This window comes from Onychomys torridus, chromosome 13, assembly GCF_903995425.1.
Source record: "Onychomys torridus chromosome 13, mOncTor1.1, whole genome shotgun sequence".
Taxonomy (NCBI): domain Eukaryota; kingdom Metazoa; phylum Chordata; class Mammalia; order Rodentia; family Cricetidae; genus Onychomys; species Onychomys torridus.
Window position 1 is genome coordinate 10,472,668 of NC_050455.1, and position 64,998 is coordinate 10,537,665.

Here is a 64,998-nt window from a genome sequence, read left to right on the forward strand (position 1 = left end):
GTCTCGTGTGCCCCATCCCTCCCTGCCCCCACCACAAAGTGACTTGTGGGGATTGAACTCAGGTCCTCATGCTAACATGGCAAGGATTTTACTCTTCCTAGTCCCCATTCTGTTATGTCTGGGCAGACACTGGATGTTTTTGGATGCAACAGTAACTTGAGGCGTTCCAGGCATTTTGTTCAAAAAGAAATCAATCCTGAGGGATACTCTTTGTGCGCAGCATACTCCCCAAGATGCAGAGAGAAAGTAGAGAATGATGCTCTGGGAAGACAAGGAGCAGCTGAGCCTTGAAGGGTAGGTAACTCTTCGGGAAGACTGGGATTCCTTGCGAGTGGGTGCCCTATGGTTTTCCCTGTCTGCCACTCTGGATGGGAGTGGAGGGGAAAGGTCTGATAGACAGTGACAGTGCTAGCAGCCGCACGCAGCACTGGTTACCGGTGGAAAAGTCATGAGACACGGCCATGACTACCTAGTTACAGAGAGCTTTATTGGGAGAAAGAGGGGGGAGAGGAGAGAGGAGAGTCAGGCCTAGGGAAAGAGGAAGATGGTGAGGTGGGGGGAGAGGGGAGCAGAGCAGAGAGAGCAGAGGGAGGGTGGGGTCTGCATCCGGCTTTTAATGATGTAAGAAGCAAGCCCCCGAGCTGTACATGTGCAGTCATGTAGCTGGAGCGAGGGTAGAATTCTAGCAGAGGGGACCTGGGCTCTAGTGCTTCAACTTTTATTAAGATCAGGCTCAGAACATCCCAACCCACCCACACCCCAAGCCTCAGCAGCTGGCTTTTTATCAGGGTCAGTTTTAATGGCTCCTAAATGAGTATTGAGGATTGTAACTAACTGATCTCTCAAACATGAAAACAAAATAGTACTTGAGGGGTAATTATCTTTTCAAGTGAATGTAGGAGAGGTAAATTTCCCTCTGACCAATAGATGAATACAGATTTCAATTCTACTGTATTCCCAGTGGGAGCTAACACAAAGGAAAAGAAAACAGGGAACTAATAAAACGTAAAAAGAGATGGAAGGATAGGCAGAGAGAGGGGGACTAAAACAGCAAAAGGGGAAAGAGGGAGACTCACCTGCCTCAGAGAAGGAAGGGCGTGCCCTGAGGGTGTGGTAAGCTGTGCTCACCTGCCTGCCAGGGATCCAGCCACACCCAAGTCTGCCCAGCCTTCTCCAACCTTACCAGGAAGAGCAAGTCACATCCAGTTCTCAGCATAGGTGAAGTCCCTGTTCTGAGAAATAAAGTGGCTTCCTGATTAGGAGTCAGAAGGACTAAATGGCTACCTGTTTCTGATTCCTCATGGATTGTTCTTAATTTTGATTCCAAATTTTCTATTTTTGTTTTGTGCATTTATTTTTCTCTAGCTAGTCCTAACTTAGAAATACTTGAATCTTCTTCATTTGGGTTTCCAAACATTGCTGACCAAACAGTCTCAGGCACTGACCATCTGACCTGGTGTCTCTCACCCTGATCTTAGGTTTGCTCTAGAGACTCCATCCCTATAAACTGCTGTCATCCTCAGAACCATAAGCCTTAAATTTGTGCAAGGTTCACTGCTGTTCAACAAGTATTGATTGGCAGGTAGTCAGGGTACAAGGAACAGAGCATGATCCCTACCATTGAGGAATATCACAGACTAATTAGAAGTCAGTTTTTTAAGACAGAGTCTCACTATGTGGTCCTGCCTACCTAGACCTGGGTTGACCTCAAAGTCACAGAACTTGCCCTGCCTCTGACTCCCAAGTGCTAGGCTTAAGAGATCAACTCTTAAGCAAACATTTCAGTATAGCATTGAAGAAAGTTTTCCCAGGGCCTCTGGACATGCAAACACAGAGCTCCACCTATGTGGCTGATCCCAGGTAGATACCTGAAGAAGACACATCTTGAGCTGAGTCTTGGGTAGTGGCTAACAAAGTCATGGGAAGTGCTGTCTGCAGCTGTCTGCAGTCAGGCCACAAAGGATGAAGTGCATGCTGGGAATGCCAGGAAAGGATACTGGAAATGTCCACTGGACCAAAGCAGGAAAAACAGCGTGTTATCTCTAAAGAGGGTAGAGTTTGCCATGTGTCCTTCCAGCGGTGTTGAGCATGTGGAGAATAAAGTTAGATGTGGACAGGAAATGATTTTGCTGAAGTTTTTGGTTCTGTGCCTCCTATCCTGTTTGTCCCTGTGACCATGAGTGACATGACATGCCAGGTACCTTTGGAGGCAGCTGTCTTTAGACCGTGAAGAAACAATAAAATAGCTTAATATCTGGTATATTTCAGAAATCTTATACTGCAACAAGTGAAGTGTTGGGGCATTCAAATCAAGGGCTACACAGAACACCACTACAGGTCACTAGAAACTTTTAAAGTCTCCATTCTTCTTTTACCCTGAGCTAATTGAGTGTAGGTCAAGAAAAAAAGAAAGAAAGAAAGAAAGAAAGAAAGAAAGAAAGAAAGAAAGAAAGAAAGAAAGAAAGAAAGAAAGAAGGAAGGAAGGAAGGAAGGAAGGAAGGAAGGAAGGAAGGAAGGAAGGAAGGAAGAAGGAAAGAGAAACAAAGAAACAAACAAAGAAACAGAGGCAAGTGAATCCACCAACTCAGACTCCACCTTCCAATGAGATGCAAAATGAGGCAGACAGAATGCATCATTCATCAAAGCATTTGATGTGAATCAAGTGAATCCTTAGAGACAACAAGAAAAAGGCAGAGGACTGGAAATAGTAAAGGATGGGGCGTCAAGTAAACTCAACTATGAGGTCAACACAAAAATGGGACATCTGTGGGAATAACTGGCTCCGACACGCAGCAGCTGAGGTCTATGAAGATCAGAATAGAAGGGCACTACTGTAGTGTCTGGTTTGCTTTTGGTTGCTGTAATAAAACACTGGCCTAAAGCAACCTCAGGGAGAAAAGGGCTTATTTGACTTACAAGTTAGAGTCCATCCCTGAAGGTGAGAAACCTGGGTAGGAGGAACCTAGAGGCAGGAACTGGAGCAGAAGCTGTGGAGGAGAGCTGCTTACTGACTTGCTCCCACTGGCTTGCTCAGCCTGATTTCCTATACAACTCAGGACCACCTACCTGCCCAGGGATGCCATCACCTACAGTGGCTGGACCACAAGTGAAGTGTTTGGGAATTCAAATCAAGGGCTAAACAGGACACCACTACAGATCACTAGGAACTACCAATCAAGAAAATGCCTCACAGGCCAATCTGATGGGAGCAATTTCTTAACTGAGATGTGCTCTTTACAGGTACTTTACATTAGCAACCAAGACTAACCATCACAGAATAAACAGCATGGAAGGTGGGACAGTGGCTGAGTCAGACCCTTGGATTGGACAAATCAACTCTAAAAGCCTTTTTTTTTTTTGGTTTGCTTGTTTTTGTTGATTTGAGATTTAAATAAGATCTGAGTGTCACAGCAGATGTTCATTAACATAGAGAAGGTAAGATCATTCACAGAAAAAAACAAGGACAAAAGAGCACATACAGTAGGCTCTTGTTTAAAAAAGAATGTGATACAGAAGCAACAGGAAGAGACTGTGTGAGGAAAGGGAAGTGGATATACTGTGTACTCCCTGCTCTTTGCATGCTTATCTAGGAGGATTTTCTTTTCCTTTTTCCTCCAGAAACATCTATATATTTACAAACCCACAGTTGTATACTTATATATGTTAATAATAAAAGAAAGGACAATCTAAAAATTAGATCAATCTTAATACATTTTGTTATTTGACCCATATTCCTAAAAATTACTAAAGGTGAAGGTTTTTATTTCAGATACTTATTTAGTTATCTTATTCTTTCTCCCAAGCACCCAGCAAAGAAGATGCCCATGATTTTACAGACAAGACATTTACTTCGAAGGGTGAACAGAGGTAATCTCAGAATTTGGTGAAATTTTTTTTATTTGCATTTTCAACAAAAGTTTGTGTTTTTATTTATTAATTAAAAATTCAATAATACATGAGTCTAAGAAGAAGAAATCTCAAATTTAAATATTTTGAACTAAATGAAAGACTTTTCAAACACTACAGGGTGAAAAGAAAGAAGTCTTCAGAGAGGAGTTCATAGTGATGAATATATATGTTCAATAAGGAGAAAAATCTAAAGTCAATAATCCTAGTTTCTGACATAAATAGTAAAAATGAACTGGCATGATCCTGGCACTCCAAAGGCAGAGGTAGGAGGATTATGAATCCAAGATTAAATTGAGCTATGTAGCAAGGTCTTGTCTCAACAAGAAAGAAGAAAGGGAAGGAGGGAGAAGAAAAGGGTGGGAAAAAGGAAAAATGAAGAAGACAAGAACAGAGAGAAGATTAATGCAAAATGAAGTACGAGTTGAATCCAAAGAAAAATAATGAAAATTAGAGCAAAAATCAAGGAATTAAAAAACAAGAAAGCAGTAAAGATAACCAATAAAATCAAAAGCTGGCTCTTCACAAGTGTTAATAAAATTGGTGACCTTCTAGCTGGGATAAGAAAAATAGAGAGTTGATGCAGGCTACTAATAACAAAAACTTAAGAAGAGACTCTAGCAATCGCTCTTCAGTTAAGAATATTTGCTGTTCCTGCAAAGGACACAGGCTCATTCCTGGCACCCACATAGCATCTCAGAACTGCCTGTCACTCCAGTTCCAGATGATGTTACACCATCTCCAGGCCTCTGCAGATACTGCTATGCAGCTACCTAATGTGTGATTCCAACTGTCTGCCACGATGAAAGAGGTAAGACTATAGGAATAGTAAAGACCAGTGTCTATTAAAGCCTGAAAGGAGGATTAATCAGCAGAGCACAGACATTTTTAGGGTAGTGAAAATACCCAGGATGAAAACAGGACATCCATTTCAAAAACACACCCCTAGAGTGAATGTTGCCTAGCCTGGTCAATACAGCAAGACCTGAGTCACAGAGGTGAAGAGTCTCGGGGAGGAACAGAAAAAGGGAAAGAAGAAATTGGACACAAAATAGGCAGTAAAGCTGTCATGTCTCTCTCCTGTCACACACAACCATCAACAAAGAACACTTCTGTGACTGTGAGAGTCAGGGGGATTGTTAGCCAGCCATAAGCAAGCCACCTGCAAATCTACAACAGAAACTCGGGGTACCCTCCAAACCAATTCAGCCTGACACCACCCACCTACAGCCAGTGTCAACCTCAGGGTTTGAGGACTTGGCCCCCAGGCTGCCCACACATGCTTTGGATGTCAGTCACAAACATCACAAACCCCAGGTTACATCACCTTCCCTCTGACCCACCCATTAGAAATCAATATCATCCTCCACATGCTATTAATTTCTCTGGAAGCTCCCAGAACTCCAGAAAACATTTACCAGATTTTTCTAAAAAGGGTATTATAAAGGAAACAGTTGAGATGAAGAAGGGAAGGTCTGGGAGAAGAAGTGAGAAGCCCCCACACTCTCTCTGAACCCTCTATCTTCACTGTACTAAGGGTTCAGAAGTCCTCTGGGCCCAGTCTTTTGGGTCTTTATGCAGACTTCATTGTGTGGGAACAATTTCTACCAGACTGGGTGTGTCCACTTCAGTATTTTCTCTTGGCTTCTCTGAGCACCATGCCTCCCTGCTGGGCATGCACAGAGCCACTCTGGGATGAGGAGGGATCTTACAACCTGCCATTGTACAAAGATAGGCCAGAGAATTTCTTTAGAGACAGGTCCAAGACAAAAAGACAAATCTAGTTTATGTGCCAGGAAAGGGAGACAAAGACAAAATAAAAAGCCCACTATGAGAAACATACAGATCTAAAGATATTTGACATTCCAATAGCTATCATGATTTTAGAAAACTAGTACCTAAGTCCATTTTGTTTCCAGCCCACCAGTGAGGTACTTGCAGATGACTATCCTGCTTCCTGCCAAGTTACATAATGCTCCATGATGTAGTGATGATGGCCTTTAGAGAGACAGACATCTGGCCCAAATCCTCAGCATTGTGACTTTGGGTGAAATCCAGTATTCATTACTTCAGAGTCTTGGCTGTCTGGAAAAATGAGAGTTAATAACATCTCCAATGCAGGGCATTTAGGGTAAGCTAATTAATATTTAAATAAGTACTGAGCAGCACAATTAAGTATGTGTTCACTGAATCTCAGCTTCCAGGCATGGCTGAATCAGCTGCATAGGTGTTGATCGTCTTGAGACTGTAGCCTGAAAGGAGTTAAGGGCAGTCAGTAGGAGATCCTTTGCTCTGTCTCTGGCACATCTGGAGCCAACCTAAGAACCACATTCAATTCCCCTCATCTCTTCACTCCCACCCAGTGATGAGTCCATGTACTCACATACTCAATAGCTGCATAGTGAGAGTCAAGTACTGAAGCCGGTGAGAAGTGGAAAGAGGCAGGTATGGGCCCTCCCCCCTCAGAACTCATGCTCTACTCCTTTGGAAGAGTCCCACTCTCTTGAACTGCATGCTCTTTCATGTTACATTACTTTCTTCAAGACTGTCTTGATTTAAGATATAGCAACATGACTCAAGCTGCCACTTGGAATTCCTGTTAGGTTCTTGGATTAGACCCATCTGATGCAGATGTTGGCTCACATCTCAGTAGGCTTACACATCTCAGTAGACTTTCCAAAGACATAGCCTTGAATTGATGATGAGGACAGCTGGCAACACATTCACCTTTTAGGATCTGCCCATCAACAACAGATCTGGCATCTTCTTCCTCCTCCTCTTTCTTTGTTTTTGATGATGCTGAGAATTGAACCCAGGATCTTGGCATGCTAAAAGCAAGTACTCTGCCACTGAGCAAACATCTCAGCCCTGGAATCCCTTTATGTAATCTTTCATGTCCCTAGAAATTTGCTGGTGAGTCTCAGAGCTATTAGCAAGGCCATTTTCTATAAATACTTGTTGCCAGGACTGCAAAACTCTTATCCTCCACAATAAGGATGTTATTTCCAAATAATAAAAGATGCTCATTGGGCTTTTCATTTCAAGCCATGGTGAAAGGAATGTTCTTCCTCAGTCCTGCTGCTGTTTCTGTCTTCAAGTGTCCAACCCTATCAGCCATAATGGAAGAAAACACATGTAGTTGGTCATGCCGCCAACACCTTCAGCACAGCGTGTGTAGCATCATGTCTTCAGACTGCGTTTCTCATTGAGAGGAAAACATGTGGTTGAAAGAAATTCAATAGTTCTGTGTTTGTATGGTGTTCTTATTAGTAGACAAAGCTCTAAAATAATAATTATATATAACTTTTCGTGATAGGGCCAAGTTTGTGTTTTCTAAATAATTTTAAATATCAACTGCTTTGAAAAAATAAAAATACATTTTAATCAAAATATTCTATTTTTTAAATTCATAAATTACATTTGTCATAGGTGAATGTGGTAATTTGAATGTAATTGGCCCCCATAAGCTCTTAGGGAGTAGCACTATTAGAAAGTGTGGCTTTGTTGGAGTAGGTGTGGCCTTGTTGGAGGAAGTGTATCATTGTGGGAGTGGGCTTTGAGGTCTCATATATGTTCAAGCCATGCCCAGTGTCTCAGCCCATTTCCCATTGCCTATGGGTCAAGACATAGGACTCTCAGCTCCTTCTCTAGTACCATGTTTGCCTATACACCGCCATGTTCCACCATGATGATAATGGACTAAACCTCTGAACTATAAGCCAGCCAATTAAATGTTTTCCTTTGTTACAGTTGCCATGGTCATGGTGTCTCTTCACAGCAATAGGAACCCTAACTAAGACATGCATAAATATGATGAATTAATATATAAATTAAAATAATAGCATAAAAGTAAAACAGTGATAAGAGGTTCCAATGAGTCCTTTTCCATCTTCTTCTTAGTTGAAGGACTCTTCCCCTCTATGGAATATGTACTAGTAACGATATTTTATGTGAAAATTTACCCTAATGGCTTAACATTTGTCCTTCATATTTTTCTCTTTATTCAAGCAATCATTTAACCATATAAAACATATACATATATACCCACATATTAATACATGTAAAAATATGTGCAATTTTATATCTTGGATTCTTATGCAATGGGATTCAAAACATATCCCAGGAAGTCAACTGGAATGTCTTAAATTAATTCTTATTATTGTTTGCAAAATATTCTACTTTCTGCCTTCTGTTTATCGTATTTACCTACTTGTGGAGCAATGCCATCCTCATAGAGTGCTGGGGCACTAATATTTTTCAGCTCTACATAGTGTGAGCAATTGATAAACAAATGAAAAGAAACAGACAAAAGTAGTATTATATATATATATATATATATATATATATATATATATATATCATAAATGCTGACTGGTATGGGTGAGACAGGCAACCACAAGATGCATGCAAACTCCCATCTCAGAATATGACTTGCCCAGCCATATATAGCCTATACACTAGCACTACCATTGTATGGAGTGTGTCCTGCTGAACTCTAGCTTGAATAAGATTAGAATGTGTCTGCTCATCAGTATAACCCCATAAAAGAAAGCCCTAGATGGGAAGCCATGGAGACAAGGTTATGGTGGCTGAACTAAATTGATACCATCTCCCAAGCTTACAACTAAACTAGTCCTTCTTCTGTCTGCAACAGGAACAAAGAAAGAATTAGAAGCAAAGTCAGCCTTGCTATAGCCAAAGCCTTCCATGAGAGCCCTGAGTTCAGAAGCAATAATTTTGTTTTAAATATATTTATTTTTATTTTTAATCATGTGCATGTAGGAGGGGCATGTGATCATGAACACAGGCACTGGTGGAGGCAGAGCATCCTCTTGGGGCTAGAGTTACAAGTAATTGTGAGCTGCCCAATGTAGGTACTGAAAATCAAACTCAATGCTACTCTACTACTGAGCCACTCTTTCGGCCCCTAGAAGCACCATTTCTAACAGTTACTTCGGGGATAATAGCACTAGGGTAATTTTTGATAAAGCAAGACCCTTTAGCCTTCTTCTCAGTGATTATGTTTTTGTTTTTATTGAATTTCATTGGGCAAAATGAGCTAGGGGTTGAACCCATGGCATTGCACATGGTAATCACACACTCTACCACTCAATATAATATCAACTTTTCCTTTATGAGCATCTAGGAACCTTTTTTTTCTCCCATGTGGTCTTCTAGTACCCCAGCTCCATGTGCTGCTTAGATTGCAGTCAGTCCTGAAAAAGGACAGATTTTTAAAAAAGATTTGTTACATTACAGCAGCAGTTTGTCTCGCCCAGGAATGTAATACCTTACTGTTATTTTCTTGTATTTTATAGCCTTCTTTAATTATATTCTGTGAATCCTCAGGAAAACTACTTCCAAATATTTTATCATTTTTAGCTAAGATTCTAAATAGATTATTTTCTCATGTCACTATCTACTTTCTCATTACTACAGGAAAGTTACTTGTTTTCTGCATTTTTTCTATACGTCCCCTTAAATGTTTCTAGGAATTTAATTTTCCTAAGGAAAATACTACATGCAAATATGTGATAATAAATGTGAAAACACTGAAGATATCACCTGACTCCTAAGAAAACACTAATTACAAAAAATGTAGTTCCTCTTCAAAAGTAAGAAAACATCGGTAGACTGATTAAGGATGTTTAGAGCAGGGACACTCTTACCTAGCAGTTAAATAGCCTGAGCTCATCACGTCCTCCACATGATATCTTACCAGGCTGCACTACACCTCTTCTATTTCTAAAGCAATAAAAGGGTGTCTTGAGAATGTGTCAGCCTGATTCTGTACCAGAGAATAGAAGATTAATACTAAGCCACTATATTGCACAAGATGAGGGATGAGAACAACCAACCATCAAATTTGTCTTTTGTCTAATGCATCAGAAACTAACCCTAACATGACTCATGGAGCTGCCGTCATGGTGAGGGAAGAGAGAGGTGGAGTCTTCTCTATTTACACCTCTCGTTAGAACAAATTTCTAGAAAGTGGGCCACATATGCTGCATCTAGTCTAGTCTTGGTTCAAAGGATTGTTCTTTGACAGACATATCTAATGTTCAGACTAAGAAACCCTTGGGATCCTAGAGAAGTTTAAACAGAGAAAGTAAATTGTAATCATATTCTGAAACAAAGCAATATGAAGTAGTATAGAAAATTTCTGTAGATTAACCAACATATCTCACTAAGACAGATTCATGAACAATTTAAGTAGACAGTGGAGTCTATCCTTAATGTCAAGGGGTACAATTATGACATTGCAAAGAAAGGCCAAGCAAACATATTCCAAACTGTAGATCAGCATTTTCCCATCCACAAGATGAATGCAAAGTGGGTTCTCATGGGGTAGTGTTATTTTGTCCCCTGAAAAGCAGAAGTGATAAAATCTTTTTGAAATTTCTATTCTCACCGGTTAATCATTTCAGGAAGTATCTCATAACTTCTGGTTAGGATACAATAGAAAAATCACAGAGAAAAGTGAGTTGTGCAAGTTTTACAGGTCTTGCGAATTCACTGGGAACTACTAATCACACAAGCATAGATGCCCAGTACCTCACTGGTAAAACGTGAGTCTTGAGTCAAAAATGGGCAGGTCTTGAAGAATTAAGTTGACAAGCTACTTGCAGTTAGATATATGCCCTTACCATGCCACAGCTGGTGGTTGCCCACTGCACTGAAAACTGAGATCTTTGTACTGCTTCTTCTCAGTGTGTCGTGCTGCTCACAGACAGCATCCTTTCACCATCGCCATGTGTGATGTGACAGAGAGCCCAGGTGCTGACCAGTGGCCTCTACATCTCCAGTATGGGGTTGAGAAGCCAGTAGAATATTCCACTTGATATTTATTTCTTCCCTTGGAAGAAGAAATGGGATGTGATTTAATTCACAAAAATTATTTTTACCCAGCACTCAGGAGGCAGAGGCTGGTGGATCTTTGTAAGTTCAAGGCCAGCCTGGTCTACAAAGCAACTTCCAGGACAGCCTCCAAAGCTACACAGAGAAACTCTGTCTCAAAAAAAAAATTTTTTTTAATATCCCTAAGAATTGCTAGTAATGATACTGGTACAAGTCAAACAATAGAAAGTAGACGTACTTAAAGTCGAGGATCCTGTGGTATTTAAAGCTGTAATAGTCAGATTAGATTCTGTCTTTAATACACAGGTAGACAGTATCTTTTTTTATTGAAAATAGATTCTTCTGTCTTATAATACATCCCACCCACAGTTCCCTCTCCCTCCACTCCTCTGAGTGCCCCTCCCACCAGATCCATTCCTCCTAGGTTTGCCTTCAGAAGAGAGCAGGCCTCCAAAAGATAACAACTAAATACTACAAAACAAGATACAAGAAGACAAGGCAAAAGCCCTCAGATTGAGGCTGGACAAAGAAACCCAATAGGAAAGGAGTCCCAACAGCAGACAAAAGAGTCAAAGACACATCTGCTCCCTCTGTTAGGAGAGGAGTCCACAAAACACCAAACTAACAGCCATAACATATGCCTGGTGTGGACCCATGCAGGCCTGTGCTTGCTGCTTCAGGCTCTGTGAGCCCTTATGGGCCTTGACTAGTTGATTCAGTGGGCCATGCTCTCCTGGTGTCCTCTGTTCCCCCAAACTCCAACAGTATTTCCTCCTCCTCTTCCGTGGGTGGGGTTCCCTAAAGCTCCAAGGGAAGGGACCAATGGAGAGTTCCAATTCAGACTCTCTACATAATGTCTGAGCAGGGGTCTCTGTACCCACTCCCATATGCTGCCAGAGGAAGCCTCTCTGTTGACAAATGAAGAACAAGACACCAATCTGAGGTCTCTGGGCTATCCTGGCTCCTGGTCTTTCAAGCAGTGTCAGGAGTGGGCTCCATATCATGGCATGGGCCTCAAAGTAAGTCAGACATTGGTTGGCCAGTCCCACAAGTGCTGTGCCACCATTACCCCAGCACATCTTACAAGGAGGACAGATTGTAGGTCGACCATTTTGTGGCTAGGTTAGTGCCCAGGTTTCTTTTTCAGTAACCTGCAGATCACCTTCTCACACCAAGGATGCTAGAATGTAGAGGTGAAGGCTTCGTGCAAACACCAGCTCAACCTCTCTAAGTTCAATAAGCTATGTACTGATGTCCTCAGCAATGGGGACCCACTATCAGTTTTCAGAGAACAACCCACTGTCCTAGCTTTAGCCTGGGTAAATGGGCCCCTTGGCCAACAACTCAACTGGATGCAACCTAGCCTATCATTGGAGCCTTGCATAGCTACAAAAATGGCCAGTTTAGACTCTATCTTCCATTACTAGGAGTCCTCACTAGGGTCAACCCTCATAGATTCCAGGAAGTTTCCACTCTACTAGGTGTCCACACCAGCCCCAAATACTCCCAGTTCCAGCCATCCCTCCCTGGACTCTCTCCCTCCATCTCATTGCCCCCCCCCATTTGATCCCTCCGACTCCCATCCTCATCCACCCCCTGTCCACCCACAAATCTATTCTATTTCCCTTCCCCAGAGAGATCCATGTACCCCCTAGAGCCCTTTTCTTTACCTACCCTCTCTGGGTCTGTGGGCTGTCGCCTGATTATCATTTATGTAACAGATAATATCTACTTATTAGTGAGTACATACCATATTTGTCTTTCTGGGTCTGGATAACCTCACTAAGAATTGTAATTGGAAAGTTTCCCCAGTCCAGCCCCCCACCACTACCCTGTGGTCCAGGCAAATCTCTCTCACCTGCCAGCCTGCAGCCGCTAGGACCCAAGTAAACACACAGAGACTTATATTATTTACAAACTGTATGGTCTATGGCAGGCCTCTTGCTAGTTATCTCTTATATCTTAAATTAACACATTTCTATTTATCTATGTTTTGCCACATGTTCCATGGCTTACCTATCTGCTGGCATGTTGTTCCTTGGGCGGCAGGCTGGCTTCTCTCAGGCCTCTGCCTTCCTTCTTCCTGTCTCTCTCTTTTCCTTTCTGCCTCTAAGCTGCCTTGCCATAGGCCAAAGCAGCTTATTTACTAACCAATAGGAGCAATATATATTCACAGCATACAGAATGACATCCCCCAGCAAAGGATGATTTTTTTTTTTAGTTTCATCCATTTGTCTGCAAATTTCACAATGCCACTTTTTTACCAGTTAATTGATAGTGCATTATGTAATTGTACCACATTTTCTCTATCCATTCTTCAGCTGAGGGACATCTAAGTTGTTTTCACTTTATTATCAATAAAGCCACAGTGAATATAATTGAACAAGTGTCCTTGTGGTAGGATGGAGCGTCCTTTGGGTATAGTTCCAAGAGTGATACAGCTGACTCTTGAAGTTGATCAATTCCCAATTTTCTGAGGAACTGCCATGTTGATTTCCATAGTGGCTGAACAAGTTCTCATTCCCACCAGCAATGGAAGAGAGTTCCCATTACTGCACATCCTCACCAGCGTGAGCTGTTTCTTAGGCCTTCTGACTGATGTAAGGTAAACTCTCAAAGTCATTTTAATTTACATTTCCTTGATGGCTAATGACATTGAATGTTTCTTTAACTGTTTTTGTCAGCCATTTGAGATTTTTCTATTGAGAATTCTCTGTTTAGATCTGTATCCCACTGTTTAATTGGATTATTTCTTGAGATAGAGTTTCTTGAGTTCTTTATATATTTTGGATATTAGTCCTCTATCAAATGTGAAGTTGGTGAAAATCTTTTCCCATTCTGTATGCTGCTGTTTTGTTCTATTGATGGTGCCTTTGGCCTTATAGAAACTTTTTAGTTTCATGAAGTCCCATTTATTAATTGTTGATCTTAGTGTCTGCACTGTTAGTGTTCTGTTCAAAAAGTTATACATGGATTTGGTTGTTTGTTTTTTGGTTTTTCAAAACAGGATTTTTCTGTGTAGCCCTAGCCATCCTGGACCAGGCTGACCTTGAACTCAGAGATTTGCCTGCCTCTGCCTTCCACCTGCTGGGATTAAAGGCATACACCATCCAGTATGGGAGACAGCATCTTTAAAAACTGTAGAACAAAGTTGTAAATCCTTGTCTCCACCGTGAGAGAGAAGTTAGGAACTTGGCTAGGGTGGCTGGGAGAAGAAAGAAACTCATGACTTCAATATACACTTTTTTAAAAGGACTCAAGTCTATCTGTTTTACCTCCAACAATCACAGGAACCAATGGTAAGTTTATTCTAAATCTATATTGTGGTTCATCTGGAAAACTTCTCACTCATACATTTGAAAAAAAAAAAAAAATTCCCACAAGTAAGCAATTCCTAAATCAGACCAACTCATAGCAAAGAGAGCCTGACCTGGTTCCCAGATACATTCACTTTTAAAATTTATATTTGGGGCTGGAGAGATGGCTCAGAGGTTAACAGCACTGGCTGCTCTTCCAGAGGTCCTGAGTTCAATTCCCAGCAACCACAAGGTGGCTCACAACCATCTCTAATGGCATCTGGTGCCCTCTTCTGGCCTTCAGACATGCATACAGGCAGAACATTGTATACATAATAAATAAGTTAATTAATAAAAAAGAAATTGAATGCTTATTGCTTAACATATATAAAAATAAATAAATAAAAATAATAAAATAAAATTTATATTTACCCTCTCAAGTCTGGACTGGAGTCAGCATATAAGTCAGGACATAGCTCAATAATAGACTGCTCAGTTAGCCTGTGCAAAGTCCTGGGTTTAATCCTTGATACCACAAGCAAACATTCTTTAAAAATATTCCCAAGAATCACAGAAGCATGGTGAAGTGTTGTGGGACAACAGCTTGGTTCCCACTAATTAAATGCATGCTGTTCTCTGCAGCACTGTCAGACTTCCTGGAATGTCTGGATGTCTCCCCTAGATGATCAGAATGGAAGAGGTATATAGTTCCCACTGCCTTGAAAAAACAAAGGAAGACAGACCCATACTTTTTGCAACCCATATCAAAATACAGGTACATTCTTGATTGGTGGCACTAATCTCAGTTCATGAATTGTGAACATCCAAGCACAGTGAAACATAAAAAAGTAGTAAATGTGACGTGCACTACATACATGTTTCCAGTGGAAGCAATGGAAGCCAGTGAAAGCTTGCCAGGGAGACCAAGGTCTAATTAGTGATCTGTACTTGATGGATGAGAGAGCTACTGTAGATAACGAGTTTCAAAAATGGCATGGAAACTTCTGGAGACTCTGCCCATTTGAATAAGTATTCACTTTCATTGCTTGGCTTCTGAGGTTCAATTTCCAGCAAAGAGAAGATGAATTCTTTAGCTTGTGTTGGATCTGCTTTCAGCCTCTCCTGTCTTCACATGGTGCATTAGTTAGGGCACACAACCAACACACACAGTGAAGCTCCCCTTTAATTGTTATTGTTATTGTTATGATTCTCATTTTAATTTTAGTCTCTTGAGCAAGAGCCAGTTCAAGCTATGCTTGGGTTTCCAAGCCATTATCCAAGAATAATAGCTTCATTGCTCAGGCAGAAAGCATTGGAAAACACTCAGTGGTTAAGAGCACTGTCTGTTCTTCCAGAGGACCCAGGTTCAAATTCCCACCACCACATGGCAGTTCACAACCTCCTTAACTCCAAACACAAATTAAATAGCAAGAGAAAGCCCCACTAAGTGTAGAAAAAACTACCTAGAATCACCCTCCAGATTAGTTTTACAACCACATAAACAGAGCTATACCAGTGTACTTACCTTGCTAAGAGACCAATCTTTCAAAGAACAGGAGTCGTGGGCTTACAGTCACCATGTAAGTCAGTATGGAGGATCCTCAAAAGACTGAAAATAGATGTACCATATAACCAAGCTACACCACACTAGGTATTTACCCAAAAGATTCCAAGTCAGCATATCACAGCAATTCTTGCATATCTTCCATGTTTACTGAAGCACTTTTCACAATAATTTAGTTATGGAACCAATCTATGTGTCCATCAACAGAAGAATAGATAAGGAAAATATGGTCTTATACACAGTGGAATGTTTTTCAGTCATAAAGAAACATGAAAATATGTCACTTGTCAAAATATTGATTCATATGGAGATAATCATATTAAAGCAATTGCATCAATCTCAGAAAGACAAAGATCACATGTTTTCTCTCATTTGTGGGTCCTAGAATTAATATAAACACATACAATCATATATGCATAGATGGCATAGAGTAGAAACAAAATTGTCTGGGAAAATTATTGGGAAAAGAGAAGGGGAGCAGGGCATGGGAGAACATGCCACAGGCAGATCATACACTTACATGGAATTTGCTTTATTTAACCCAGAACAGTAAAATAAAAAGGAACTGTTAAAGGCACAGAGAATAATAATAATAATAATAATAATAATAATAATAATAATAATAGTCAGAGAGCCCCATCTGCCTGAAGATCCCTTTGCTGTAAGCTCAAGAATAATCTAAAGACTTGCAAGATAATAAATTCTGGGGGAAAAACGAAAGCACTTGGCTTGTCTTTTCTTCCCCACCTATTGGAATACTACTCACAAAGCCTTGTTTCTTCATATTATTTCTTAAGAAACTTACCTTTTTAACTGAAAAATTAATACATTCTCAACCTGCATGTGATGGTGCCCATCTGCAGTCTTAGCGTGCAGAAGGCTGAGGCAGGAAGACCTGGAGTTCAAGGCCAGCCTGGTCTACATAGTGAGTTCCAGTCCAGGCAAGGGATACATAGTGAGAGCCTATTCTAAATAGATAGATAGATAGATAGATAGATAGATAGATAGATAGATAGATAGATAGACAGACAAACAGATAGATAGATAGATAGATAGAGTCAAAGGCAGATAGCACTTTAGGAACGATACCCAAGGTAGTTCTCTGCCTTGCTACACACACACACACACACACACACACACACACACACACACACACACACCAAGTATAATTTTAAAACATTTCATAGTAACATTCCTGTATATTTCACCACAATTTAAAAAGAAACAGACAAAATGTTTCCTATCAGATTTTTTTTTTAAAACTCCTGGCATACACAATCCTTTCTGCTAAGTGTTCTAGGATTAAATGAATTCCCTGGAACAAAATGCTTCTAAAATGATGCACAAATACTTTCAAAGATAAAATTGTCCTTCTTTGAATATTGTGCAACCATCGGAGATCTAGCTCCCTCCCCTAACCTGGGGTACAGCCCAGGTGTTGGGGTGCTTCTGATCATGTAGCAGTGTGCAGGCTGGCAGCCTCAGGAAATTAAAGGAGTAATTAAAAGAGCACTGTGATAACCTATCTGACAGTTGATCTACTTTCCCTCAGTTATACGTGAACAAAGGCACAATAGGATGTCACTTCAGCATCAACACAATAGGATTCCACAATGCATTAATCATATACTTCAAACCGCAGCACACCCATGGAGCTGTCTGTCTCTGTTCATTTCTAATTGACTTTATTCAAACTTTGCACTCATAGTGGCTAGCTATGGTGCTCTCCTTTTTTGATTGTTTATAGACCTTTCAGTAACACAAGTTACTAATTAAGATGCACCCCATACCATACACAGTCAGCCTTAAAATGAGAGCTTTTCCACAAACAGATTAGGGGAATTTTCTGTTTCCTCTTCTGCTTTCTCGTTTTCAGCTATAATCATAAGGCGCCAACTAGATTTTTTTTTAAGTGTGGCCAGGGCCAGCTCTCATACTTCCACGCCATGATTAATGTGTTATTCATCTGGTACCTTCCTATTCAACTCTTGTCTTTGGCCTGTGAACTTCTCATTTAGCTTCCAACAAAGGATTCCATTGCTGTAGGAACTGAGGTGTGTCTCGGCTTTTACCTGGGAGGCGGTGATGCAAGCGTTTCTGCTGAGACCAATCCTTGGCTTGGGGTGGGGAGCAACAGACTAACAGGCCACCAGGAGAGTCCCAGGGCAGACAACAGAGCCACCACTGCCAGACAAGGTGCTTCAGGCATCAGCTACGGACACCCGGGTGAGGAGCTGTAGCAAGGGGCTTGGATTTCTTCACCAGGGACACCAGCAACAATGACCTGCCTATCCCCCAGAACCTTGGGGCCTCTGGCCCTCCTGATGGTAAGTCCTATCTTCTTCTGAAACTAGTAAACTTTCTCTGCTTCCTTGATTACTGCAGAGACTGAATTTGTTTGCTGAATCCCTGATATACATTCTAAAAAGGAAGCAGCAGAACTAAATGTTAAACTGTGGAAGTTTTAAATTCCTTCCTTTTTTGCTTTTCTTCATGTCTTGAAAAGAAATATAAAACAGAAAAAAGTTAATTTTTAATGTAACTATTTTATATTTCTTCAGTAATCAAATTGACTCATCCCAATCTCAGGTTTTATTTTCCACATCTTTATTTTCTTCAAAGTAGCGCCTTTTTCTAACACACAAATGAAAACATGCACGACACAGCCCTTCTGTTTTCTAGGATTACACATCTCTTGTTAAGCATATGGCTAAGAACTCTGCATGCCTGATCTTGACACCCGACGTGTTTTTAGAATAGTCGCCAACCGTTGAACTAAAATCAAAGTAATTTTGACTCTAGACAAGTTGGGAGGATTATTAAGAAAACCGGTTTTGCATTTAGCCATTATGTGCAAACTGTATGGAGACTACATGAACTTTGCAGGAGTATGGTGTTCGGGAGAGCAGCTCTTCTGTTGGCTGGGGAAACGTTATATGTTGTTTTCTAAAAGGCAAGAAGAACCTAAAGCGAACTCATTAGCTTAGACACTATCAGCTAGTTTATGCCTTAACCATTGTATTAGTGAGGCAGAAATACGTCATAACATCTCAAACATGAAGATCACCAAAAACTTGAATGTAAATAAATATAGGAAAAATTTCCAAAGCTAATCGCCACATTGTGGATGATAAACTTGGCCTCAGCATCCATTCACGCCATTGCCTCATTTCAAAACGCAGGGGACAGTGACTTCTAAAAGTCACAGGGAGATTGATCTCAAGAACTGTCTAAAAACTAAAGTTGTCTCATCACAGCCAATGCCTTGTATGGAAGAATGCCTCAATTCTCCCTCACATGACGGTGTTCAAACAGAAAACAGGCATCACACCACTTTTTAAAAAATGAAGCAATGATTGAACAAGGCCTCTGTTAACTGTGAATTGGCCTTCAGTTCTCCTATGAAGCTGGTGATGAGGAAGGTATAGCCTAGAAGACATTTTTCCAACACACAGTGAAGTTTTGCCCATGTAGAGGGAGAGGAAAAGAGGAAAGACAGAGAGAGAGGGACAGAGACAGAGACAAAGAGAGACATAGAAATACAAAATGAAGGGTCTAGATATGACCTTTGCAATATCATAACCACTATCCATACATGGATATTTATCACTTCAAATAGAATTGTTCTCAGATGAGATACAGTGTTAAATGTAAAACATACAACATAACAAGAGTAAAAAAGGTATTATTAGTTTTTATTTTGATTGCATATTGAAATGATAGTATTTTCAGTAGATTAAATTAAATACACCACCAATTAACTTTAACTTTTTAACAAGCCTTTGGATGCAAGTATAAGAAATTTTAAAACCATTCATGCGGTGGCCATTTGTGCTTCACATTAAACAACGATGTATCCTAATCCAACTTGCAGAGGGCGGTATTCGGCAGGTAGGACTCAGTGGATGGATTCAGTGGAAGTCAAGAGTCTGTAAGTGGAGATGGACCCAACTGTTCCATTGTCAGACCCATACAAGCAGAGACAGGGCAATTGTGGCCTTTGCCGGGGGCTGTGGAGCTACCGGTTTGACTGGACTGGAAGTGTATGCTAGAGAATCTGGGAGTGATTTAAGAAGGTGAATGAGTGTGACATTGAAATGTTCATTCTGTGAAGGCAAATGGAATCCTTTTAGAAAGAGGAGCCACCCAGAGTTTTGACAATGTGGTTATGGGTAAAAAGCAATGTTCTCAGAGCACCCGCATCATTTGTTGTTAAAGGGTGGTGTCTGAAAGTTGAAAGACATGTCTGGAGGTTTCTAAGTACCTTTCCCATCACACACACCATACAAGGTCACTGACAGCATTGTAATGTGAGGCGTAACAGCAAGACCTAGGCTTGAGTGTGTAGCTGTTCCGTTGACTCACTCCAGGTCCTATGTTCTCTATTGTCAAAGGAGAATCATCTTAGTTAGGCTGGGCATGGTAGCACACACCTTTAAGCCAATCACTCAAGAGGCAGAGATAGATGATCTGTGAGTGAGTTCAAGGCCAGTCTGGTCTACATAGTAAGCTCCAGGACAGCCAGGGCTCTGTAGAGAGATCCTGTCTCAAAAAGAACAAGCAGCGGAAAAATAATAATAATAAAGAGAAAGAATCATCTTCACCATGTCTCTGCCTCTCTAAAATGCCCACAGGGAAAAGGGAGCATCGTTGTGTTCACAAAGGCTCTTTGAGAAGCAGAAGTGTTTGCAAGACTCTGATACCAACCTCTTGTAGTGTCAGGACTAGGGGTGATCCTTGATGACATCAATCTCAGTATTGTGGTTCAATGCTTTACATACCCACTGACATCAGTTTCAACAAGGCTTCAGTTAGAGTATATTAAGAATAGCTGTGTGGGGCTGGGGAGATGGCCCAGGAGGTTAAGAGAGCTTGTTGCACATGCATGAGGACCTGAGTTTGAATCCTCGGGAGCCATGTATAGCCATATGACCTGAAGCCTCCATGATGGGAACTGGAGACAGGAGGATTGCTGGGTCTTGCTGGCCACTAGCCTAAATCCATGTTCAGTGAGAGACCCTGACTCAAGGGAATAAAGTAAAGAGGGATAGAGAAGGACACTCAGTGCCCTCCTCTGACCTCCATGCACATATACATGTAAATATAGCGCGCGCGCACACACACACACACACACACACACACACACACACACACACTGTTCACCTATACCTGCACATACAAAAAATAATTTAAAAATATTTCTGAAACTGGTGTTTTGAAAATTACAAGGGTATTTTGAGTGTGGGGAATGCCACATTTTCTAATGTAGAAATTTTTCTCAAAAATCTCAGCTATTTGGGCTTTGAGATTAATTTTTTGGAATATGTAGGTACAAAGTAAACCTGAATATCCTTTTTAAGATGTAAGATTTATCAGTGATCTATATTTATCTAATTTATTCCACATAACACAAAATCAACATTTTCAAGAAAAACTTATAGTTAAGATTCAGAGACTCACTTCTGAAAATAAAAACTGTCTTCAAAGAAAACCATTATTCCACTTTTTACTGTTATCAAAATCTAAAACAAGTTTTGCCATAACATTCTATACCTGAAGAATGAGCTCGTCAATTTCATGTTACAATGCTGTCTAAAACTTTACTTAGGGAATTAACAGAGATGCTCAAAACTCAGGAGTTTAATACAGTTTTTTTTAAGTGGTTTGTGGTGAAGGGGGAAAGTGAAGGTCATTAAAATGTCAAGTCATGAGCAAAATGTGTCCTGAAACCATCCTTCCTTCCATCCATCTTTCCTATACATCAAAGTTCATGTTTTTAAAAAATGGCTTTAAGCTAAACCTCCCATTTTAATCAATGGAAAGTCTCTGAGGTGACTTTTCCATTCTTGATTAGTGAAATGGTTGTTTCCACTGTTGATGAACATATGAAAATGAGCCCCACTGAACCTCTTTGAAATTCAAGATTCCAGAGGCAGAGGAACCTTGCTGGGAATATTGCCTAGCACTGCCTGGCTTTGGCAGCAGTCGGGAGAGACCTAATTATTTCTACCAATTAGCATTCCCCTTGCTTAATCCCAGAAAACAGTTCTCACCCCTGACTAGAACACTCCCTGTCCCAGAGGTTTCTCATAAACCTCTTAGTCCTTGGTGTTCCTTTCCAGTAAAAACTCAGTCTTGATAGCCTAAGGTGAGGGCTTGCTTGGGGAAGTGCCTCATGAGGAAATTACATAGATGATGAGTTATCCATAATTACGTGACGAATAATTGAATCTGCCTAATGCACACTTTTTCAAATGCGGTACAGCGGGCCAGGCTGTGCATTGCACAACGTCAATAGCTGCATTCATGGGAGCTGCAGTGGATGTAGCTCTCCTGAAGTTTGCAAGGAGCAGCGTGCACAGGGGTCCAGCCGAGCACTGCATTAAAGGGTCTCTCTCTGCATACTAGGCAAAGGGCTTTTGCTACCCTTTCCTTTTCTTGTCAGTCTAGCAGAAATTACTGGCATTTACTAAGCACCTACTGTGCACTTGGGCTCACTATGTGCTTTCCATCGGCTCATAGTTCAATCCTCACATCAAACCTACACATTAATAAGTAGTGTAATCCCCCTGTGGCACATGAGGAAATGGAAGGACTGAGTCATGTTCCCAAGACAGATAGTGGTACTGCCTGGGACTGGCATTTAAATCGGTCTGGAGGTTAGGCAGATGGCTTGAAGGGCCGCCGAGCAAGTGTTGAGAGATGAAATCAGATCATTAGAAGCCATGTGAAAATAGATGCAATGGTGGACACATGTAATCATCAGAACATTCAGTATACACGTGTAATCAGAACACTCAGTATACACGTGTAATCAGAACACTCAGTATACACGTGTAATCAGAACACTCAGTATACACGTGTAATCAGAACACTCAGTATACACGTGTAATCAGAACACTCAGTATACACGTGTAATCAGAACACTCAGTATACACGTGTAATCAGAACACTGAGTATACACATGTAATCAGAACACTCAGTATACACGTGTAATCAGAACACTGAGTATACACGTGTAATCAGAACACTCAGTATACACGTGTAATCAGAACACTCAGTATACACGTGTAATCAGAACATGCCTGTGGGAAGATGGAAGAGATGGGAATCCCTGGAAGTTTGTGGCCCAGGAGCCTGGCAACCAGAGCTTTTATCTTAAGCAAGGTAAAGACAAACATGTAAATTTGTCCTGTGACCTCCACACACATGACCTGGCGCGCGCACATGCGCACGCGCGCACACACACACACACACACACACACAGGATGAAAAAGAAAACCAGGGTCCAGGGTCCACATTTGCATCCTCCAATGCAGTCAAATGGGATATTAGCAAACAGCCAAGGGCATCACTTTTACTTAGCTAAATATCTTAGCTGAAAAAAAAGTCAGCTTTCTAAATTAATTGAGTTTACACATCAGTTCTTGAAAACTGAATTGTCTAAAAATAAATACTAATGTCTAAATAATTTAATATATTATTCAATTGGAGAATTTGCCTTGTGAATATAAAATTTATTAGGATGTTTTGTGACTTTAAAATTCAAACAGTCTACACAGTCCTCGCTTATACTTCAATTTTTTCTGCTTTATATTTACACAGCCCCTGGGTTGTTGTTTTCAGTGTGAAATCCAGTAAATTCCATGAAGCACTCAATGCTTGGTTATCAAATAGCTTTTGTGTTAGATGATTCCCCAACTGCAGACTGAAGTAAGTGTTCTGAGGATGCCGACTGCACTGTGATGTCCAGAGGGTTATTGATGTTAAATGCACATTCGGATTAGTATTTCCAGCTCACAGTGGGATTATTAGAACACTGGGCACCATAAGCAAAGGAGCTTCCACATAGAAACTGGAAGAATATGTCATTCATTCTTATGAACTGTGCATTATGTAACTCATTTATCAAATGTGTCCGCTATGACTTGATGAGTTTACAATCACTATTTCTGACTAGTTGATCAATTATGGCGGTGAAATGCCAGCCTACAAGCATTTCATGACATTTCTTCCCAAAAGGTATAAATGCAAACTATATAAAATCGTACTTAAATATGTAATGCCTCCTTGAATTACCTAACTTACTCTCCGACTTCCCCAGCGGGGAGTGTGGTGGACTCTGTGATGCCTTCTAAAAACGGGCAGTGTGGCTGAGTAAACTGTTTGTCTTACAGCTGCTGCAAAGCTCCTGGCAGAAACCGAGGGAGGATAGCTTGACTTCGACTAATGATTCCAGTATGCTGCTGGAAAGCATGATGGCAACGTGCATGTCAAGGGAATCTGACATCAATAGCTGCTCACACAGGAGGCAAAGAGGGCTTGCTGGGACTAGAGATCCGTTCAGCTTTCTGAGCCCAACCCTCAGTGACCTGTTCCTCCAGCCAGGACCCCCCTCCCAAGGCTCCATGGCCCTCAGAATTAATGCACAACTGTAATCTGAGTTCTAGCCAGCCAATGAGTGCTTCGGCATTCAGAAATGTTTCCTATGGCGTTCCTCTTGTTTCTAGAAACAAACACTAAATGAAGGGACATCCTTTGAGATCAGTCTTAAGAGTCTAAAATTTAGAATTTAAGTCATCTGAGGGCTCTGGTTCTCTCAAAGCACTGGAAATAGGATAGCCTGTGGTCTGCTCTGCTAATTCTCCATAGACCAGGCTTTGCCTTCCTGGGAAGGTAGGATCAGGGCTTGAATGTCTATTAGAAGACTCATTCTCCATGGAGCTAGTACAGACATGACTCACGTTTTCTGGATGACTCCATTTTTCCTGTAAAGAGGAGCATGCCCAGCCCATCCTTCCCCTCACAATCAGATGAGAAAGAATGGTCAGTGACCACACCACACTGATCCCTTCTTTCCTAATAGATGGCATGGTGTTGGGACATCATCTTGAGACACTATTTAAAAATAAGAATTTCAATTGAAATGTTTACAATGGAGGGGTTGGGTTGATCATCCTATGTCTGGTGTAATTGCTCCTTTGGTTCAGACTTGAACCTGCCTGTTTATTATAATCTTTAAAAATAAATGATGTAATAAATCTACACTGTTTCAGGATCAACCACAGCCTTTGGCCAGATAAAAATCTCAGGTTACTGCCATATACCTTTCTTCTGTGTATTTATATTATCTTGGGGTTATAATCTAGTGTCATGGCAATGCACACACCCTGGAGATAAAGTGGTTATGTTTCAACCCTAGCTCATCGAGGGTTGTTAAACAGGGAGAAAGGATTCCCATTCTTACGTCTCTAGATTTATAAAAGCAGGGGTTATATAACAGTATCTTCTTCAGGTGGTAAAAATAAACAATAGCAATATTAAGTATAATGTTCTGTGAATAACAACTAAACAAGTCACCTAGCACTGTCGCCCTTCTAATTTTACCCTGTAATTTGTTTTCCATGGCCTTTCCCCTCAGATCTCATGCTCAGCGGAGCAGCAAATGGTTGCAAAACACTTGGGTGGGGAGGGATGATAGCATAAGTAAGACCCAGGATTGGGAAGGCTCATGAAGAAATTCTTTAATACTTATAAAACAGTAAGACACAGGGAACACTGGTGAGCTGCATGCCATTAAAGAGAATGTGAGCTGTACAGACTCAGAGCGGAAGGCATTAGTAAAGGCAGCTTCATGGAGCATGTTGGTGCTTGACCGGATGAATCACATGTAGGTGGGCAGTGAGGAGCAAGGAATGCATTCCAGGTGGAAAGAGATACAGATGCCAGGCAGTTGGCTCCTGGGAGAGCAAAGATCCTAGGCAGCCCAACTTCTTCTATCCTCATTTAATTTTTATACCAGTAGTATACAATGAAACTCTTGTTTGCTTGTTTGTTTGTTTGTTTGTTTGTTTGTTTGTTTGTGGCACGATCTCATTATGTAGTTCTGCCTAGGCTAGAACTCACTATGTAAACCAGGACGGTCTCAGACTCTCAGAGATCCACCTGCCACTGTCTCCTGGGTGCTGGGATTGAAGACAAGCACCACCACATCTGAAATTAAAAAGGAAGTGCAATGTTTATGATTCAGTAGGAAGGAGAAGAGCAGATCCATGCCCCACTGCAATCAGCATCTAAGACCAGCATAGAACAAGCCTGCTTTTAGAAAAAGGTTTCGTTTTCATAAACCAGAATGGTTTCCTTCTGTTCTCCTTACTCCAGTACAGCTTTAAAAAGAGGTGGAGGGAGACAAAAGCGGGTAAAAAAAAAGAACCTGTCTTTAAAAGGAGCTAATCCAGGGTTGTTTTTGTGTAAGCACACATGATAGATAATAGAGGTTCGGGGGTTTGATTTTGTTGTTGCTTTTTTTCCCTAGTTTTTTGAGACAAGGTCTTGCTATGTCATCCTGGCTCTCCTCCAACTCTTTGTAACCCTCCTGCCTTAGCTTCCCACGTCCTGGGATTGTAGCCATGCACCACCATCCCCAGCAGAGTAGGTATCAGTAATTCTGTGACCACTTCCCAGGGTTTATCACAACAGTTCCCACTGGGAGCTTTTTATATGGTAACCATGGAAGAAACATCAAGTGACTAAACTGACTGAAAGCATCATTTTACAATCAAGGAGATGGTGATGATGGTGGTGATGGTAATAATGATGGTGGTTGTGGTGGTGGTTATGAATCTTCTTTCTTTTAGTTTTGTCCTTTTGTTTTGAGACAAGGTTTTACTCTGTAGTCCAAGCTGATGTGCAATACTATATTGCCCAGGTTTGTCTCAAACTAGCAATGATCTTCCAGCCTCAGCCTCTAACCGCTGGCAGATTCCTCTTTTCTGACATAAAAAATAAATAAATAAAACAAAACAAAAACCTGACGACATAGTGGGGCTATGTCTTAGGAGTTAGTAGTACTTGGTGCTTTTGCAGAGTACCCAGGTTCCATTCCCAGCACTGACATGGCAGCTCATAGCCATCCTTAACCCCAGCTGTCAGGGATCCAACAGGTGCACACATGGTGCACATACATGCATGCAGGCAAAATATTCATGAAATTAAACAAATAAATCTTTTAAAAAAATCTGAAGTCAGATTGAAAAGCTAGAGGAACTTGTTTACATGGAAAAAATTCTTCTCCTGGTAGAATTTTACACTTTGGGATGCTTAAAAGCTAGAAACGAACTATAATCTGAGGAACAGAATGCATTGATAAGGATTATTAGCTTTATAGAACCACTTGTTTGAAGAACCCACATGGAGTTTGGTTCTATTTGTTGTCTACAGGTGCTGCTGCTGGTGCATGGGGAGCTGCATATAGAGGTAAAGTATGCAGCTTGTATCATTAAAATCAGAGTTTACTTTTGAAACTTAAAATTATATTGAGAAAAGTATTTAATTTAATTATTTGATAATTCAACTGTGAAAATATATAAAACTAAAATTCTAGCAAATAACCCAAAAATCTTTTAAAGTTATCTATAAATATTGTGATTATTATCTCATATGGTCTGGTTCATTTTATCTTATTCTCTATTGGATTCTTGGTTGGTTGCTTGCTTGCTTGCGGGGCTCTGTTATTTTAAGAACTAGTCTTTTGAGTTGTCCAGTCTAGCCTGGTACTCACTGTATAGACCAGGCAGGCTTTGAACTCCTGGCAATCTTCCTGCCTCACCCTCACTACTGCTTGTTTGCAGGCATGCACTACTCTGTCTGGTTCCTTTTCTTCTTATCTTAAATAAACAACACGTCAAATCTTATTATGGAGTATATCGGGGGAATCAAATATGATCAAATGGTAATATTAAATATCACATAGCCTTGTAACGACCTATTTAATGCTGCTTCTTGACCAAGTATCAGGTGAGCAAATGGTCATCAAAGTAGAAGGGTAAAGTTCCTTAGCGCAGGTATCTATCTTTGATCAATATTCAAAGCAAAGACTGGAGCCCATGGACGTGATAAAGTGGGTCTCTTTCAACACAGCCTGGAGGACAGCCCAGTGAAGACAGGACAGCAGTGCAACAGGCCAAAAAAAGGTACAAACGAGAATGGGTAAAATTCGCCAAGCCTTGCAGAGAAAGAGAAGACAACTCAAGAAGAAACCCAATTGCCAAGGTCAGTCATATTGACAGAAGCTGTGTGAGCCTTAGAATAAATGTATTGCATGCAAATTCAAGACAATACAATTCCACTCAGTTATATGTAGCCTGCAAAATCCACAGAACAACCACCTATTGTCTACAACAAAAACTATAATAATAGTAATGTTAAAAAAAAGATAGAGGTACGATAGCCTAGAGTTATAAAGTGGGATTAAGAAATATATTGGCTCATTTTAATATATAAGCAGATTCTGTGTATATCCAGATTCTATTAAACAAGGCTAAAAGTAGAGAGAGATGGCAATTACATGACTGGAGTAAACATTGCATTGACCGTGGATGGGTAACTACTGAGGCTGGACAGTGAGCTGTCTCGTGGGCATGGTACTATTCTCTCTGTTAAACAGCTTTAAAATCATAAAAATAAAAACCAAGTCATCTTCACACATACTTTGAACATCTGTTACCTTATTTTCTTTTGTTTCCTCTTCACTGTCATTTCTTCCAATTTAGAGAAGCATCCTTTTTTAGATGCTAAGTAAGAATTGAGCATCCAGAAGAAACTTTCTCACATCTAAACCCCCTTTGTTTTCTTACATTTTAACATTCCCACCACGGCGCCACAACCCAAACAGGCATTCAAAAGGGCTCATCATTCTTGGTCCATGCTGATGAGCAGAACAGCCGTATTTTATTTCTTATTCCCACTCTCCAGTAAATAAGTAGAGCAAGAATAAATGACACAGTAAAGGAAAGGGTGGACCAAGTGAACAGATGACTTGAGACCATGGAGGAGTCAGGAGAAGGCTCGTCAAGGGTCAGCTTGACATTTAAGCCATTTTTTTCTTACAGATCACTTCAGATTTCCAAGCAACCCAGAAAATTACCTACCGAATTTCTGGGGTGGGAATTGATCAGCCCCCTTTTGGGATTTTTGTTGTTGACCCAAACAATGGTGATATTAACATAACGGCCATAGTTGATCGTGAGGAGACCCCAAGCTTCCTGGTAAGTCCTCAATCAGGGTATTCTTCTCCTTGTACACTGTGATAAACAGCAGCTCTTCCCCAGGTAGGTTTGCAAGAGAAGGAATTACATGGATTAGTCTATCAACAAATAAAATCAATCCCTCTACTAAACCCTCCCACGCTGGTGTTTCATGTGCCTGGCATAATACACCCAGAGAGTGGGGGTGAGGGTGGGAACTTTCCAGAACTTCATCCTGCCGAAATGCAGCAGCTTGAAGGGAGGGCAGCTGGGCCAATGGCAGGAGTGGGAACCTTTTCCTTTGCCCACACTTTGGGGAAATGTTTTTCTTCTTTGTTCATTAAGTTCTGTAAATGCCAGCATTGGTCTAATTTATGAGTTTTAATAATATTCAAACTAACTCCATATTGTGTTTCTAGATCACATGCCGAGCTCTAAATGCCCTGGGGCAAGATGTAGAGAGACCACTCATATTAACAGTGAAAATTTTAGATGTCAACGACAATGCTCCGGTATTTTCACAAACCATATTCAATGGTGAAATTGAGGAAAACAGTGCTCCAAGTAAGTCTATTACAGTGGCAACTGCCTCTGATTCACGACTTTCAATTACATATACCATTATACCATTTTACAAACTATTCTGTTAGTTTGCTCAGTGGTTTGACAACAAAAAATTCATTATGATAGTCTCAGGTTTCCTTTCCAAATTTTGTAGTAACTCTTAGCAATTACCGTCAGAATTACATGTAGATTATAGTCATGTCACAAAGTTAGTATCTAGGTATACAACTTTGGTCTGGTCACAAACATGAGGAGGCCTCTTAGGCAGCCTGGATACATAAGCTCAATGTTTTTAAATTTTAAGGGAGAGAGACATATTCACACTATTTGGATGATATTTAAAATGAAACATGAAGGTACATCTATCTGGGGAAGAACTCCAGACAGAAGATAGCCCCACCCTCAACAAAGCTAAGGCTGAGGGAGCATTAGAAGGTTTGCCTGAAAGCCAACAAATTCTAGAAAAAGAGTAACAGTGACACACTTTTGGGTTTTTTGTTTGTTTGTTTGTTTGTTTGTTTAGCAAATAGGTAGCTTAAAAATTCTTTTTTAATGGAAATCAGTGCTAAAATATTTTGACTCTTCAATGTGAATGTGTTGTCGAACTTTATGTCGGCTTTGACAATTTTTCTATATTCCTAGATTCACTGATAATGATCCTAAATGCCACGGACGCAGATGAGCCAAACCACATGAACTCTAAAATTGCCTTCAAAATCATCTCCCAGGAGCCTGCAGGCATGCCCATGTTCCTAATCAGCAGGAACACTGGAGAAGTCCGCACTTTGACCAGCTCTCTTGATCGAGAGGTAAGACAAGTGACTTGGAAGCATAAAAAACAAAAACAAACTAACTAACTAACTAAAGGGTTTGATGGCTAGCAACCCAAGAGTGGTCCCTCTGTTTTGTCTGAGAATACAGAGAAGAGGGGAGAGCTCCCGGGCTTTGCCTGAGACAGTCTAGAGGAATTTGCCTCCATGGGTGTGATTCTGCTGTAGTAGAATGTGTACCTGTGAGAACAACCTGTCACACAACACCTCAAAGAGAATTGTGGAAGACACTTGCAGCAGACACTACACTGTGATCAACTCCTAAAGATTTAGGAGAAAATTCTAAGATGAAGAGATTTCTATCTGTCATAAAACTTTGATAGCATACCTTCTCTCTAGACATCTCTGTTTAATTTTATCTCTGCTTACAAAACACCAAAGAATCTTTTCTTCTCTCATCGTCTGCCACCACCACCATGTATCTCCACCAGAACAGGCTAGTCAGGTACATATTCCTTTCACACTGATGACTTTCCCAGTAGATTGCTAGGGGTATTACACAAGTTAGCTTCTTTTAGACAACCACATCACCTCTCATTCCTATATCCCAGTTTTTTGCTCTGAGTCCACAACACTACCTTCAGAATTTTATGGAACAGGAAGCTTCTGTAGCCCCTCAACCCTTCCAATCAGTCATCTGGAGCCACACCAGTCTTTCCCTGCCATGGACAAACTAACAGTGTGCGTGAGTCATGATTCATGATCTGAAATGTTTTCAGGAGACAACATTCACAATGGCCATTCATAACCTTTGACAATCGATCTTGGTTCTCCTTTTCTCTAAATTCAGCAAATCAGTAGCTACCGCCTGGTTGTGAGCGGCGCAGACAATGACGGAGCGGGACTATCGAGTCAGTGTGAATGTAGTATTAAAGTGAAAGACGTCAATGACAACTTCCCGGTGCTTAGAGACTCTCAGGTACATACATCCACTGGTCCTGGAAGAACCATTTTATATACTCTTAATAGTTTAGCATCCCAAGCCACTAATTGCATGTTTGTTGGTTATTAAATTTCCTACATTTTTCTACTTAAAAAATTAGCTTAAATATGATAATTAAGGAATTGGTGTGAAGTAACACATAGTTGGAGAAATAAAGATGAATACTATTTAAAATAAATATGACTCCTTTAGGTAAACCCTAGTGCTGAATCTTGAGTACTCATCTGGGGGTTCTAGCAGAGGAGCCGAAGACCATCCTCTTCAGTTGGAGGAAGGCTGACACAGTGCGGGTGGAGGGGCACACTGGCCAGCTCAGCCAGACACTCCTGGCAATGGACAGCGTGAAAGCAGTTCTGCAGCATGGTCCTCCTCACCACTCGCAGCACTGAATCTTAAATCCTGGGTTTCTCTTTCAGTATTCGGCACGTATTGAGGAAAACACTTTAAATTCTGAGTTACTCCGATTTCAAGTGACAGACTGGGATGAAGAATACACAGATAATTGGTTGGCTGTGTACTTCTTTACCTCTGGAAATGAGGGGAATTGGTTTGAAATTGAAACAGATCCCAGAACCAATGAAGGCATCCTGAAGGTGGTTAAGGTAAGGTCTAAGTTTCCTTAATGGGTAAAAACATTCTATAGTAACTCAAACTACTAGCTATACAGATAAATTGTGTCAATAAAGTGACCACTCTATTATTTAAAAAAAATACAAAACATAACAAAGTAGATAGCATTTATTTTACTTTCACCATAGTTATATTGCCTAAAGACAACTTCCCTTCCAAGTTTTCGTACTTTCTGTGTCACATACACACACATAGAGAGGGATGGGTGGAGTGGGGGCTGCATGCTTTCTGGACAGGGAAGCAAAGACGTTTCATCTATTAATCAAAATCACTGTCTGCAGTTGGATTGGAGTAGGGAAGAGATGAGAATGCATGGGATTGTGGCTTGGGAATTTGTCAACATGTTTAAATGCATTAGCTGATGTCAGCACAGCATTTCTCCAGGAAGTGGGAACATGACAGACCCCCCATCTGGAGTTATGTCAGGAAAGCCGTGCCTGGAAATAGTATATACCCGAACAAATAGCCACTCTGCTGACAGTCTTTGGCATCAAGTTTGGGAACATTCTGGAGCTTCTTTAACACCTAGGTCTGACATAGTAGTGGAGTGATAGTATTTCCTTAATTAAGAGACATCTGGATGATTTGCCAGCACTCCCTTGTTCCACATTTCACAGAGAGTGTGACAGCTTCTGAGCCTGCACGGACTTTGTTATAAATCTCAACATCAGCATGACTCCTTATCTAATATACTGGGGTCACTCAGTTTCCCAAACTCAACACCTGGCTGTTACCCTTGAACCCTGGCATTTCCTCACAGCAATCAGCCAGCCATCAAGTTCTGCCAGAAGCTACCTTCAAAGAATGGCTTTCCTCTGCCTTCTACCACTTCTCCTCTGCCTGGCCTTGGTCCGGTGAGGATTCTGTGGGGAAACCCTCATACTGTTGAGTCTTAGACTAATCAACACGATTCCAACATGCCATCCAGATGGATAGCCACCTACTCCAAAATGGAGTAGTAAGCCTTCCTCCTCACAACAGTGCCAGAGGCCCTACAGGCCAGCTCAGATCACCTTCGGCAACAGAGTACTTGAGAGTGCCTCTATCTTTCCCTGAATAACTGTATTGCATCCTTCAATGCTAAGCTCCGATCCAAACTCTCAGACACCTTTCCTAACTCACAATAGAAGCAGTTCCCTGCATCTACACAGCTCTATAATCTCTTTGTCTCTCCCTACACTTCCCCTTCCACTGGGAAACTCTGAGCCCTCAGAAGCAATCATTGTAGCTGACAGACACTCAAATCCAGATCCATTCCCTTAAAAATATTCTACTAGTAAATAGATAAAAACAAAAATTGGCATCTCCTAATCTAACATCCTGAAAAAAGAGGAAAAAATGTTAACCTTGGATTCCTTGGGACTTGATTTAATTAGAAAATCAAGCAGTTATAAGTAAAACTCTTAAAACTGGCTCTATGGGGGTTGGGGATTTAGCTCAGTGGTAGAGCACTTGCCTAGCAAGTGCAAGGCACTGGGTTCGAACCTCAGCTCAAAAAACAAACAAACAAAAAAAAAAAAACTGGCTCCATGAAGAGCAGGGTCAAGTGCTCACTGCTATAAAAAGACTTGGTTGGCCTTTTTGCCAACGAATATGTGATAGTTGGCCTTTAGACCTTGGGATTTTATTTATGTCAGAAAAGAATATACATGAATCTAATTTTATTAATAGCCAAGAATATACATGAATCTAATTTTATTAATAGCCAAGTTGCTGTTTATAAAAACATATCACCAGGCAGTGGTGGGCATGCCCTTAATCCCAGCACTCAGGCAGAGGCAAGCAGATCTCTGAGTTGGGGGCCAGCCTGGTCTATAAAGTGACAGCCAGAACTACATAGGGAAACCCTGTCTCAAAAACAAAGAATCAAAAAGTCTCATAGGACTTAATTCGTTCAGTCTCCTAACAACCTGGTGAGGTAAGGTTTGGTTTGAGATGTGAAAATGTTAAGGTCTGGGATGTGGCATAGTGGTAGGGTACTTGCCTTCCATTTGTAACATCCTGGGTTCCATTTCCAGTACTGAAAAGAATGTATTTTTTAAACAAGTTAATAAAATCTACGTAACATTTAGAAGCGAAAAGCTGAGGATCAGAGAAATCAAACCCCATGCTTTACAACACACAGATTCGGTTACAAACAAAACAGAATCAAGACTGGAGCCATGTTACCACCACAAACTAGGGATTCTTTAGGTTCTACTTCTCGGCCTAAAAGGAATTAATGATGTTTTGTTTATCTACAAAGGGGACACTTTTATAAACAGGTTACCAAAACAAGGTCTCATGAAAATAAGGCATTCTCTAGATGACATTATGATGACTTCTGAAACAATTTTTGCTCTTTAGAAATAGAAGGTCCTGTCCATGTCATGGTCTTCCAGACTGTGTTTGCTTTGTTGTGTCTTTTGTGACGTTTCCTCCTGTCTGATTTGGTTTCACTCCAGGCTCTGGATTATGAGCAAATGCAAAGCATGCAGTTTAGTATTGCTGTCAGAAACAAAGCTGAGTTCCACCAGTCAGTGATCTCTCAGTACCAAGTGCGGCCAACTCCAGTCATTATCCAAGTCACTAATGTCCGAGAAGGAATCTCATTCCGTCCTCCTTCCAAGATATTTACTGTGCCAAGGGGCGTAAGCACCAACAAACTGGCTGGTTATATCCTGGGAACATATCAAGCTACTGATGAGGACACTGGTAAAGCTGCCTCATCTGTCAGGTAAGATGGGCTTTACATCCTCTGAGTCCTTAGTGTGACTTTCGTCTATATACGATCACAACACATTGCTCCATCAACTAGTTGCCAAAAACAGAGCTACAAAAGGGGTGAAGTTGAGGGATCAATAACTCAAGAAGAGAGACACAGATAAATTATTAGAATATGTTGTGCCATGAGCAAAAATAGTTTGTAAACTAGTAGGAATTAAAAGAGGGATGCCTTAGCTCATATGAAAATCAGGAGAGAGCTTCACAGCTGAGTCTTGCAAAAGGTTAAAAGTTCACCAAAGGAGTGAGTTCTAGTGAGATAAGACACTATGGCTCAATTCAAGGCAAAGTCAGTAGCAGCTGAAGGGTTAAGCACCATACAGAGTAGCAGCCACAGTATGAAGACCAAAGGCACATGGTTTGTTTTACTTTGTTCTATTTTATTTTTCACAGCCAAAAACTGAGTAACCAGACTAATGCATACATAAGGATTGTGAAGGGTGGTTCACCTATGTCATGTGAATTTTCTGGTTTTTTTTTTTTTAACTTCTTTATTAGTTTATTTTATGTATATGGGTGTTTTACCTGCATGTGTACTTTTGTGTTTGTAGTTCCTCAAGGAGCCACAAGAGGGCATCAGATTCCCTGGAACTGGAGTTACAGGTGGTTGTGAGCTGCCATGTCGGTGCTGGGAACCAAATCTGGATCCCATATGAAAGCAACAATACTTGAGTACTGAGCCTTCTCTCCAGCACTCTGATATTGTTTATAAGTACATACACAGCATTTTAGATCATGCATAAATATATTGGCTGTATAATGAATAATACTCATTAAATAAATAATATTTTATATTTTTCTATTATAAAATAGATATGTCCTGGGTCGTAATGATGGTGGTTTGCTTGTGATTGATTCAAAAACTGCTGAGATCAAATTTGTCAAAAACATCGACCGAGATTCTACTTTCATAGTTAACAAGACAATCTCAGCTGAGGTTCTGGCCATAGATGGTAAGAAAGATATTTCCATGGTTTTGAATGATATATTTAAATTAACATTTTCTTCAGAGTAGATGTTCATAACTGCTTTACATATTTCCTTTATCATTAAAGATCATTATCTTAGGAGCTTTGGGCCTGAGTCTGAGACACCACACCTGAACCTAAGAGAATTTCCACTTACTAGTTTAGTTGTAACCCATGACTCTGGTCCCTTTGGTTTACTAGGGAGAAAGTGTGTGTGTGTGCATGTGTGTGGGTGCATGTGTGTGTGTGTGTGTGTGTGTGTGTGTGTGTGTGTGTTTGAGAGAGAGAGAGAGATGCATATTCATTCATATGTGTGTGCGAGTGCATGTACCCATGCATTTGTGGAGGCCAGGGGAAGATATTGAGTGTCCTGTTTCACATCGTGTGCCTTAGTCACTTGAGACAGGGTATCTGACTTAACCTGGAGCAATGCTGGCAGTCAGCGGGTCCACAAGACTGAGTTGCAGATCCATACACAGCAGCCCCGGCTTTTTACACAGTGCTAAGGGCCCAAACTTCGGTCCTCATGCTTAGACATCAAGTGTTCTCACCCTCTGCGCATCTCCCTAGCCCCAGGAGGAGGTTTTTGACTTACAAAAATAACTGAATTTTAGAGGACCAGAAAAAAATCCCTACAGATAGTCAATAACAAATCTGCTCCAAATGTAAGCTCACATTGTGAGTTTCCTACAGATAGTCAATAACAAATCCGCTCCAAATGTAAGCTCACATTGTGAGTTTCCTACAGAGAACCTGTAAACTCTCATCATTAAACACAAAATTTCCTCTCCTGAGATGTTTTAAAATAATATTCATAGAATGTGTGTGTTTGCCGATCTATAAAATTAATTTAGACTCAGTGTAGTAAACATCAAAAATGTTAACATTTGGAAAAACCACCCCTAACACAAAAATGACAGAACTCATTCATCATCTCACCACGGAAGAGCTTTATTTTGCTGCTTGGTAGTCAACATTAATTGTTTGTTTGTTTGTTATTTGTTTGTTTGTTTACAATAGGGCCTGACTAAATGGACCTGGCCCTGTGGCTCACTATGTGGAGCAGGCTAGACTCAAACTCATAGAGATCCACATGCCTCTGCTCCTAAGTGCTTGGGATTAAAAAGCCATATGCCACCACCCACACTGACTTTAGTAAACTTTTAAGTCTTAGTAATAAATATAATTATTTATTCCAAATACTAAGGCTCAAAGTGCAGAAGCAAGAATCTTTTATCTCCTGGTTACAAATGTAACCACAGCTTTTCCAGCTATTTTATTGATTTCATTTGTAATTAATGAATTAATTACATTGATTTCAAGAATATTTGACTAGTACTAATGCTGGAGACACCAGGCAACTCAGCAAGTTTAAATTGGTCTTCTAAGCTGCAGAAATAGGTTGATGTCTTTTTACTCCTGGTAATAACAAACACACCTTTCATGAGAAGTTACCCTAACTTGGCAGTAAGAAAGAAATAGAAAAGTTGCTTTTGTAAGTTAGGTGCAGTGGGTCACCTATTATCCCAGCTACTCAGAGGCTGAGGCAGGAGTTCACAGCCAGCCTGAGCAACCTAGAGTGACTCTTTCTCAAAAAAAAAAAAAAGAAAGAAAGAAAGAGAGAGAGGGGGGGAGGGAGGAAGGAGAGAGAAAAGAAAGTTGAGGAAGGGAGGAAACCAGAGAAAAAGGAAGGTGAAAGGCTAGACAAAAGGTGTGGAGTAGAGCAGGAAGGAGAAAGGGGAGGGGAGGGAGTCAGCACAACAACAAGAGAGAGACAGAGACAGACAGAGACAGACAGAGACAGACAGAGACACAGAGACAGACAGAGACAGAAAAAGAGATGGGAGTGTGGAGGGTCATTTTTTTGTACAAATTTACTCTCTGTTTTTCTTTATTCTTCTCACAGAAAACACTGGTAAGACGTCTACAGGCACAGTGCTTGTGGAAGTGCCCAGTTTTAGTGAAAACTGTCCATCAGTTGTCCTCGAGAAGGAAGAGATCTGCAGTTCCTCACCGTCTGTGCTCCTCTCGGTGAGAACCCTGGAGAGGGGCAGATACACTGGCCCCTATACAGTGTCGCTGGAGGAGCAGCCACTGAAACTGCCGGTCATGTGGAACATCAAAACGGTGAACGGTGAGTCAGAGGAAGCTGGCTTCCATGGCTAAGCTGCTGCAGCTTTGTGTATCCAGAGGAACATGAGCCCCTCTGACAGAGGTCCTTCCTAAGAAAAACTGAAAACATTCATTTGAAACCAAGATATGAGCCTGGTCTCTGCTGAAGGGAAGAGAAATTATATGAATTCTAGCACCATTTACTGTTTTCTACATTTGTTAGTATCGTTGTTTGAGATAGGGTCTCTGTGTGCAGCCCAGCCAGGACTGGAGCTTGCCAGGTAAGAGGCAACCTTGAGAGCGTGATAGACTGACATCTGCAAACCCACTGGTCAATGAAAAAAAGGAATCATTTCCTCTTAAAGCATATCATGTCTATTATATATTTCTGTGTTTCTGAAAGTCCCATAGACAATAGAAATCTCCTCCCTTTCTGGACTGTATAGTGATCAAGCCACTGCTAATCCTCTGTGAACACCCTTTCCTTTATTGTTTTCTGTATAAATCTTGCTTCCTTTCATGGATGTATTCCATGGTATCCCGCAGTCATACATTAGTCATGACCTCAGACACCAAAGAAATTTTGCTCTGCATGACCTTTCACCCTTGGCATTCTGATCTTATTTAAAGGAATAGCTCCAAACTTTACGTGTACCATCAGTCTCCAAATGAGTTTACCAAATAGACACATGGTCAATGAAGAGACAGCTGGGAATATCGCTCAGTGATACTGCACATGCCTAGCATTCACAAGGTCTCAGGGTCAATTCTTGGGGGTGGCAGCATGGGGGTAATTGCATTGAGTCGGGTTGGACAATGCAAACTGGGTAGCCATGGCACAATGTCAAGGGCATTGTGGGTTCCAGAATGATTCAAACACTACAAAACTGCCAGAGTCCCCACTTAGAAAGAAGTGGTATAGAAATGGGGAACCAAGAACAAATGTTGTTCAGTTGTCTAATAGGCAATGGACCCCACCACTAGAGACCCTATCACCCAGGCCCTCAGCTCTGGGGATAAGCAAGTGGAGTAGATGAGAAAGCACCCCCAAAGCTTAAACTAGATTTCAGTGAGTCAGACATGGGATCAGAGTTTGAAGGCATACATGAGTGCCTGTAATCACTGGTGCAGATACATACAGGAGTGGGTAAGTTCTGGTCAGAGATATGACATTGTGATACCCCTTCTAACACCATCTTCAGTGGGAAAAGCAATATAGGGCTAGGTTCTTGTGGAGAACCATGGCCTTCTCAGGCTGCAGCAGAGAAGGACAAGAAGAGGACACCAGAAGGGTCCAACTTTTTGGCTTCTCAGGGATCCATTGGATGTAGAATTGCCTTGGACCACTTAGGGATGTCAAACGCACAACCTTGCTGTTTATTTTCCCGACACTGGGTTTCATGGCACAATACTATGAAGTTGTCTTCTAAGGACTTCAAGAACTGAGCAACCAGGCTATAAAAACAAACAAAAAACCCACCTTTTGTGTTTAATTAGCTTTTACAATTTTGTGTTGGACTGCATCTGTAGCTATTTTGGGCCACATATGACCAACATGCCATGGATTGGACACTCCTGGTAAGCAAACTGACCCCACCAAACCTCTTGTACCACTCAGCACTGCTCCAACCACACCAGCCCTGCTATGTGTGACCATGATTTCAAAGACAATCCTAGCACCATTATCAAAAACAAGAAGTTGTGAGAGCAAATGATGCCTAGCCTCACGGGTGATTTGTGCTTTTTTGTAGCTACCTCAGCACATCTACAAGCCCAACAGCAGGTGTCTCCAGGAGTGTACAGTGTCCCAGTCGTCGTGAAGGACAATGAGGGCAGGCAGTGTGACACCCCAGAGATCCTGACTCTGACAGTGTGTCAGTGTGATGACCGGAACATGTGCAGATCTCCTATCCCAAGCAGAGAACCTATTTTATACAGGGAGTCATCCTGGGGGCTGGGGCCTGCTGCCATCGGATTGATCCTGCTAGGACTCCTGATGTTGCTGTGTGAGTACGCCAGTGTGCCCTTCGGAGTCCATGGCAGTGACCTCATTTACAAGAGCCATTGTGCTCATTTGCATAATGTGAGAAGTGTCATTCTCTAATCACTTAACTGGTAAAACTGAAGGAAACTGCTAGAAAAATCTGAAATGTGTTTATCTTATCACTTAGCAACAATTTAAATACAGCAAAGGAAGTCATATATGCAAAAATTTAAAAAAAAAAAAAACAGAGCTGAGGAGATGGCTCAGTCAGTAAAGTGTTTGCCTCACAAGTCTGAGGACCCGAGTTCAATCCCAGCGTCCACCTAAAAAGCCAGGTGCAATAGCAAATGCTTGTAATCCCAGCCATCGCAGGATGGGAGGAGAGACACACTGATTCCTAGAACTCACTGGCCAGCTAGCCTAGCTTATTTAGCAAAGCTTGGGCGATTGAGAGACCCTGTCCCAAACAGAAAGAGGAAGACCCCCAAGGAATGACATTCAAAATTGACCTCTGGCCTCCATAAGCACACTCATACAGGTGTGTGACCATAAGCACATTCCACACACACAGGGGATGGGGGACAAGACTGAGCAAAAGAAATTATAAAGATGCTCTACATTCAGTCAATTATATTCAGAGTCAAATCATGCCTTTATTTATAAGCGTGAATAAAGCATGACTTTCTAAAATGTACATACACATGTCAGATCCACATCCTAGTCTTATGAACCCTAAAATAAAAGAATGCTGGTCAAATAGCTTTAGAGAGGTCATCTAGGATCCATATTAACAGAACTTGAGCACTGAGAATTTACTCAGAACATAGATTGCCCCTCATGTGCACCCCTTTAAAATGTTCATGCCTGGGCTGCAGCAATGGTTCAGCAGTTAGGAGGACTCAAAAGGACCTGGCTTAGATTCCTAGCTCCCACACGGTGCCTCAAATCACCCATAACTCCCAGACACTCATGTAGAACATACTCAAACATATAAAATACATCTTTAAAAACTTTTTAATGCTCACATATAATAGTGAAGACATTTAGGGAAATTACATGCCTGACTGTCTTTTAATAAATGTGCATTTTATTTTATTCAATAGATAGGTTTCTGGGAATTTTCATTCTAATCAAAATCTCATTAATCAAATGATGCTCTGAATATGAAAGTTCTATACTTTCAGGACTTTGAAAGGAGTTAGATAAACTATTTTTAATAAATTCACAATAATTCCTTAGTTTACTACTGAATCATAAAATAATAATAGTAAAACAAATTTTCATGATGTATATGTATATTCTACTTCAACTGTCTTTAGAAATATGATTTTTGGGGTAGATGGGTGGCTCAGTGGTCAAGAGCACAGAGCTCTTATAGAAGAGCTAAGTTCAGTTCCCAACACACACTTTGGAGGACTCACAACTCCCCATAACTCCAGCTCCAGGGGGTCCAATGCCCTCTTCTTGCCTTCAGAGACATGTATATACTTACACACAAACATACACATGTGAACAGAATTAAAAATGAAATATTTTAAAGAAAATACAAATAAATACAATTCATATAAGCATTGTATTAAAATTTAATATACTGTATGAATTGCACCCCATCTGTTTTATAACTTGACCGAATTTTATGCTAATATATGACTGGTCTAATTTCCATAATTATGTAGTTCATTCTAGCAACACTAGCAGGTCTTCATCACTGTCTTCTCCCTTTATCAGACAACCATGATGAAGGCAGTTCCCCTTTGAATGGATGACTTAGAAAGAGAAATATCATGTCATACTCAGGATCACAGAGCTGAAAAGCAGTGCCTCCAAAATTCAAACCCTAGAAGTCTGATTTAGAGGCTCCTCCAAGGAGCTACTTCTAAGTGGACAGCTCAAGCATAAGGGTTCATGTGGCCTTGATAGTTTGGAGATGGAGAGGAGGCATTGACATCAGAGTACAATAAACACCTGCTTTCTAAAATAAGTGCTTCTGGAGCTAGAGAGATGGGTCAGTAGCTAAGAGCCCTGGCTGCTCTTCCAGAGGACCAGGATTTGGATTGTAGCACCCACATGGCAGCCAATAGCTGCCTGTAACTCCAGTTCTAGGGAATCTGACACTTTCTTCCAGTGTCTGTATGCACCAGGCAGGCACATGGTGCACAGACAAAGACACAGACACAGCATGCATGCAAATGAAGTCAACATTTTTAAATGAATATCTCTTGGTCCATTATCAGAAAGAATGATCCAATGGCTGGAAGATCTTCCAAGCTAAGGATTCTCAATTCACAATTAAAAGTGCAGTTATAGGGCCTGGGGAAATGGCTCTGAGATTAAGAGCACAGGCTCTGCAGGAATCCAAGTTCCAATTCCCAGCACTGCACACCTCCAGTCCTCACATGCATCTCTCTCTCTCTCTCTCTCTCTCTCTCTCTCTCTCTCTCTCTCTCTCTCTCTCTCTCTCTCTCTCTCTCTCTCTCACACACACACACACACACACTGCACTGACAACCATTGATTAAACTGTCTTTAGTTGCTAGAGTGCTGAAGTATTATGAAAATTACCTAAAAATCTTAGCTGTGGAGGTATTATATTGTGTATATATGTACCAGACACACTGGATACACTGGATACTCAACATGTACAAACAAATACAGTAATTAGTAGTAGTAGCAGTAGTAGTAATATGTTATGGAAAGGAACTGAGAAACTGAACAAACCTTCCAAGAAATGGTCTGGCCTCCTTCAGTTCATGATCACTGGAAAATTACTGTGTTTCACTTACAAAATTATATTCTGTAGACACTAATTTTGCTTTCATTAAATATATTCCTTTAATGTTTGAGTTATTGTATTGGCTTTGTAACACTTTTGACAATTGCCATGTCATATAGTTTCCAATGGACTCAAGCGTTCTCTATTTCCTTGTTCCTGCCTAGTGGCCCCACTTCTGCTGCTGACTTGTGACTGTGGGGCGGGTCCCATGGGAGGAGGAGCCGCGACAGGTGGCTTTATCCCTGTGCCTGACGGTTCAGAAGGAACTATCCATCAGTGGGGAATCGAAGGAGCCCAGCCTGAAGACAAGGTGAGGATCCGGTTTGTAAACAGTTACTGCAGTCATGTAGCAGGAAACAGTTTCTATTGAAACAGGAAAGGGGAACAGAGGAATATCAGGAGACATCTTGATCCTCAGTGGAGAATTGAGACTGTCAGGGACAGGACTTTTTAGGACTCCAACTTTACAGAAGTCATCTTCTAAAAAGAGTCATTCCTAGAAGAATTGTACTGTTAGCACTTACAAGGGGCCACAGTTCACCCGTATTGCTCTGAAATACATGTTTATCTTGTAACATAATTTGCAGGAAATCACAAGTATTTGTGTGCCTCCTACCACAACCAATGGGGCAGATTTTATGGAAAGTTCTGGTGAGTAAACATCCAATTTGTTTGTTTACATATTTGTACTGGGATTCAAACTCAGGGCTTCATGCATGCTAAGCAAGTGTTTTCACTGAGCTAGAGCCCCTGTCCTTTTTCATGTTTTCTGGTTTTTGGTTGTTTTTTTTTTTTTTAATTTTTGTCTTTCTTTCTTTTCCTTTTTTTTTTTCTGAGACAGGGTTTCCCTGTGTGGCTTTGCGCCTTTCCTGGAACTCAACCTATAGCCCAGGCTGGCCTCGAACTCACAGAGATCCACCTGCCTCTGCCTCCCGAGTGCTGGGGTTAAAGGCATGTGCCACCACCGCCTGGCTCATTTTCTGTTTTTTTTTAAGACAGGGTCTCACTAATTTCCCGGGTAGGCCTTGAACTTGAAATCCTCCTGCCTCAGCCTCCTGAGTAGCTGAAATTTCCTTTTGAAATACATCTTTGAAAGCTAGTCAAAATTAAGAAATGATCAATAATTGCATCTGCATGTACATAAGAAATATCATCACTGAGATTAGAAGCTGGCTTTGTATTTCTTTGTGGTTTAGCCAATTCCATGGCATTGGTCTGCCCTCCATGAGTTAATTCACTCTGACTTTACTGTTTTGAAAAATCTAAAGTTTTTTTTTTTTTTTTGCTTTTTCCAAACTTTAATGAATTAAAGTAACTATAGATCTCAGTCAACTAATTACTAACTTTAAAGTACTTTTAACTTATTATCTAATTTTTTTAGAGGTATTTTGCCTGCATGTATATATATGCACCATGTGCATGCCTGCTGCCCACAGAGGTCAAAAGAGGGTATAGGATCCCCTGGAACTGGGGTTACAATTGGCTGTGAGCCGCTATATGGGTATTGGTAACTGAACCTGTCTTTTAGAAGAACAGCCAGAGTCCTTAACCTCTAAGCAATCTCTCCAACCGCTAATTAATAACTTTTAATTAGGAAATATTTTACAGGGATAGAAAACTGTAAATGAAAATGTAAGCAGTAGCCGTGCCCACCACCAACTCTGTCTATTGCTGGCTCAGGTGGGGTCATGCTTACCCATCAAGTCTCATGTGTGCGTATGTGTGTCTGCACATTTGCAGCTCTGTCCCTCTTCCTGGTGTGACAGCATCAACTGTGTCCTGATTTGAGTTCAGTTACTAGCTCTGTACAGTCACCATGGGGCATGAAGCCTAAAGCAGGCATTTAGGTGGATCTGTTATTTCCTTGGATATACCAAGGGACAATTTTAATCATGTTGTCTCATTCCCAGAAGTACACTATAAACTAGCAATAATTAAGACCTGGCACTCACAGGAATTTTATTCTTAATTCTATAGTTAACAAGAATCTACACAAATTATCTTCAGCTATGTGAAAGCCTTTAATAGCTTCTCAAATACTTGCTTCTCCCATTATGATTATAGAGCAAACACTAAACTCAGAATTGTCCGTAAAATACAACTCATGATGAGCTGGAGGGTTGGTTAGGTGGTTTAGAGTGCTGTCTGATCCTCCAAAGAATTGGGAATCAATGCCCGGTATCCACACTGGGTAGTTAATAAACACCTGTAAACTCCAGTTGCAGGGGCTCTGATGTCCTGTGATGATTTCTGTGAACACCCATACATGTGTCCATATTCACACACATACATAAATAAAAAGTAAAAAAAAAAATTAAATAATCTATCAATGCATAAGATGAAAGAAATAGGAAACACAACCATAATTCTTTAAATTTCCCTTGGACATTGTCTGTCACTTTACAAGGTCACATCATGGAGACTCTCCTCATTTCCCATACTGAAATCATATGACTCTTTGATTGCAATGTCCTTGTACCTGAGAACACATGAGGTCAGAAGCTGTCCATGGCTGATCACCGACTACTGAGTCTTTTCACTTTTTTGTTTCTGGCTCCTGCCACTGAGAGTCTGTTCCCCTGTACTCTTCTTTAATTGACATGTGTTCATGGCTTTTCCACCTGCCCACGCCCCTCCACTTGTTACTCTCACATAAACCTGGAATATCCTGACCCCAGTCACATCATTGTACTTTCCCTGACATTGCTGTTGCTTTACATGGCAACTGTCCATCAAAGATGAAAGAATTTTAGGGACTGAAAAGAGAGCTCAGTCAGTCAAGGGTTTGCTATTCCAGAGTGAGGCCCTGAATCCATGAAAAAGCTAAGCATGGTGGCCCATGCCAGGGAGACAGCCTAACTGAATCAGCAAGTTCTAGACCAGTGAGAGACCCTGACTCAAAAAAGAGGGAGGGTACCCTGCAGAATAACACCCAAAATTGACTTCTGACTTCCACAGGCACACATGTGCACACATATCACATGGGCATGCACACACAGCTCGAAGTATTTCAGAACTCTCCCTTCTGTCTTCAGAAGTTTGTACAAACACGTACGCTGGCGGGACTGTGGCGGAAGGTGCTTCAGGAATGGAAATGACGACTAAGCTGGGAGTAGCTACTGGCTCAGGAGCTGCAGCAGCGCTCGGCCCCTGTTCCTTGGGTCATTCAGGGACCATGAGAACGAGGCACTCCACTGGAGGGACCTTGAAGGACTATGTTGCTGCACCAGTGAACATGACTTTCCTAGGTTCCTACTTTTCTCAGGTAACGGGGGAGCCACCTGACAGGCTGGGTAATTCCCTTTACATAGGAAATCCAGTTGCTTGATTGTAGACGTTAGTTTTGAGATTCATTTTTTTTAAATGGAGGAAAGAAAAGCTTCCTCTTGTCAAAATAAATCAGGTAATCATGGTGGCTGTCAAAATTGAGCCACTAGTTCGAACTCAGAAGCCAAGCTGATGAGGACGAAGTTAGCACAAAGTCCCGCTGGGGTGACAACTGTCTCAGTGCATGCTGGGAAAGCTGCCCCTTCCCCAGCACACACACACACAAATGGAACAGCCCAGTGATAGACTCCAGGCAGCATTTACAGTTGCTATGGAGACTGAAACCCAGATAAAATCAGAACTAAAAGATAAGCCTAGGCGAGACTCTTCGGTGGAATGTCAGCCATATTGCCAATTCCCCAAACAGGAGTGTTAATTAAAGAGCATTTCCTGAAGCCAGACTCAGAAAGACTGGCATCATGCTTTCTCTAATATGTGGAGTCTAGGTTTATTTTTATCTATATATGAAAGCAGAGGGGACTACTTGGAAGGGAAGGAGAAGAATGGGGCGGCATGGGATAGTAAATGGAAGAAAAGCTATCCCGTGTTTTCTCTCTATCCCATGTTTTCTCTCATTTGCAAATGTCTGTATTTAACTATGTATGTGTATATAACACATGAAAGCTGAGGAGAGGCTATTTGGGGAAAGGAAAATGGCTAGCAGGAAGGAGAGGAAGAGCAAGAATGGGTAAAGGAGGGTCTAAATATGAGCAAAGATCAAGGATATGTATTTATGAGAATGTCACTAACCTATTATATTGATCACTAACTAAAAACATACTAACAATAAAAATAAATGAAAACATTTTAGCTATCTAGAGGAAAAAATAATCAAATTTTAAAAATGAAGAACATTTTCATCACCAGTGTGGATTACCTAATTGAGGGGGGGGAGGTCCACACTCCAGGCTTGGGCTTTATAAATAGATCCGATGGTCTTTGTAAGGTCCATTTCTCCTCTTTCTCCATCTTTAGAAATCATTCGCCTATGCCGAGGAAGAGGATGAACGGGAAGTGAATGACTGTTTGCTGATCTATGATGATGAAGGCGAGGATGCTGCCCCCCATTCGCCTACGCTCAGCTCCTGCAGCTTTATTGCGGATGACCTGGATGACAGCTTCTTGGATTCCCTTGGCCCCAAATTTAAAAAGCTTGCAGAGATCTGTCTCGGTATTGATGATGAAGCCAAGCAGGAAAAGCCAGGCTCTAAAGACAGGGGTTCTGGGGCAGACGTTTGTGCTCGCTCTACGGAAGTCCTTCAGTCAGGTTCTAGCAGGTACCAAACTGTACCTGGCAGTGTGGATCAGTCGGGTTCTCAAAGGTACCAGACTCTGCCCAGCAGTCTGGAGGTCCCTCAGTCAGGTTCTAGCAGGCACCAAACTCTGTCTGGCGGTCTGGAGGTCCCTCAGTCAGGTTCTCAAAGGTACCAGACTCTGCCCGGCAGTCTGGAGGTCCCTCAGTCAGGTTCTAGCAGGCACCAAACTCTGTCTGGCGGTCTGGAGGTGCCTCAGTCGGGTTCTCAAAGGTACCAGACTCTGCCTGGCAGTCAAGTTTCTTCTGTTTTGTCCCCTTCCGGGTCTGTTCTCCCTGCCATTGCCATCCCTGACCCTCTACAGCTTGGTAACTACTTGCTCACAGAAACTCACACAACTTCAGGTTCCTTTGTGCAGCCTGCCGCTGCCACTGTTGACCCACATCTCACCCAGAACGTCACGGTAACAGAAAGGGTGATCTGCCCGCTTCCTGGTGTCTCTGGCAGCATAGTGGCTCCCACAGAGCTGCGAGGCTCATACAGTATGCTCTATACAAAAGAAACCTGTTCCCATCTATGACCTAAGCAAACCAGAAAAACCATGCAGCCAAATTTGGATATTTCTACCCAAATATCTTTTTTTTTAAATCTAGCAAAGCTCATGGTGTTGGACTAACTTGGCTCTTATTAGATAATCTCTGACCAGGATTATAATTCAAATACTCGGATTCATATACCAAAGCTGGGTATGCTGTCGTTTCTAATTCTCTGATTTTTTTTTCAAGCAGGAGTAAACCTGTATATTCACACACACACACACACACACACACACACACACACACACACACACACACACAAAGATGATCTTAAGGTATTAGATAGGGAGGGTTCCTAAGCATCTTCAAATTCTGTTCTATCAACCACAAAGGAAGACGCTATCGCCTTAAAACACAATGTGGGTTAGGAGACGGGCTTCCTTCTTGGAGTTCAGGTTCCTGTCTCTGTCTCCTTTTCTGGTGCCATTAATAAGGATATGAAAGTATTATTAATAACAATGGGAATTTGAGGTGCATGATGAAGATTTCAGGGCAGCTTGGAACAAAGGTAATGGATGCAGCTGAGTGATTCTGTCTTCTTGGTGAGAGAACTCAGAACATATCTTTTGCTCAAGCCCAGGGCTGTGGGTGAATATGTTTAAATGGTCACATCTATATTCTTTGTATATTCACAATAAGACAGTTTTAAAATACAAATAGCATAGAACATGTAAGAAAGTTTAGTGTGGTGTAAATAATACTCCGTGTGTATTTTGAGCTAACCCAAGACAAGGCAATTTCATGCAGAAAACATGAGCTCCCTCATAGACACTCCTTAAAAGCTGATCCTGTGTCACTCTTTCAAAGAGAAGTCCTTATTGTAAGTTCCAGCGAGAAGGAATGACTCACAGAAGATGTGCAGTGAGGTTTGCTTCATTAACAATGTCAAGCAGGGTTTGTGGGAATAGAAAGCATGGCTTCTAAGCAAAAAGGGCTGTAAATTAAAATAACATGTAGTAAAATGTGTGAATGTGTATCGCTTTAGGAAAGCAATGAAATCATTTTCAAGTGAAAAAGAAAACTGAATAGCTGTAGCGATTTACTGCTGAGTGTGAGGATGTTATGTGAGTGAATGTTCAGAGCAGTGGTTCTCAGCCTTCCTAACACTGCGACCCTTTACTACAGCTCCTCCTGTTGTGGTGACCCCAAGTGTAAAATTATTTTCACTGCTACTTTGTAACTGTGATTTTGCTACTGTTATGAATTATAATGTAAATATCTGATATGAATGATATCTGATATGCAAGCCCTGTAAAAGGCTCATTCAGCATCCGCCCCCCCAGGATCCGACCCACAGGTTGAGAACCACTGGTTTAAACGTTATTTCATGAGAGTAGATCTACCAGTAATGCAGTTCTTCCAGACTTTTCTGGTTACTCATGACCCCACCCGCCGTTCAGCCCACAAAAAACACCCTACCTTACCTGCTTCTCAACATTAGTGTCCTAGCCAAGTCTTTCCAAGGCCATTGTCCAGCTCAGTTATTTTGAATTGTATGAAAAATAGGTCTTTTGATTTTCCTTTCTGGGTTTTTATTTTTGTTGTCGATGTTAGTTTTTGCTGGTTGGTTTTGTTTTGGTTTGTTTTTGTTTCTATTTTGAGGCAGAGTCTTGCTGTAGCTAAGCAGTTCTGGAACCTGCTACATACATACTCATGTTAGCCTTGAACTTGTGATCCTCCTGATAACCTCTTAAGTGCTGAGATTGTAAGCATGAGGCACCATATACAGCGGAACTTTTTTCATAATAAAAGCTTTAAAACGTTTTCCAGACACTGAATATTAATCAATTACATTTTAATCCTAAAAGTAAATACAGTCTAAGGATCTTGAGGGTGAAGCAAACACCTAAATGTCACCATCCCTAGTACCTGTCCCTTTTGCTGGTATTGTGACTACCAGGAATGACGTAGGAGGACAGACAGTCTGAGAAGCTTAAGCAACCTAAGTTTCCAAGACAAGGCTTTCAGCATGCCCACCCCTCGCTTCTGTGCAGACGCTGATCTGTGCCTTTTTCATGAGTGCTAAACTAACAATAAGAACAGTCCTTACTCAATGTGCAAAGGTGGACTCAGGTTTCCCAGAGCATTTTAACGTTAGCTCTTAAACCCAACTTAACAAACGGGAATTTGGAGCTAGGCATGGTGGCCCACACCTATAATCCAGCACTTGGGAGATGGAAGCCGGAAAATCAAAAGTTCAAAGTCATCCTCAGCCACATAGCTAGCCTGGCTGCAAGAGACTTTGTCTCAAACAAAAGGTTAGAAAAATAACCTCAAAAATGGATATCTGGCTGCATTATTAAAATGCAGAGGAAACCAGGTCACATTGGTAAAGTTTATATAGATGAAAATCTAAAGGTTTTTTTTAAGTTTGAAAATGTATTCATCTTTGGAATGACCTAGAAGTCCTCTTCATTTGTAACAATGTATCATATTTTTTATTAAAAATAAAAATTGTTTTAAGCAGAAACTCTAAGTGTCCTTTGACTTCGTATATTGTGCATTTTGAGCAGCACATAATGAAACACGTGGCAGGGCTAGGGACCTGGCTGAGTGAAGGTACTTGCAGTCACTCATGACAACATGAGTTTGATTCCTGGGATCTACATGGTGGAAGGAAAGAACCAACTTCCCAAAGGTGTCCTCTGACCTCTACATGCACACTCTGGCACGGATGCCCCAACACATAATAAATCAACAAAGAAATAAACAAACAAAGCAAATGATGTAACATTGTTACAATAAACCTGTCAATAAACCTCAATCACTCTGTGAAAGACAGATTCTTCCATAATAGTCATTAAGAAATGTGCTGTAAACATGTATATGAATCTTTTAACAGTATTTTACTTTTTTGTTCCTAGATAATACCTCTTCCTCATTCTCCCAGGAAATGAGGAAATATCTGAGGATTCAGGATTTCTTTGGGAGGTTGTAGTACCCAAGGCGATCAAAGCAGAGTTTTTAGAAACAGGGTGCTCTTGATCATGTACAGTGTGTATGGACAATGGGAGTAACCTCACCCTTCTATGACGTGGAGAGAAGCTAATGGGAAGAGGTGACAGTTTTCCTGTACTGTGACAGCAATCTGGACCATGACACTGTTGGGAGTCTTCTGCCCTCACGGTGGCTTTATCACTAAGTAAATGCCATACTATTGTGTGTCCTTCTAAGAGGTGCCAAGACATTGGATCTTCTTCTGGCTGGACCTTCCTCCTTCTTAAATCTGGACAGTGAGCTCAGATGAAGGCAATGGAGAGAAAAGATAAAAACGAGTGATCGATGAAGAATCTTAAAGAATCTTAAAGATGGATGACTTGCCCTGAACATTAGGACTCAATGCCAGAAAGTGAAAGTCATTTAGGTAACTGAACAAAAATATTACTGGATTGTAGGCAGACGTTTCTCTGTGCCCTGCCTAGTCCTATAGCCACTTAGTCCCAAGTAAACACACAGAGGCTTATATTAATTACACACTGAATGGCCCATAGCTCAGGCTTCGTGCTAGCTAGATCTTACAACTTAACCCATTCCTATGAATCTATGTTTTGCCACGTGGTTTCACATCGTTACCTGTTCTCTCACATCTTGCTTCTCCTGGCAGTGGCTCACAGCATCTCCCTGACTCCACCCTTCTTCATCTTCATCTTTAGCTGAGTGTATTACCTACCCTTATTCTGTCTTGTCATTGGCCAAATAGCTTTATTATCAACCAATGAGAACAACATATATTTGCAATGTACAGAAAGACATCCACAGCACTTCTTTTTTGAATAATCAAAAAGGAAGGTTTTAGCTTTAACAAAATAAAATTATATATAATAAAACAGTTATCAAGCAAAAATTACAGTTATAATATCTATTCTATTTGTATTTGGTAAAACTAAAGAAAATATTCTAATACCTATCCTATATTTGTGATTCTAAAGTTTTATATCTAATTTACCTTTTATCATTACTAAGAAAAACTATAGTTATAATTATCTAGTCTTCAAGCCCATCAAAAACCGCAGAAGGATATAATATCACCGGAGTAAACAGGAAGTGCATTGTAAGCAATTTCCAATATTCTAGAAATGACAGAGATATCTGGCTGCCTGGACAGCCATCCAAAGTCCCTCTGCAATGCTGGGGCATCTGTCTTCAGCCTACATGTCTAGAGTCTCTGGCAGACTTTTCAGTGAAACAGGAAATTTGAAGAACTGTTTCACCTATTGGCAAAGTTCATCAGTCACTTTTTTCTGAGTCCTGCAGAATGTCTGGCAGTTTCTTCTGTGAAGCAGGAACTTGAAGGACCATCTAGCTCTGTTTTGGCAAAGTTCAGTGGTCAAAAAGACATCTCACAGCACTGGATTCTATTCATAGTTCAAGAAATAAAAAGACAAAACTGGAGATGGGGAAATGACTCCATCGATAAAATGCTTGTTATACTTTATCATCCCAAGCATCCAACCTCCAAAACCCAGATAATAACCCCAGTCAGTGGAGAGGCTGAGCCAGGCAGATCCCCAGGCCTCTCTGGCCAGCCGGCCTGACCTCTCCAGTGAGCTCCAGGCAAATGCACAGACCCTGTCTCAAACAGCATGGATGCACCTGAGAAATGACATCCAAGTTTGACTTCTGCCCCCCACACACATCACACACATGCACACACACACACACACACACACACACACACACACCTTCGCATTTAACCTTGATGTCACTTCACACACACAACACATTCTGAAACAAAAAAAGGCAAAACTGATTCATTTTCATTTTATGGCCTTAAAGACAAAGTCACAGTTTGGAAGACATCAACAGTTATGAAATAAACACAAGCAGACTCCTTGTTGGTGGCTGGTCTGCTTTTTCACATGTTCTGCCAAGTCTACAAAGAGAAATTACAAATCAAAAATTACGTGGCTTAACATTTATTCAGTAGCACAGGCTGAGATGGTTTTCCGGACGAGGACCAACCGCTTAATAAAGAAAAGTAACATTCATTTCAATTCCACCTTTCAGAAGCTGCATAGTTCCCTCCACAATCCAAGAATCCTGCTGCTTTGCCTGGTTCACCGTGGGCTGAGATGTGTCCACAGCCAACACTTCACCTACGCTCAGGTTTGTGTTATTTCTTTCCCTTAAAAACTACAAATATAAGACAGAGAAATATAGATATCATGGTGCCAGGGTTAAAACGAGACAACAGCAGTTGGGAAGTGTAGCAATGGTTGCAGTTACCAGAACAGGAACTGATACTGCCAAGTGTTGCCCTTGCTGTATGCTGACAGAGCCCCATACTCTAATTAAAGTCTTACAGTGTATCTTAAACTGTAGTCACAGATACAGAACCTTGGAATGGCAACAACAAGGTGACACAACAAAGAATAAACATAATTGTGTGTCTACAATCACCTTCCTCTAGGAACAACTACTTGGAATTCGCTCTTCACTATTCACTCTAAAACTTGAGCAACACCTGAAAAATTAGAAAGAGTATGTCAAAATAAAGGCAATAATAAGAAGAGTTAGAAATATAGACATATAGCCCAGAGATAAAAGCATCCAGGTCTGGTGGCACAGTTCTGTAATCCCAGCTACTCCAGGGGTTGAGGCAGGATGACTGCGAGTTCAAAACCAGCCTGAACAACTCAGTGAGAACCTGTCTCAAAGTAAGTAGTAAAGCTGTCTGAGGGTGTGTCTCAGTGACAGAGGACTGGCTTAGCCTGTGAGAGGCTCAGGGTCAACTCCCAGTACTGGGAGAAATGCTTTAAAGCATGGGACATAATGATGGCTCACATCCTTAATCCCAGCGCTCAGGAGACTGAAGCAGGAGAACAGCATGATTTTGAGACCAGTCTGGGCTACATAGCAAGATCCTATATCAAACACACACATGTATAATATAACATAAGCATAGACATAAGACATAGAGGTAGTTAAATAGATAAATGATACATGGTAGATAGATAGATAGATAGATAGATAGATAGATGGACAGATAGATAGATAGATGATAGATATGCAGTCAGATGAGAAAGTTGGAGCATTAAATCGAAGACCAAGTCTTTAAGCTGAACTTAACTACCGTTTCTGCCGACAGATGTCATAGGCACCCAAACAAGCTACTTGGAAGTCATAGGCTCTTTTCTAGTGAACCTTTAAGAATAATCTAGAGAGCAAGTAACAAACTACTTGGAAGAGGCTGTATGAAATGTGCCCTGTGTAAAAATGACTTCCTTAAAAGAGTCCTTTCAATCAAAAAAGTATGAAATTCTCAAAGAATTAATAAAAATATTATATTTAAAAAGACTCCTTCTATGGCCCATGAGAAATGGCACATTTTAACCTCCATTTTACTTTTATTCTGGCCAAATATGAGACCATCATATCCTCAGTCTTACACCTCACATATCTCTCACCATTACAGTGCACTGCATTCGTCATTACTAACATGTTTAACTGACTTGAACTGAAGTGTGATCGATGTAATCTAAACTCCAAGGCAAAACACAGGCTTACACACACACACACACACACACACACACACACACACACACACACACACACCTGCCTCAGAAAACCTCATAGCTTGGAGTAGCTGAAACAAGTCTTTTCACTGTCAAATCCATGGGCTAGACAGTAATACTCAGTATGTGCCCACGGTTTCTGCATTCAAGGAGTATGCTTTCTAGTTTTGTTAATGAAAAATAAGAAAAACCTAGATTTTTTTTTCACCTAACTTCACTTAGATAGATACAATCGAGAGTCTGTGTTTGACCAGGCCTTATTCTTGATGAGGCAGACACTCCCCAGTCCCTTCAAAATTGTAATCCATTTCTATCTAGTAGCATCTAGAATACATTCTTTTCTGCATTTCCCCGATCTTCACAGCTGCTAGAAACTCCAAATTTCTCCTCAGAAGCTACTTTGGCTATAAGCTGATATCCAAGTTATTTTTATATTTTATTTTTATTTTAATTATGCATCTTTTTGTGCAAATATGCGCATGAGTGCAGTACCTCCAGAGCCACAGTGCCCTGGAGCTATGGTTACAGATGGTCTTGAGTTCCCCAACATGGGCGCCGGGAACTGAACTGGGGTCCTGCAAGAGCAGCAAGTGCTTCTAAGCACAGAGTGATTTTTCCAGCCCCTAAGTTGACTTTAAAAACAAAACAAACAGCCAAGCAGCAGTAGTACACATCTTTAATTCCAGCACTCAGGAGGCAGAGCCAGGTGGATCTCTGTGAGTGTGAGGCCAACCTAGTCAACAGAGCAAGATCTAGGACAGACTCCAAAGCTACACAGAGAAATCCTGTCTCAAACACTGCCCCCCAAAACAAACAAACAAACAAACAAAAGCCTTGCTGTTCTTTGTAGATACACCATCTTAGCCCCCTGCAGCTGTCTTCTTTTATGCTGGTCTTCCAGTCCTCTCTCAGAGAAGCAAACCTACAACAAATTTGTTGCCAAGGCAACAGCAGACCTACTCTGTCAGCCAAAGCTCTCCCAGGGCTTTCCCTACATGCCAATGCCTGCAATGGCCTCCTTTGCCAGTTCTGGCTAGCCAAAGATCTCTCCGCTGTAGAAGCAAGCCCGGAGACATTGTTAAAGATGGGAAACAATGAGCTGTTGTGTAAGGAAAACCCACTAGAAATTTCAGAAAGCAGAATTGCTATGGGAAGAACTAAGAAAATTTTGAAATAAGAGAAATCTTACTCCATGTACTAATCAATCAGAAATATTTGTTTTAATGATTAACAAAAGTTAAAGCTAAACAGTTTCATTCTGTTTGCGCCTGTGTGTATTCTACATTTCTCATTAACAACAGCTCAGATTTGGAGACAAGCTCCCAGAATTCAAACTCACAGCAAATTGCTTAGTCTATGTGGACTATTGCTCTGGGGATAACAACCATCTGTACCCATCAGGTTATAAAACGGATTGGGACATAGTAGGTATTTAGAAAGTTATATTTGCATTTTATTTCTTTAAAATGAACTCTAAATTCTGCATGCTGACTGCCTACCCTACAGAATCTCAAACCATTGACATCATCTGATCCACAGCCTTTTGGGGTGTTTGTTTGTTCATTGGGGGTTGTTCGTTTTTTTGATTTTTAAGACAGGGTTTCTCTGTTTAGCCCTGGCTATCCTGGAACTCACTCTGTAGATCCAGCTAGCCTCATACTCTGTCTACCCCTGCTTCCTGAGTGCTGGGATTAAAGTGTGTGCCACCACTGCCCTGCCCAGCCTTTTATTTATTTGTTTTTAACAGTTTCCTTTTTATTTTTTTAAAACTTCTTATTGATTCTTTGAGGATTTCACACTATGCATCCTGATCCCATCATCGACCCATCCCTTCCTATCCACCCTCTGCCCTTGCAACCTCTCCCCTAAGATAAAATAAAGTTTAAAAGAAAAACCAAAAACAAACTAAGAAAATGGATCCAGATACACCACTGCCCTCAGCTTGGTCTGTATGCACCTGGCGGAAGCACAGCGCTCAGATATCAACATGACTACATGGCATCTGTGTGGTCTTTGGTGGCAACTAAGCCATGGACATCAGTACAGACCCTGGTGTCAGTACAGTCATGGATCCAGACATGGCCCTCCACCAAGGTTCAGATCCAGACATCACTATGGCCCCCGATGGCAAGCAGGCCACCCACATCAGACAGTTCCTTATCACCCTCACCTCTTCAGATCTGCCTCTCTCCCCAGCATATGAGCTGTTCCTTCTGCCTCAATCTCCCATTTTCCCACCCTGTACTCTCACCATAATGGTGCTCAAGCACCCACCACCACACGCTCAGAGGTGATTTCTGCCTGCCCAGGCCAAGTGGACTGGGGTGGAGCTAACAGCTTTTCTTTCTTTCTTTCTTTCTTTCTTTCTTTCTTTCTTTCTTTTCTTTTCTTTTCTTTTTTTTTTCCCTTAATTCCAATGTTCAAACAATGTCTGGAGGGTCTTGCTGGTCAATGGCTAATTTAAGAACTAGTTATACTGAATTCAAGGCCAATCTGACCAACATGAAACTCTGCCTCAAAATCAAATCATACTAGGAGTGGTGGCACACACCTTTAATCCCAGCACTCAGAAGGCAGAGTCAAGTGGATCTCTGTGAGTTGGAGACCAGCCTGATGCACATAGAGTACCTAGCAAGTCCCAGGACAGCCAGAGCTATATAATAGAGAGCTTGTTTCAAAAAAACAAAACTTTTAAACAACAACAACAAAAAAATAAATAAATCATGTATTTTATATCTTTCTGTATAGGACCACCTCTGTGTGAATAAATACCTGTAACTCAGATTTCACATTCTGACCAGTTGGCTTAATGCTGCCAGAGACTGGGAAATAAAAGGAATCAGGAGAAAGTGGTCATTTTTAATAGCGTGACCAAATTTTAAACTGAAAACTCAGGGTACATATCCTCAGACAACAACCATCCTCTGCCACACATTTTGTTGTTGTTGTTGTTCTTAAGATGGCATCTTAGATAGGGTTTCTATCGCTGTGAAGAGACACCATGATGATGGCAACTCTTATAAGGAAAACCTTTAATTGGGCTCACTTACAGTTTCAGAGGTTTAGTTCATTATCACCATGGTGAGACATGAGGACTTGCAGGCAGATATGGTACTGGAGAAGGAACTGAGAGGTCTACATCTTGATCTGCAGGCAACAGAAGTGAACTGTGTTCCACATTGGACATAGCTTAACCATAGGAAACATCAAAGCTCACCCCTACAGTAACATACTCCCTCCAACAAGGCCACACCTACTCCAACAAGGACACACCTCCTAATAGTGCCATCTCCCTGTGGGGGCCATTTTCTTTCAAACCACCACAGCAGCTACTGAAAATTCTGAGACGGGCTGACTGTCTCACAATAAACAAGGGGAATTCACCTGCTCTTAGTGGCCACAGAGAAGTTCTTCACATACAGTCTCATGCGGATTTCAGTCTATTCAACTCCAAGGCTTCCCTGGAATACCACTCTGTTTAACCTGTTCACTTGACAGCCAAATAACCAATTAATTTAGATGACAGCTCTAATCCCAATATTAAGAAGTAAAAACAGTGGCAGACTTTCTTCTTCCTACATACCCATTGGAAAATTAATCAAAAGAAGTTTGTGTTGCCGGGCTTACCATTATTGTAGCAGAATTTGCATGAAAACTGTGTGACTCATTCCAAAGGTCTGACATCACTTAGTAAAAGTTAAGAGAGATAGTCTGGTAGGGGGTGAAGTAGAAATTATGCAGAAAGTTAATTGACAATTACCTAGCTAAATGACAGGTCACCTTACAAGATCATGTTTGTATTATAATAAACATTATTATTTGTATTGAAAAAACAACCACAATATCCTTACACAAACTAGTAAGGGTTATTGTGATTGTGAAGTATAAATCACCAAAAGCAAGCTTTTCCATTTATTTCCTTCGTATAAAACTTTTTAGAAAGGTCTCATGTATCACAAGCTATCCAGGAACCCATTATGTAGCCAAAGATGATCTTGAACTTCTGGTCTTCCTGACTCTACCTCCAAAGTGCTGGGATTACAGTTGTGTGGCTCTGGGGCCAAACTTGGGGCTCTGTGCATGCTGGGCAAAAAGTCTACCAACTGAGCTACATCTCCAGGCCCTATATCAAACTTTTGTTTCACTGGTTGCTTAATATTTGAACATAGTTCCTTTTTAATAAAATCTCTACCTTGAGAAAGAACTAGAAGTGATGAAAACCAAACTAGTTAACAAAAATAAAGCTGTAATAGTGCAAACAAAACAATTTAAAATCACTTTTCTGGGGGGCGGTGCACACTTCTTTAATCCCAGCACTTGGAAAAGGCAGTAGGATCAATGTGAAATTGAGGCCAGCCTGGTCTACAGAGTGAGTTCCAGGACAGCCAGGACTACACAGAGAAACCCTTCCTCAAAAAACCAAAACCACTCTCCTGAAATACTAGTCAAGGTTCTGATGCCCTCCCTAATGGTACATGAAAGGCTGATTCAGCATTCCCATTCCCTGTGTGTTTATTACAGAAGTAGACTTGACTAAATTACTATTTTTCCTGCTCTGAGGTTTTCAACTCTTTTTGCTACAAAAGTAGACCTCCTGAGAAGAAATGCCATTCACAAGATCTAACTGGAATTCAAGAATGTCATTTCAGTCAGAGCAGCCCATGCATATGACATCCACAGCAATGGTTTTTTACTGTCTTCCCTGTAGGAACACAAGCTCTTGCCCTCCCAAAGCAAGCATGCACAGACACGCCTCTCTCACCTCCTACCTCCTCCCAAGAAAGCAAGCCAGTGCCATCTTGATTTTTAGCACCTAGACTCAATCCTGAAGCATATTAGGCACATATTCTAGCATTATTAGGCTCCCAGAAAACAAAACAAAACAAAACAAAACATCACTATTGCACAATATTAACTGCATCCCAAGGATCTTAACTGAGTCAACCATGCACCAACTTCTGAACTTGAATGCTAGCAAATCGTTATATCAACTCAAATGGCACTGCATTCTCAAAAGACCATATTCACGTTTATATGTTTTAAAACAACCTTTAAAGTGGATTAAAGTAAGTGTTTTCTCTTAGTCCTTGGGAGGTTTACTTTTGAGATTCTGCTTGTCTGTTCTAAAGTCTTATACCCATCATGCTAGATTCTGTCAACAAGATTTTCAACCCAACATGATTTTAACAAGATCTTCTGGGTTTGTGTTCTGAAGCTATGGCTGGTATCTAGTTAGCTTTTTGTTTTATTGCTTTTTGTTGTTGTTGTTTTGTGGTTGGTAGTTAATTGGTTGGTTTTGTTTTTGTTAAATAGAAGGATGCTACTTATCTGTGTGCAAGTGAATGAGATAACCAAGAAATTTCTTTTTCTTCTTCTGAGGGTTTCTTTCTGTGCGTTTCTACCGGCCCTCTAGTCACCTTCGGTCAGTAGTGGTTTCTGTTAGATGGTTTCTGTAAACACTGCAGTTGGCTTCCCATAACCTCACCCCCACCTCCACCCTGTCAAGCTGCAGATGGATTCCAGGCTACTGTCAGGAGCCAAGGACATCCACCTCTCATTCCTGCCCATGGCTGGTGGCTTTATCTTTCTAAGAATTCCCATAAACAATCCCAGGGCAAAACCAAAGCCGCAGATTCCCCATGAGTGGGTAAAATCAACCATCCTAGTACTGAACTCCCACAATGAAGGTCTGCCCTTCTCAATTCCAGAGGGAAGGGGACTTTTCCAGATCATTCCTGCTTTCTCACTCTGTCCTCCTGGGTGTTAGTTACTTCTCTCTTTGCTGGAAAACACCCGACCAAGGCAACCTAAGGAAGGCCTTCTTTTCTCTCATAGAAGAAGACGCGGTCTGTCGTGGTAGGGAAGGCATTGAGACAGGAGTGTGAGGCAGCTGATCACATTGTACCCCCAGTCAGGAAGCTGAGATAGTGAAAGCTGGTGCTTGGCTCCCCTTCTCTTATTGTTCAGTCCAGGCCCACAAATCTCTCCCACCCACTGTCCTGCAGCCACTTATAAAATAATTACTTGGAGGCTTGTATTAATTACAAACTGTTTGGTCTATGGCTCAGGCTTATTGCTAGCTAGCTATTACCTCTTAAATTAACCCATTTCTATTAATCTATGGTGCCTTGTGGCTAACCTGTATTCCATTACATTTTGCCCTCTTCCCAGCCTCCCTCCCTGGGCCCACAGTGTCTCCTTGACTCTGCCTTTCCTCTCCTGTGTCTTTGCTTGGATTTCCTGCCTGGCTATAACCTGCCTTGCCATAGGCCAGAGCAGCTTCTTTATTAACCAATGGTAGCAACACATATTCACAGCATTCAGAAAGACCACTCCACAGCAATGGTACCACCCACATTCAGGGTCAGGCGCCCCTTTGTTAAATCTTTTGGGAACTGCTCATATGCATGCTCAGAGGTCTGTTTCCATGGCAACACTTAGTCCTGTCAAGTGGACAATCATGACTGTCACACTTTGGGTGGGCACAGGGATGCTCACTAGTAGCTTCTAAGCTTTCCAGCTTCACAGCCACCTTTGAAAAACTGGGAAAGTCAGAGGATTTTGTCCATTGTAAACTAGGTTCAACCACACCACTGAGCTCCAGGAAACTCATATCCTCTCACTCTTTCCCACTTTGCCCTTGTTACACACACACACACACACACACACACACACACACACTCCAACAATAATTTTAAAAGCCTATTCGCTTCTCCACTCACACATTTAACTAACAGTTGTATGAGCTGGCCTTTCTGATTTTTTTATTAAATTTGTTCCTTAACATTTTCATGAGTGTGCGCAGTGGGTTCTGGTTATTCTCGGTCCCTCTCTTTCATTCTTTACTTTCCACTCCTAGAAACTGCTTCTCTCCTCAAGCCCCATTTCCATGTGTTTGTTTGTTTTTCAGAGTTATGCTTTTCCAAGAGAAACTGGATACACAGCAATTCACAGAGAAACACCTGGGCCCAGACAGAGTTCGCATTCTGGACAACGTGGTAAGAGATAGGATGCGATGTACGACACAGGGAAGCATGAAGTGGGCAGTGACAGCATTACCGCAGAGGAGGACTTTACAGAGAAGATAACGTGTGAGAACAAGGAAAGTGAAGACCGAAGAAAGTAACTTTGCACAGTTGTGCAAAGGGAAAGGGGACACTGGGAACAAAGGCTCTGAGGAAGAGCATGGGGACATATTTGTGATGGCAGAGTCATATGCAGATCATGGACAGTGGATCAACATGCCACCCCACAACACTCCCTGGATGCCAAGGGAACGAGCCTTCAGCTAAATGATAGCAGGCATGAGTCAGTGGGAGGGAGTGTCAGGCTAGCAGGGCAGCAAGGCCTGCCAGGGCTTTTCCAGGCCCATTCTGTGTACATCTCAAAGCAGCGTGGTCACATTTTGATGACTACTTCGACCCAAGAGTAAACATGTTCCCCCACTGCACAAGTTCTCTTTGCTACTTTTGCATCTTTTCCCATTTCTTCTCTACTTCATGGTCAATTAACGATTTCCTTTAAATACTGAGGGTTAGGGACTCTGTCCCCACAGTCACAGGTCCTAGTGCACTGACTCACAGAAGAACGTGTGGGGAACTGTTGAGTGAGACACTGACTCACTGTGGTAGGCTGTATCAGTCTTCTCAACGATTGGCATCATCAACAGTGCTCAGGGCTGTGTCTGCCTCCAGGGTGTGGACTGTTTATTAACGGTGTGTGGCCTCCTCTGCTGACTTTACCACTCTGCGACTCTCAGAAAGGCAACACTTACCTTTCCGTTAGAGGTTCTCAGCCTATCGGCGCTTCCTTCCCAGTCCCTACGCTGCATTTGGCTTCTGGTCCAACAAACTGGAGAATCCAGACACTTCACGGCCCTGGTTCTCACCTCCTGACACTCATGCCTTGGCCTCTGGGCCACAGGACTGAGGAGAAGGACAATTCTGTTAGTTTCTCCACCTTCAGGGTGATGAACTCTGTTCTCACTTGGCTCCTGGACTCTTACAGTGTCACTCTATCCCTCCCTGTCCCAGCCACACTCAGTTCCATATATATCCTGGATTCTTACATCTCTCAACCATCAGCCAGAGTGCTCCACAACCTGACTCACACCTGCTATCTTTGTTTGGCTGCAGGGTTGCTAAGGAAACACACATACACAAATCACATGTATATGCATGTGAATGCACTCACACACAGAGAGAGGCAAGAAACACACACCACAGACCAGCATTTTCTAACTAATCTATCAATTCAATCACGATGAATATTCGAAGCATTCTCCTCCATAATACTCATTTTTCACTCATAATTAATTCCTTCTGGTATGTAAGCTTGGTCCAGCAAATTTGTATTGATCATCCAGTATGACCCTGAGACCAGGACTGAGCCTACTGTGACTATCAAATGATCCCTACTCATGGAATTAACAATCTTAAGAGAGAGCAATGGGTAGAGCAGATGACCTGGGTGAAATAGCCATACATCACAGTGATTGCTGCTATACACAGGGAGTATGATTAGTTGTGCATACAGAAAATCCTAATGGGAGATTGAGGATGACTCCTCGGGTAGCTAAGTGACAAGACCACCACCACTGTACGGAGCATGTGAGGAATGAGCACGTTTGCTCTGGAGAGGCAGTAACAAGGCAGAGAAATCCTTCTGTCAGTGTGCTGAGGTAACCGCTCTACCACATCATCACAGACGTTCGAGGTTCCCAGGCACTATCCTCACAGTGATGGCCCAGGTCTGAGGCTTAGAAGGGAAGACTGTGACAGGTCTGCACAGTAGAAACAGCTGCAGATTATGTCCGGCGTCAAGGAAGAAGATAAAATGAAAACACACCTCAAAAGACACATCATTGCATAAGCAGGCAGAGGAAGGGTTAAGAAAGAACAGGCAAGATGGCTCAGAAAGTAAAGGTACCTCCTGACTTCCGTACACATCCCCTCCGACTTCCTGCCTTGACACATGCACTTCCCCCAACACACACAATGACAAAATAAATATAAAATCATTTTTAATAAGCACAAGGGGGAAAAACCAGAGAGAGAGAGAGAGAGAGAGAGAGAGATGGAGGGAGAGAGAGTACTTGGCTATTCCTTCCTCACAAATCTAAAGTAAAAACAGATTCTTCCCTGTATTATCCCTCTAGGTTATGTGGGGACATTTCATGTTTTGTTCTGTGTCTTTGTCTTACTTACCTAGACTTATCTATCTATCTATCTATCTATCTATCTATTTTTATAGTGTTAGGGTTATGGGCAGAATGTCAAATGTCCTCCACAGAATCACGTGTCTAACCACTTGGTCCCCATACGGTGGCACTGTTCTGGGAAGTTGCAGAACCATTGCTAGACTGGATCTAGCTAAAGGAAGTAGTAGGCTGCTGAAGGTGGACTTTGAGGTTTCACAGTCCAGCCCCACTTCCTGTGCAGTCTCTCCACTTCCTGGCAGAGTGCTCAATGTAAACAAATACCTTTAGTTCCCACCACATGCCTTCCCTGTCATAATGGACTCCATCTTTCCAACTGTGAGCCAAACAAACCCTTCTGCCCTTCCTTAAGCTGCTTCTTGCCAGGCATTTGCTCATGGCAAGAGGCAAGGCAGGGCTTCAACCCAGGGTACCAGTACCTGCTAGGCAAGCACTCTACCACTGAGTTACATCCCCAACTTGGTACCTTTTACTAATCCAAGTTCTGTGGGTAGGCCTACTGACCATAGCAACCTCATGTCTTACAAAAGTCACACACTTTTATGATTTTCTTGGGAGGTATTTTCTTAGGACAACAGCCAGATCTGGCTTTCAAAGTCTCAAAGATTAACTCTAATAATGCACTTAGAAGGATTGTCACTGGAATTAAGTGGCCAGCTATCTATCCGACCTTTCTTTAGCTAACAAGTGTCAATGTATAAAAAGATGTCTGAGGCCAAAAGATGGTGAGAAGAGGAGGCAGTGACGGTAGGGAGGAGACAGGCTAAATTTTACTGGCCTTTATAAAACCTTTATGTTTTATTTTAGGTGATATTTATTAAGAGTGAATCCAAGACTAATCACTTAAAGATTATTTTCATCTCCTTTATGGAAACAGGTAAATTTTAATGTGTTCCTGGGTGTGAGTGTTTTGCCTATGTGTATATATGTGCACCACATGTGTGCCCGGTGCTCACAGAGGTCAGAAGAGAGAGAGATGAACCCCTGGGAATTGAAGTTACTAATGGTTGTGATCCACCATGTGATGTGCGTGTTGGGAACCAAGCCCAGGACCTCTGCAAGAGCAACAAGCCATCTTAACCTCTAAGCCATCTCTCCAGACCAACTTCAATATATTTGAATATAGCTATTTGAACAAAATATGTTTTGAGCTAATGAGTTATAAGCATCTAAAGAAATTGTGTGTGCCATAATCTTAAACTACTTTAGGCAGGGAGCGTGGGAGTTAAAATGTTCACATCTTGTCAACATTTCCGTTTATCCCAAAGCCATCTTTACTGTTTCATTGGAAATGGCCACATTTGGCTCTATATGCAGAGATTTATGAAATAAGTTTAACCTCATTGCAGTCTGAAGAAATCAGAAGCTGAAGAGGTAGGTATGATTATCTGATTCTCAGAAAGTCCCTTCAACTGAGCCCCATGCTTAGAATTTGTGAAGTGATGTCATGTGGTGTACATAAGGACTGACACTTCTCAAGTCCTCGGACAGACATCTTATGGAGGGAATGCTGCCTGAAGCCTACTTTGACAGCCCCCAGAGGCTGTTGAATAATTCAGCAGAAATAAACTCTGTATTAGTTAGTTCTTACCCTGGAAGCTACAATTATCTTCATTAGCACACAGCTCCTGCAGGCTTGATAATGAAGCGTAAAAACAAAATGAATCTACAGGGCTCAGAGGCAAGTGCACTCTAAACCAGAGCTGAGAGAAAGCTTCCTGGGAAGGTTTGCAAACACATTTTGGAAGTCCTGCTGTCTTCAATTAGGAGTCCCTGCACTGTGAAGAATGGGAATGAATTCCCAAGGGTTCTGCTAGCACCCACACCTAGTTCAAGAGGAAGGAGCCAAAACTAAAAGACCATCTTCTCTACAT

At 41.4% G+C, this 64,998-nt stretch overlaps 1 protein-coding gene across 1 annotated transcript; it reads left to right on the forward strand.

The window, feature by feature from the left end:
- Nucleotides 1-26,814: 26,814 nt before the first annotated feature.
- Dsg3 (desmoglein 3) lies at nt 26,815-47,610 on the forward strand. The gene is made up of 15 exons (XM_036205195.1): nt 26,815-26,880; nt 27,544-27,675; nt 28,515-28,670; nt 29,069-29,213; nt 29,856-30,022; nt 30,834-30,962; nt 31,403-31,588; nt 34,061-34,332; nt 35,193-35,332; nt 37,254-37,481; nt 39,211-39,465; nt 42,381-42,526; nt 42,804-42,867; nt 45,252-45,481; nt 46,519-47,610. The coding sequence occupies exons 1-15, from the start codon at nt 26,815-26,817 to the stop codon at nt 47,374-47,376; spliced, it is 3,174 nt and encodes a 1,057-aa protein (XP_036061088.1). The 3' UTR covers nt 47,377-47,610.
- Nucleotides 47,611-64,998: the final 17,388 nt, after the last annotated feature.

Bases quoted from the DNA above. Each gene is read 5' to 3' on its own strand.
- Dsg3 (XM_036205195.1), top strand. From the start codon at position 26,815: ATGGAGTTTGGTTCTATTTGTTGTCTACAGGTGCTGCTGCTGGTGCAT. The intron at 26,881-27,543 runs GTAAAGTATGCA...CTTTCAACACAG, and splicing joins ATGGGGAGCTGCATATAGAG to CCTGGAGGACAGCCCAGTGA. The intron at 29,214-29,855 runs GTAAGTCTATTA...CTATATTCCTAG, and splicing joins TGAGGAAAACAGTGCTCCAA to ATTCACTGATAATGATCCTA.